Source organism: Bos taurus, chromosome 1 (genome assembly GCF_002263795.3).
Source record: "Bos taurus isolate L1 Dominette 01449 registration number 42190680 breed Hereford chromosome 1, ARS-UCD2.0, whole genome shotgun sequence".
In the NCBI taxonomy this organism is placed as follows: Eukaryota; Metazoa; Chordata; class Mammalia; order Artiodactyla; family Bovidae; genus Bos; species Bos taurus.
This window is the reverse complement of record NC_037328.1, coordinates 31,216,581-31,288,669: the sequence shown is the minus strand read 5'-3', so window position 1 is coordinate 31,288,669 and position 72,089 is coordinate 31,216,581. Positions and strand designations below refer to the sequence as shown.

At 37.0% G+C, this 72,089-nt stretch overlaps 1 long non-coding RNA gene across 1 annotated transcript; it reads right to left on the bottom strand.

Annotated features, from left to right (window-relative positions):
* Positions 1-42,725: 42,725 nt before the first annotated feature.
* Positions 42,726-47,514, bottom strand: LOC112446987 (uncharacterized). The gene is made up of 3 exons (XR_003034999.2): positions 47,421-47,514; positions 43,997-44,074; positions 42,726-42,948 (listed from the first exon to the last, which is right to left on the bottom strand). It is a non-coding gene; the product is annotated as an uncharacterized lncRNA (long non-coding RNA).
* Positions 47,515-72,089: the final 24,575 nt, after the last annotated feature.

Genomic DNA, 72,089 nt, shown 5'->3' with positions numbered 1-72,089 from the left:
CAGATTTGAATGATTCAGGGAAGTATTTTTCCCCCTGAGACTTGTGTTTTTCTTTTGTTTTTCTTAAGTGCATTTAATAAAAATGCTCTCTCCTTCATCTCACAAATACTTTTCAATATGTACTATATTCTAAGAATTATATTTTTAATTTAATTAGAGGTAATAATTTCACAATAATAGTATACCCACTGTGGTGAATGTCAAGTGTTAAGAAAACTCACTGAGAACTGTGACCTAAGAATATCACCACTGAGAAGTCATATTTCTCTTGACAGTGTATTCATTTTATAAAGCCTATTGACTAGCTACTATTTGCTACCTTTTTAAGCTGGAAAGAGTAGCTATTCCAACAGCTATGCCTTAAATAATTTTCTTTCCTTTTATATTCAGTTTAGGCTGAAGTGTATGGTTCTTCCTGACTTGATCTCGAAATATGCTGAAACAGCAGAAATCAGCATTTATTGAACATTTTCTGATCTCACCATGCAATAAAAGAATTCTTTTTAAGCAGACTGCTATATGTATTATTTATTTTTATATTTTATACTACCTTCCAGAAAAAAAAAAAATCTCCAATCATGTGTACCTGAAATTTTAAACAGGTAAAATACAAAAACAGCAAATAAAAATCAAGATGGGATGATGAATAAGGAAAAAGATATGTACTGAGGGAAAAAATAGATAAGAAATAAGATTAAAAGGAGAAAAATGTAGTCTTGAAATAAATGAGTGAATGTTTAGATTTTGTTCAAAAATACTTGTTAACATAGCCTACCTTTTGGCATTTTTGCAGAGCAAGTACATGGCTATTTTCAGATAATATATACAATAAATTCCAAAATAATCAGCATTTTTATATAATGTACAACATCCCTTTCAAGACTTTGTAATATTCATTATTTTTATGTCTCTATTGTCCACATTTGAAAGATATGTGTACTGTTTCCAAAGTTCGTAATCAGACATGCTGCCCTGGCAGTCCTAGAATCCTATGATCTCTGAAGTTTTAAATTCCTGATAAGAAAACAGATTAAAAATGTTACAACTGTATTTATAAACACTATAGAAATATTTGGATCTAAATCTAGAAGATGTTTTCTTATTTCTGCCATAACAAATTACCACAGGTTTGATGACTTAATCTTTCCTTGAGGCTCAGAGTGTAAAGCGTCTGCCTGTAATACGGGAGACCTGGGTTCGATCCCTGGGTCAGGAAGATACCCTGGAGAAGGAAATGACAATCCATTCTGGTACTCTTGCCTGGAAAATCCCATGGACCGAGAAGCTTGGTAGGCTACAGTCCATGCAGTTGCAAAAGTCAGACAGGACTGAGTGACTTCACTTTCACTTTGGTGACTTAAACAGTACTCTCAACAGTTTTCAGAAGTCCAGTGAACTCATGCTGGAACTCAGCTTAGTCTCCCAAGACTGAAATCAAGAGATCCACAGGACTGTGTTCCTTTCTGCAGGGTCTGGGGAAGAAAATGCTTCCCGATTACTGCAGATTATTATCAGATTTCAGTTAAGTGCTGTTGTGGGACTGAGGTCCTGAAATTACCTTACTGGTCATTGGCAGGGTGCCCTGAGTTTTGGGGGGCTGCCTTCATTCCCTGTGTGACAGCTGTCTTCATCTCAGAACTTCAAAGGTATGTCAGGTCCTTGAATACTTCATATCTCACTGATCTCTCTTTCAGCTTCATCTGGCCTCTGCCTCCTCTCCTGTACCATCTCTCAGACTGACCCTTCTGCCTCTAGCATTCATCTTTTAAGGACCTTTGTGGCTACTTAGAGGGCATGGAAAATCCAAGACAACCTGTTTAAAGTTCAGCTGATTCGCAAATTTTTTTCTAAATGCAAAATCCCTTTTGTTATGTAACTACTTTGTTCTAGGGATTAAGGTGTAGACGTCTTCAAGGTGGGGCATTATTTGGCCTACACACATATATACCGTCATGAATATCATCTATGTGTATAGTATCTAGATATGTAGATAAAATATTCTAAACATCAGGCAAACAGCATTATTAGGCATTGTTTTTAAACCATAAGCAGATGTCACTGCTTTTAATGAAAATATTTTAAAGTGAAAATAGTTGCATTTAAAAAAAGTACTTGGCTATTATTAATTGCAATTTACTCCTGATTGTAAATCTGAGTTGAGTGCTTTTCTTTGCAGCCATGCAGAATCTTACTTATTGTCCTAAGAATCTTAGACTACTGCTATCAGCAATATGACTTTCTCCCAGAAAACTTTATACCTGCTCTCTAATAATTAATTTACTCATTTTAAAATACTTTCACTATGAATTTATTGAAAATATTACTCTAGATTACTAGACTGATATACAATGTAATGTTATGATTAATTTAATTTTAATAAACATTTAATATTCAAAATGTATGTAATCATTGAATGTGAACAAAATGCATGTAAAATATACATTTGCGATCCTAAGTATTGGAGACAACACAATAAAAAATTCTCTCAGTGAGATTACATTTTAGAATTATCAAAAACTGTAAATTAAAATACTAACAAAAGTTAATGGCTGAGAATTTTCAGAGACATTCATGAATATAATGTTATTTGATATAGGCCTTCAATAATGGATACAAGGGAAAATACACAAATGATATGAATGGGCATTCTTTGAATGGAATCTAAAATGTGGAGCTGCCAGAGTGTAATGTTTAAATTTGCCAACGATTAGAAAGTAGATTCAAGTGATATTTGGCAACTGAAACTTTAACCTCAGATCAGAGTATGTAAGCATTCTCTGTGCTTACTGTCACTCCTCTTTATAAAGTCTACCTACCAATTGGAGAAGGGAAAGGCTACGCACTCCAGTATTCTGGCTTAGAGAATTCCATGGACTGTATAGTCTATAGGGTCCCAAAGAGTCGGACACGACTGAGTGACTTTCACTTCACTTCACCAAGTGGAAGTATCTCCTCTGCCTCAGAAACCTATCTCTGTGTTCTTTCTTCTACCCTTACTACAGCATTCAAGACCTTGCTCTTTACAACTTGCCTTCCTTTGTATCTGGTCATTGACTGCTCTCTGCAAGATACTGTTTTTCCTTTGATTTTCAAACATTTGGGAGTCCAGTATCTGCTTGTACCATCATCATCATCATGTGCCTGTTGTTGTTGTTCAGTTGCCACACTGTCTCGGATTCTTCTCAACCTCATGGACTGTAGCATGCCAGGCTTCCCTGTCCCTCACCATACCCCAGAGTTTTCTCAAACTCATGTCCATTGCATTGGTGATGCCATCCAACTATCTCAATCTCATCCTCTGCTGCCCTCTTCTTCTGTCTTCAAAATCTTTCCCAGCATCAGAGTCTTTTCCAGTGATTCAGCTCTTTGCATCAGGTAGCCAATGTACTGGAGCTTCAGCTTTAGCATCAGTCCTTCCCATGAGTATTCTGGGTTGATTTCCTTTAGGATTGCCTGGTTGGATCTCCTTTCTGTCCAAGGGATTCTCAACAATCTTCCAGCATCACAGTTCAAAAGTATCAGTTCTTTGGTGCTCTGCCTTCTTCATGGTCCAGCCCTCACAACCATATGTGACTACTGGAAAGACCATATCCTTGACTATATGGACCTTTGTTAGCAAAGCAATGTCTTCATTTTTTAACACACTGTCTATGTTTGTCATAGCTTTCCTGCCAAGAAGCAGTTGTCTTCTAATTTAATGGCTGCAGTCTCCATTTGAAGTGAATTTAGAGCCCAAGAAGAGGAAATCTGTCACTGCTTTCCCCTTTTCCCCTTCTATTTGCCATGAAATGATGGGACTGGATGCCATGATCTTGGTTTTTTTAGTATTGAGTTTTAAACTGATCTTTTCACTCTCTTCCTTCACCCTCATCAAGAGGTTCTTTAGTTCCTCTTCGTTTTCTGCCATTAGAGTGGTAACATCCGCATATCTGAGGTTGTTGATATTTCTTCCGGCAATCTTGATTCCAACTTGTAACTCATCCAGCCTGTCATGTCTCATGATGTGCTCTGCATATCAGAGTTTTGTCAGAACTCTCCATTATGACCCTCTGTCTTGAGTGGCCTGCAGGGCATGGCTCATTTCTTCATTGAGTTATGCAAGCCACTTCACCGCAACAATGCAGTGATCCATGAAGGGGCATGTGCGTATAAAAAGACTTTATTCACTGAGATCAAAATTATTTGATTTAAACTTTTTGATTATCCTAATTTGTATCACAATTTAAGGTGGTCACTCTCTGATTTTTCTATTCATTTGTTTCAATCCCATACTGAAATGATTTCTACAAATCTAAAGCTTTACTTGAAATCATTGTAATTCACTTTTGAACAAAAAGCTATGACCAAAGGTGTGCGAATTCATCTGATAGAAAGTATCTTTGCCTAAACCATCCAACACAGCAGGATTTGCAAGTGTGATGTTGCTCATAAAGGGGGCTTGCAAATGGAGGCAAGTGGTTGAAATTTATAACATAACAGTTAAACATTTCACCAGCTTGGCCAATTGACAGTGTACTTGATAAATGTTTAATGATGATGAATAATATTGGGTCTTGACTATTTTTTTCACTATCCAACACCACACTGAATTTTTGTTTGAGAGTGGAGCAGAGGAAAAAAAAAATTGTGAATGGGAAGAAAACAACTGAAAAATAATAATGTCCCTTTTTCAAAGAAGCCTTTTCTGACAAACCACAACACATTTTTAATAGATTGTTTCATAGTCAAGTGGCTTTTGTGCACAGGAAGGTATCCTTATAATTATTTTCTTGGTGAATACATTAATCTTATGAATTAATTCCATACCAAGTAACCAGTCATGAGATAATTTTTTAAATACAGTTTCATTTTATATGACAGGTTTATGATATATAAGACTTAATTATGGATTTTAATTTCTGAAATACAGTTCTTTCCCTGAACTGAGGTTTTTATATTTGCCTTCACAGTATTACCTGACCCATTGTGCTATGTTCATGATATAATCATCTGATCTGTTTTTTAAATGCTTTATTATAATTAGAAGTATCATCTAGGCTCTCCTAGGGAATTGAAGATTTTCTGTGGAGTGATCTTTCTTCTAGGCATTTGGTTATTTTATCATTTTTGAAGACTTGTACTCTTTCTACTTCTTTCTACATGGACGAGTGGTCTACATATGAGAGGTAGTAACCAAAGCCAAAGGAAAGTGCCCCTCTTGGCACATTACTTTTTTTGTTTAAGATATTTAGGTTTACTAATATTTAACACTGCTCCTCTTTCCTACTTTCAAAGACTAAAATGCATAGACATATTTAAGCAGATTCTTCAGTCATTTAGAACTCCGTCTTGATGCTCTTACAGGATACTTGCTTTCTGGCAACAACAAGATGTCCCAGATATAGCTAGTGTCTTTTCTGCCTCAAGTCATAGAAATGCTCTCCAAAGATTAATATTAGTTGTTTACAAATTGACATTGACTGATTCTTTTTAAGGTTATGTTATTAGCTCATAATAAGAACAAAAATATGCTTGCCAACTTGTATAATAATGATTATAGTAATAGGCAAGAAAAATATAAAAATCCTTTTTAGATCTCCTTTTGTGCTTTAGGCACACTCTAAATGCTTTTAAAATACATTCAGATTTTTAAAATTTTATTTATTTATTTTTTTGGCTGTGCCATTTGGCTTTCAGGATCTTAGTTCCCTGACCAGAGATTGAACCTTGGGCCATGGTAGTGAATGTGCAGAGCTCTACAATGAACCTCCAGGGAATTCCCAGGTACATTCACATTTAGATCTCGAAACATCCAATTAGGTAGTTTTAAAAGGGACTCAACAACTGCCTGAAAAAAGTTACTCAGTTAATTAAGGAAGAAACATCACAATATTTATTGAACAGTGTTTCAGAAATTCCTAAAGTGTTTAGGAAGACTAAATTTAGTAATTACATTAAAAAACAATTTTTCTTAAATTTAAAATTCTGTACACTGATTGTGTTTGTATAGGATTTGAGAAGCTGATTCATTTAAAGCCTGAAATTAACTAACAATTAATATTTGAAAAATAAAAGACTCACACCCAGCTTCTAAAACTTTACTTTTCCCTTTGCAAGTCTCCCAGTACCACAAGTTATCATTACTTCCTTAAATAAATTATTAATTTTACCTAAATACCATTCAAACTTTTCAAAATATGAGCTACTGTGGGCAACTTTAGTCACCCCGCCACACACATACACACCCACATACAACACTAACACATCTCTATACCCAGGGTTCCAAATTTTACTCTTCCTTCATATTGAGAAGAAGGAAAAACTACTAGATTCAGAAACAAAGACAGCAGGGAAGGGCTGAATTTGATTTTTGTTTTTAAATATAGTTGTTATTTATGTATTTATTTTGGCTGTTACTGGTCTTCCTTATCTCACAGACTTTCTCTAGATGCAGGAGAACGAGCGCTTCTTTTTGTTGCGGTGCAGGGGCTCTAGGATGCGCAGCTTCCGTGGTTGCAGCACATGGGCTCAGTAGTTGCCGTGTCCTGGCTTAGAGCACAGGCTCAGTAGTTGCTCCCCAGCATGTGGGATTTTCCTGGATCTGGGATTCACCCAGGTCTCCTGCACTGGCAGGCGGATTCTTTACCACTGAGCCCAAGCTCAAATGGTTAAGTATCCAGCTGTAATGCAGAAGACCTGGTTCAATCCCTGGGTTGGGAAGAGCCCCTGGAGAAGGGAATGGCAACCCACTCCAATACTCTTGCCTAGAGAATCTCATGGACAGAGGAGTCTGGCAGACTACAACCCATGGGGTCGCAAAGAGTCAGACACTACTGAGTGACTAAGCATACATGCACTAGGGAAGCCCAGAATTTGATATTAATGTCAACTGTAGGAGGAAAAAAAAAAAAGAAGTTAGATGTGGTAAAACATATACTTTATTATACAGTTCACCCAGAAAAGTCTTTGCATGACTAGCATCACACCAATGCAGACAAACAAAATATGAGAGAGAGAGAAAGTGAAAGGGAGAGAGAGAAGGAAGAGGAGGAGGATGACTACATTTTTGTATGAAGCAAGTGAAAAGCAGCAGATAATAAACAGGATTGGAAAAAAGAATAAAAGGTCACTGTGGTGTTGGCAGCAGCCAAGATTATTAGTGACAATAGAGTGAGAAGCAACAAACACAATGACAGAGTAGAAAATAGTTCAGAATGATGAGACAGTATTCAAACAGTTTCTCAGCCTGAGGATGACACAAATCTGTATTCTCAAGTGCATCCAGACCCCATCTTGTCAGAGGAGAAGGATGAGGGAGGGACCAGCAGTTACTTGAGCCTTATCACTCAGTAAAGAGTGTGAGCTGTTCTTACTAGGTCAATCTTATTTAATGATGCCCAATCAAGAGATTAGGAGTCATTTCCTCTGCAGATTACTTCAAGGGCCAGCTGATTATTGAAAGTGAAAATCTCTCAGTCCTGTCTGACTCTTTGTGATCCCATGGATTTTAGCCTGCCAGGCTCCTGTATTCATTGAATTCTCCAGGCAGTAATACTGGAGTGGCTTGCCATTCCCTTTTCCAGGGGAAGGGATAGACCCCAGGTCTCCTGCATTGCAGGCAGATTATTTACCATCTGAGCTACCAGGGAAGCCCATTCAGTTCTAAATTACATATTATCTCCATCAAGCTCAATATTCTGCTTGTGGCTCAGCTAGTAAAGAATCCACTTGCAAAGTGGGACACCTGGATTCTGTCCCTGGGTTGGGAAGATGTCCTGGAGAAGGGAAAGGCTACCCACTCCAGTATTCTGGTGTGGAGAATTCCATGGACTGAATAGTCCATGGAGTTGCAAAGAGTCGGACACGACTCAGCAGCTTTTGCTTTCACTTCAATATATTGACAAATTTGGCACAAGACAAAATGAGACCATTGCAATATGAAGTATTTTAAAATTTCAGAAAATAATATGCTGATGCTCAAAGTTACCAACTTCTAAAATTTTGTAAATTGTCAAATTTTTCACTTTTTTGAAATTAATATAGTTTTTTATGAGTTAGATTCTTGGATGTGAAATAGATCCAATGAGCCTGTATTCTATAACATGGCTTTGGAATGATTACTGTAAAAGAATGACAATAGTAGATGTGGGATTATGGGGAATGGACTGCAAAATTTAGATTGGCCTGATGAGCATGGAGAAGCCAAGTGATATAACAATTTACGGTTGTTACAAAGGGTAGAATTTAATTGACAGAGATATCTGGTTGATAAAACTGGAATTACAAAAAAACTAGGAAGCATGAGCAATCAGAGGCTGAAGTCATAACAGACAAGAAGAAATTAAGCAGGGATACACACAGAGTCAGACACGACTAAAGTGACTTAGAAGCAGTAGCAGCAGCACACTGTAAACTCACTCAAGTTAGAGATGGGTAACTAAGACAAAATAATTCTTAAATATTGAAATTATCCATGGTAACTTAAAAGGTCTCAGAGGATTAATACATATTCACATATATACATATATGCATATGAGCACACATGAATATGTTCACATATACACTCATATGCATACAGGTGATATTCAATGCAGTGATTCAGGAAGTGAGATCTGGAAGTAGAATGGGGTTGGACCCCAGCACAACCGCTCTAGCAACAACACTTCTAATCTCATCCAGCTTGATCTGATAAGAACATAATAAACAGGCAATAAATGGCTAACAGTTTTTTGGATTCTATATGTATGCATTAATATATGGTATTTATTTTTCTCTTTCTGACTTACTTCATCCTGTATAACAGGTTCTAGGTTCACACATCTCACTACAACTGACTCATTCATTCCTTTTTATGGCTAATACTCCATTGTGTATAGTAGTAGAGACTGGACTTGTGGAGACAGCTTGGGAGGGACAGGGGAGGACAAATTGAGAAAGTAACATTGATATATACATACTATCATGTATAAAATAGATAACTACTGGGAAGCTACTGTAGAACACAGGGAGCCCAGCTTGGTGCTCTGTGATGACCTAGATGGGTGGAGTGATTGATGTACAGCAGAGACCACCACAGCACTGTAAAGCAATTATCCTCCAATAAAGTTTTTTCTTTTATCATTTATTATTTCATAATTAGCATCAGTTCAGTTCAGTCGCTCAGTCATGTCCAACTCTTTATGACCCCATGAATCGCAGCACGTGATGCCATCCAGCCATCTCATCCTCTGTTGTCCCCTTCTCCTCCTGCCCTCAATCCCTCCCAGCATCAGAGTCTTTTCCAATGAGTCAATTCTTTGCATGAGGTGGCCAAAGTACTGGAGTTTCAGCTGTAGCATCATTCCTTCCAAAGAAATCCCAGGGCTGATCTCCTTCAGAATGGACTGGTTGGATCTCCTTGCAGTCCAAGGGACTCTCAAGAGTCTTCTCCAATACCACAGTCCAAAAGCATCAATTCTTCGGTGCTCAGCTTTCTTCACAGTCCAACTCTCACATCCATACATGACCACTGGAAGAACCATAGCCTTGACTAGACGGACCTTTGTTGGCAAAGTAATGTCTCTGCTTTTCAATATGCTATCCAGGTTGGTCATAACTTTCCTCATAAATAATTAGATCAAGAAATTTTTATTCTAAGACTTTTTTTTTTTAATAAGAACATTGGTGCTAATATCATTAATGATGACTGCCTAGGTGAGAGTGGAGATCAAAATTCATCTGAGTAACCATGGCAAAGCTAAAACCCTTTGCTGCACAGATATAGTCCAGAACGAGCAGCATGGTCATCACTTATGGTCTTGCTAGAAATGCAGAATCTCAGGATCCAACTAGATTTAGTGACTTAGAACGTATATCATGACAGTAATTCCAAGCAATTCTTGTACACATTAGATTGAGAAGTACTGAAATGTTATTCATTATATTTAAATTTGTAACATGTCAAGTTCCGTAATTACAAAGCATAGAATTTATAATTAAAAATCAATAGAGATCTTTAATTCAAAAACTATGAAATACTTTATGAGAAAATTGAAACCCAGAAGTATTAGGTGATTACTGCAAAGCCACATGACTATTTAGTTGTAACTGCTTTAATAATAATGGGTTTTCCCAAGGTATTTTCGGATTTTTAGCTTTAATGTTTGGAAGGCATTGTACTATTCAGCTTGAATCTTAGTCTTATGTTAATTATATGTCATCTGACTTACATATAAATAGAAAAGAGAATTCTTGTCACAATTTATAAATTAGAGGAACCCAGAAGAAATATTGACCGATATTTTTAAACTAATATACAAATATATTACATATATCTGCATGAATTAGTTTGCTAGGTCTGCCATAACAAATGGGGCAGAATAAACAAAAGAAATGTATTGTTTCACAGCTCTGGAGGCTAGAAGTCTGAGATCAAAGTGTCATCAGGGTTGGTTTTTCTGAGATTCTGGAGAAGAATGTCTTGAATGCCTTGCTACTAGCTTCTGGTTTTTTGCTGGCAGCTTTCTGTGCTCCTTGATTAACGGAAGTATCAGCTCCATCTCTGACTTCATCTTCACATGGTTCTCCTTGTGTATGTATGTCTCTGACTCTAAATTTCCCCTTTTTTGACAAAGACAGCAGTCACATAGGATGATGACACTCCCCACCATGACTTCATCTTAATTAATTGCATCTGCAACAATGTTATTTCCAAATAAGGTTACCTTCTGTGGTACTCAGGGTAAGAAGTTCAACGTATGAATTTTAAGCTGACTCGACCCAAAACAACAGGTTTTAAATCTCCTTAAGAAGAGGAGAGGGCCATAATTGAATTTAAAATTTGAAATACTTTATCAGAGGCTGCTAAATTGAACTGGAATTGTGAAAGTTTTTTTTAAATGAAGAACTTTCTTTCTTATGTGGAAAGAACCATTCAGAATATAAATATGATTATTAAAGAAACTTTTGAAAATATGTCTCAATTTTTTCTTAAAATATCTTTATTTATGTATGTAAAAGAACAATATATAATCAAGCAACTGAAAAGCAATTGTCATATAATTATTTGAAATTCAAGTTTTTATAATAATTTTAGCATATTTTTAATCTGAAGCCTCAAAATTGATTATTCTAAAATGTCTTCTTTCTACAATAATTATGATTATAAGGACATTCATTTATCTGGCTAATACCTTCCTAAGTCAAAGTTCATATACTTGGAGAGGAACAGAGAAAACACCTGCTAATCAATGAATAGATGGTATTACTATGTACACATTTTCCAAAAGGATTTTTCAGAGGCCAAATCTACTCTCTCCTCTTCCTCTCCACCAACATCTTAATGTTTTTATTCAGTTGCCAAGTCGTGTCCAACCTCTGCAACCCCATGAACTGCAGCACGCCAGGCTTCCCTGTCCTTCACTATCTCCCTGTTCATAAACTCAAGTCCATTGAATCAATGATGCCATCCAACTTTCTTATCCTCTGTCACCCCCTTCTCCTCTTGCCCTCAATCTTTTCCAGCATCAGGGTCTTTTCCAGTGAACTGGCTCTTCGCATCAGGTGGCTGAAGTATTGGAGCTTCAGCTTCAGCATCAGTGCTTCCAATGACTATTCAGGGTCAATATCCTTTGGGACTGACTGGTTTGATCTCCTTGCTGTCCAAGGGACTCTCAAGAGTCTTCTACAGCACCCAGTTCGAAAGCAATGCCTAATCAAAATCTAAATTGATATTCTGCTTCTTCCCTAATTCTCCACATAACCATTCTAGATCTGTCATTGTTACTTCAACAATCTTGTAATTCTTCTCTTTAATCAGTTTTTTATCCCTCAAGTTTTTCTCTGTACTACAACTAGGTTTGTTTTCCAAAGCATAAATATGATTATGTCACCCTCCTGGTAAAATCCTTCAAGAGCCTATAGCATACCCTTTACAAATGTAGCCTATGATACTGAACTGCCAGCATTGGAATCTTGGCTTTAATGCTGATTAGCTGAGTGAATCTGACTTCATAGAAGTTTATTTTTATTTATCATATATTAATTTCCTCACCTGTAAAGCAGTAGTAATTGAAAGTATCACCTTCTTGATGGGTTTATTATTGGGAATAAGACATACAATATGTATAAAGACATGAATGAATTACAAAAATGCCATCAATCATTTTCACCATTACTGAAAAATTTGTCTTAAAAATTTTCATGTAAAAGTTGCCTTAAAAAAAGAGTGTAATCAAGAAATTTTTGGCTCTTCAGTTCAATTCAGTTCAGTTCAGTCGCTCAGTCATGTCTGACTCTTTGCGACCCCATGAATCGCAGCACACCAGGCCTCCCTGTCCATCACCAACTCCTGGAGTTCACTCAGACTCACATGCATCGAGTCAGTGATGCCATGCAGCCATCTCATCCTCTGTCGTCCCCTTCTCCTCCTGCCTCCAATCCCTCCCAGCATCAGAGTCTTTTCCAATGAGTCAACTCTTCCCATGAGGTGGCCAAAGTACTGGAGTTTCAGCTTTAGCATCATTCCTTCCAAAGAAATTCCAGGGCTGATCTCTTTCAACAGACCTTGTGAAGACACAATTCCTCTGTTTATTTATGATGATCCTAGTGTCACCGTTGTTTAGTCCTAATTATTACTAGCATACACTTTCACTGTAAAAAGTGTTCCAATTTGGGCTATAAAGCATATGGTAACCTAATTTAAATACTCAATTGCTCTTTCCACAAGGATTTAATATACATGTATTTAAGTCACAAAACATTAGCTAGGGATGACATATGAGTAACAGTTTTAAAGCAAGTCCACCTCATCTGCTCCATTCATCCTCAGATCCACTCCTGTATTCCAATGTGGAAGTCTTCTGCTCTCCTTACTCCACATACTGTTTATGGAAATGGCAACTGATTTCATTATCACAGTAATCCTAAAATGTAATATGTGCTATTTTTATCTCCAGTTTACAGAGAAGAACACTGAGAGTTTAAATAACTTGGGTCTCACTGGTAGTCATTTGCAAAGCCAGCATCTGCTCCTGGGCAGTTAACACCTGAGTCCATGTAGACAGTGAGTATTCTCCTTCACTACACTATTTATTCTGTACCAATTAATGTTCTCCACCTAAAAGCGGTGGTCAAACATGTCAGGATAAATGCTTTCCAATGACCAAGGGCCTCTCCAAGCTTTTCACTTTCTTGCTCATAATTTCAGAGATTTACTCAGATGTCAAGTGACTTCTGTAAGATTTATCTCTTCAGTTGGCAAAAGTTGTTTATTTAATTCTCTTTTTAAAATTTATGAATTATTTTTAAAATTCCTTAGCTGTATAAGAGAAACATATAATATGATGACATTAATAAATACCAATGTTCTATGTTTCTCTGTAAACAGCTCATCTGGTAGGTGTTTCATCTCTTCCTTGGCTGCTTTAGAATATCCTAGACCTGACTGACCTTGCCATCTAGCATCATTCACAGTTTTTTTGAAAGTAAGGAAAAGTCTAGCTATAAATCAGTAAACTAGACTAAAATGTAAGCTATTTACATGATTTTCACCTTTTGTCCTGTTCCTGCTTATGCATTCACCCTCTTTTCTTACAATGACTTCTCTGTGTTCCTTGATGGCAATGTTCTATCTCTAGCCTCTGATAGCTTGAACCTACTGTTCTCTATTCCTGTAGAACTCTTCTCCACGTTCTTTGCCTGGCTAAGTCCTTTTTAATCTTAAGACTTTGGTGTATGTGCAGTTTATTTTGTGGATCCTTTAGGTGACTCCAAGTTGCTAAGTAAGTCAGCAGTTCCACAGAACATGACTCTTCTATATGATTGCTACTTCCCAGGTGCTTAAGAGTAATCGCCTACTAACTTATTTTACTCTCTTTTGTGTATGCTATGCTTCACTGGGAATAGCCATGCCATGTTTACCACTGAAATAACTCCTGGTAGTATATTAACTAATGGTCAACAGATGTATTAGAATACATGGCTTATTCTAATTCTTTTATATGTCATACAGGCATATATATATAAATGATCTCAGTATTTAAGTTATGTATACACAACAATATAGTATAAGAATAATCAATGGAAAAAAGATGTTCAAGTAAAATCTGAGGTTAAAATAAAATACAATATAATTTAAGTGAAAATATCACCATGAAAATGATTAATAGTGTGGTTCATAATGGTCCTGCTAACATAAACAGGGGTGATAGGTGCTACTTTCATTTAGCTATAGAAAGAGGAGATGTCAGAAGACGACATCTGATTAAGATGTTCTAAAGATTCCTAGTTTAGTTATTCTCTCTCACTACTCCTTCCCCAATCTAAAACTGCCAGTGTGTTTGGCCTACAATTAAGGCAACTCAAAAAGTGGCACTGAGGAATGGAAGTAAGAGACATATTATTCTAAATCTAGGAAGAATTAGAAAAGTGTGCTATAGAAACAGCAGGGAATAGTTCAATAGTTGGCCTCTTGTGATATCTGTGCTTTTAATCTAGTTTTAATTTTATTCAAAAAGTGAACATTCAGAGAATGAGAGTGGGTAGGAATAAAAAATGAAAGCTTTTAATTTTGGACAAGACTAAGTTATACTATAAGAATGACAAATTGATAGTGAATAATGTATGTTTGAAGAATATAATAAAATATAATCCTATAATCCTAAGGCTTTCCTGGTGGTTCAATATTAAAGAATTCACCTGGCAATGCAGGAGACATTAGTTCAATTCCTGGACTGGGAAGATCCCCTGGAGAAGGAAATGGCAACCCTCTCCAGTATTCTTACCTGGGAAATCCTATGGACAGAGGAACCTGGCAAGCTACAGTCCATGGAGTCACAAGAGTCATACATGGCTCAGCTACTAAACAACAGCAACAAACTTCCTAATTTTATATAGCTTGGAAAATATTTGTTATATAGTTTGAAAGACATTATACAATAATAAAATTATCTCATTAATTGCACATAATAACACTATGTGTAATGCATTAATATCAACATTCATAATGGTTTTTATATTATATAAAAGTATATATTAATCTCACTCTAAAAGGAACATAATCCTCATTGTTTAAGTCATTCTCTGGCCAGGTTTGGAAATAGATAATAGATGCTATCTACTTATTTTATCCTTATTAGTGTTATCTTTTAAAAAATTATGACTATTCTGAGGCTTAGGGTGATTATGTGAAAAATTAAAAAAAAAATAGTATAGTCAAAATTTAAACCCAATTATGTTTGTCCTCTTAGCCATTAAATTATAAGGTGTTTGGAGTTTTCCAAAACTAACTTGCAAAATGGGTGCATAAATATTTTCCTTTAGCACATTTTCTTACAAGGGTTCCCATTTTGCTTACAACCACATTTTTTTCTCACCAATTAATTTCAGTAATTTGACTTACTCTATATTTTTCCAATATAAAATATTAACTGCAAAGCAAAATATAAGGCCTATCAGATAATATTGAAATGATTTATCTCAAGATAAACAATGTTGAGACATAGAATCACAGCAATATTAAATATCTAGGATCTTAATTTTCAGTAATTGTTTAAAATGTGATACCTACTTTGGAAATATTTTTAAAAATAGATCAATACATCAGGTTATGACAATGCTCCACACCCAACTGTGACAACAGGGTAAAGGGAAAGTCCTTTGTGGGTGTCTTATTTTCTTGAAGAAACTCAAATTTAAAAAAAAAAAAAACAAAAAACAAATTAAATAAAAATAAAGGATTACTGGAGAAGTTCACAATAAAATGCTTAAACAAAGATTTCCTTTTCAATCAAACTTCATACTTACTGATAGGCATATATGATGTTTTTATTAATACTTGCATTATTTTTTGATAACAGCAACTTTACTGGTGTGTTCCCAACCAGTAGAAATATTGAATAATGGTTTTCATATTTAAATTCAAATGCTTCCAAAATAAGAATACTAGCCACTGGCACAAGATTAAATTATTTTAACATTAGTTAATTACAGATTACACATATCCCTAGCCTCCATTTCACTTTCTTCTACAATAATATGTAAAGAAAAATTTACCTTACTAGCTCCTAGATCAGTTGTAGAGAAAGGGATTAGTTTCTATTGTAAGAATATCCTCAAGCAACTCTCTTTGGATCCTCTCTCTAAAGGAATAGCTAGCTATGAGACAAAGTCCACCCAGAGGAGCACAGTCTCTGGGGTTTACAGTCACTTCTGCCGATCTGTTCTACCTCTGAGTTATCAGTCAATTATGTAGACATCAATTGTCACAAATTAACTTGCAAAGCCATAAAGAAAAGAGAGGAAGAAAGAATATATTTATCCACTTTTCTCTTTTTTCTGTTCTCCTTCCTTCTTTCCTTTCTCTTTTCCTTCCATTTTTATTCTAATTTTTCTTCTTTCATTTTCTCTTTTGTGTTTCTTTTTCCTCTTACATTTATCTTTGGTCTCTAATTGGTCAATTTCTCTTGCTGTTTTGCATTGGTTGGTCAGAAACCTGATTATAAATTACATCTCTACTAAATATTAGATCATATGAGAAGAGAAAGAAAATGGAAATTTAAATTAAAACACAGATACAGTCTTTTCATTTGGATTTTTTTCCCCTTCCTTTTCCACCTATATGTTCTTATATTGCAAACAGATAAAAATAAATAAATAAATGTTATGGTCATGAGGTGTAAAGGACCTGTATTCTATTTTTTTTTTTTTAATCATGCTAGTCAGAGAACGGACACTTGAAGGCACAGCATTTTTAGGTGCCTCCCCCTAAAACTACAAAAGATAACGTTGTTGACCTTTTAGATTTTGTGACCAGGATGTATTTTTATTTTTAAATTATTTGAAACATGTGAAATGTCATGTATGAAACGAGATGCCAGTCCAGGTTCAATGCACGATGCTGGATGCTTGGGGCTGGTGCACTGGGATGACCCAGAGGGATGGTATGGGGAGGGAGGAGGGGGGAGGGTTCAGGATGGGGAACACATGTATAATTTTTTTTTAATTAAAATTGAATTAAAAAAAATAAAATAAAATTTAAAAATAAAATTAAAAAAAATAAATTATTTGAAATTGGTAAATCAAGTTTAATTTACATATGATCAAACTGGGATTATAAGTAACAATAAAATAGATACAAATAGACCTCAAGGCTGAGCTCCGAAGAATTGATGCTTTTGAACTGTGGTGTTGGAGAAGACTCTTGAGAGTCCCTTGGACTGCAAGGAGATCCAAGCAGTCCATTCTGAAGGAGATTAGCCCTGGGATTTCTTTGGAGGGAATGATGCTACAGCTGAAACTCCAGTACTTTGGCCACCTCATGGGAAGAGTTGACTCATTGGAAAAGACTCTGATGGTGGGAGCGATTGTGGGCAGGAGAAGAAGGGGCCGACAGAGGATGAGATGGCTGGATGGCATCACTGACTTGATGGACGTGAGTCTGAGTGAACTCCTGGAGTTGGTGATGGACAGGGAGGCCTGGCGTGCTGCGATTCATGGGGTCTCAAAGAGTTGGACATGACTGACCGACTGAACTGAATTGAACTGAACTGATGTATGTCTTTTATTTCAGTTCATCAGTTAATAGGGTGATACACTTTCTAATAGTATTTTCTTATTATCTCTGCTGAAAAGTGCATCTTTAATAAGATTGTGCTATTTTTCTATAATGCTGAGATTAATATAATGTACTCTGGAGAAGTCTTATACAAACCTATATCTTATTCTAGTTACGCTGCAAAGGGTGTTTTTCAGTGAAAGAAATGATTAAGCAAATGTGTTGAGACATTATACCTGCTTGAGAATAGATTTTTACTTTTTGTTATCATTATTTGTTGGTTTTAATGGAGGTCTTTGCACTCATTAAAAAAGAAAATCTTGAGAGTAAAAGAGAAGATACAGTACACACTCAAAAAAAATTCATTATGCAAAGGCATTGGCTTTTAAATACATAGGAAACAACATTTTTGCTAAATAAAAATGTAAAATCAAATGCCTCCCATAGCTATTTTCAGAAATGTCTTGTCAGGACATTGGAACAAAATATTCATAATGGCAAATTAAATTGAATGTATCAATAGATAGATCTTCATAAAAATTAGAAAATAAATGCAATCTCTTTTAGAGGGTTGCCAAAAATATGTCATATGCTTTATTTGAGAAATCTTAATTTTTTTATTAATACCTTTTTAAAGACTGAATTATACATATTGTTTATTTTGAAAGACTATAGTAAGCTTTGTGTTTTGTTTTGTTTTGTTTTCAGAAAAGAGACTAGCTTGAAATTATAATTATATATCAATGTCCCTATGATCTTAATTTAGAAAAATATAACCCTCCTTTCCTAATTTTAAATGTGGTAAAATCAGTTTCCCCTGGTCCTTACTGACTCATTTTTTAAAAATGTATTGTTTGCTAGCTTAATTTTTCAAATAACTTTATTATATTTTCATGTGGTATCAAAGTTATTTTTTAGAAGCTATGGATTTAGTCTACTGACTCCTAAATAATGAGCATAAATTTATTCTTTTCATGGAAAAAGATCATTAAAATCAAATTGAGTTTCCACTTTAACAATATTAGCTAAGTCAAGAGTATTACACAAATTGATAGTGTTTTAGGAGGTTATGATCTAAAACTTATAACTAGTTAAGGTCTTATAGAAAAAAATTAATAAATTAATTGCTTTGGTAATTAGGCTTTTTTGTAATTATATATATATATTATATATGTAACCACATATGTATATTTGTATTATATCCTCAGATGTTTTTAATCTTATTGCTGAAAGTTTGTTCACTTTTCACCAACTTCTCCCTATTTTCCCAACACCCCTGGAAACCACTTCTCTATTCTGTTTCTATGAGTTTGGCATTTAAGAAAAATATTCTACCTATAAGGAATACCAAGAAATAATTGTCTTTTAGTTTCTGATAATTCCATAGGGTTTCCTCGGCACTAGAACGGTAGATGCTTCCTATAGTTATCTTTCTGTTGGCCCAGTGTTTCTTTGGTGGTTATATGATACAGAGTCCAAACCATACTATTTTCTCATGGAACATAAATTCCTAGTAAATCATGCAAATGACAAACTACTTAAATATACATAAAATCAAGAATAAATTAGAAGTGCTTAAAGCCAGATTGAAGGGTGTATGGGTACTAAGTCTCTTCAGCTGTGTCCAGCTCTTCGTGACCACATGGTGTGCAGCCCTCCAGGCTCCTTTGTCCATGGAATTCTCCAGGCAAGAATACAGAAGTGTGTTGCCACTTCCTCCTCCAGGGGATCTTCCCAACCCAGGGATCAAACCTGTGTCTCTTACATCTCCTGCATTGGCATTGTCAAGCAGGTTCTTTACCACTAGTACCACCTGGAAAGCCACTGAATCCAAACTATGTATTTTTAGATCTTAAGTTGGAAATGGTAGTATGCTGTGATTCAGAATAGCTATAAATAATGCCACCCTGCATCATAGTAAATGATGCTGGTCATGTTTCTAGTTGTCCTTTCTTTTGATCACAAATGTCATATTAATATCCTGGTAATGTCTGCAATACAGACTTCCTGATTTATAAACCAACCTCTTGCCAATTTATTGTTACTAAATCTATGGCCTATTATTCTGTAAATGGGTAAGCAGTCCTTTCAGTAAGCACATACTGAAACAAAGATATATAAGCCAATTACTTGCCTAGTTTTCTACCCATCCTTTATCTTTCACAAAATCGTTGTCTCTTCACTTGGAAAAAGCCTCTTGAATTAGTAAACATTAGGAAACCCTATGCCAGATCTGCTTGAATATAAAGCTCAGGGTTTTATGACAGTTGGCGATGGACTAAAACAGGAGTGAGTATATAACCAGGGGTCTGATTTGGGAATAGGGTCAAGTGTTTACAGGCAGGTAGAGGAGCATGCTTCCAAATAGAGTTGAGAACTAAAAATGATTTACAGATATAAAAACAGAACTGGCATTATTACCATAATTGAAAGTTCCAGATCAAAATCAAATACCCATATGTCTTAATGAACAGGGTCATGGAATGCAAGCAGGAAAAGTCTAAAAGATTGAGTAATTGTTCCAGAATGGCAATTAGCATCACAGAAGTCAGATAATTTGTATTATGGTATGCTTACAGTGAGAATGGAATTTTGATGGAGAAAACTAAGCAGTAAAACTTAAGGGTAGATAAAAGTTTTATCAGGATTTGAGTATAAAAACAGAGCTCAGTTACAGTCAGAACTATAATATTTTCATTTGTTATTTGACAATGTGAATAGACTGTGTCTCATTGAATGAATATGATTTTATTGCACACAGACCTTCTTTGGCACTCTGCGACTGAGATGTCATAGATTCTGTAAAGGTTCAGAAATTTGACCAGGGACATTGATTCTTTTAATTTTCTTTTGACCTTATCATCATGGAGGGAACCAAACAAATTATCTCTCCTGTTTGTGAGGCCAAAAGTGATATTAAACCAAGCTGTTACAGGGTCAGACATTTCTTTCCTTAGAAGGTATACCTTCTTTCAGATTTTTCTTAACTTCTCAAAGATTAAAAAAAAAAAAATCAGAACAATGCAGTACAATGAACAGCCACATCCAGTTAACATCCAAATGTGTCTGCCTGTGTGCTAAGTTACTTCACTCGTGTCTGACTCTTTGCATCCCTATGGACTGTGGCCCTTTAGGCTCCTCTATCCGTAGGATTCTCCAGGCAAAAATGATGGAGTGGGTTGCCCTGCCCTCCTCTAGGAGATCGTCCTGACCCAGGGATCAAACCTGCATCTCTTACATCTCCTACATTGGCAGGTGGGTTCTTTACCACTAGTGCCACCTGGGAAGCCCACCAGATATTTCTGTGTTGTGTCACTCAGTCATGTCCAACTCTCTGTGACACCGTGGATGGTAGTCTGCCAGACTGCTCTGTCCGTGGGGATTCTCCAGGCAAGAATACTGGAGTGGGTTGCCATGATCTCCTCCAGGTGATCCTCCCAACCCAGAGATTGAATCCAGGCTTCCTGCATTGCAGGTGGATTCTTTACCATCTGAGCTATCAGGGAAGCCCCCAGACATGCCTACTTCCTACATATTTCAATACTAAGTCTCTTTGTTGTAGATCCCATAACTGGGAAATTAAGTGTATTCACTTGTTCTCTATGTTAAGTTCATATGCTAGTGCATCCTGATACCATACTTAATTTTCCCATTGCCTACACATGTAGATAACTCCACTAAGAACTAAATTCTGATCTATAATTTATTGAGATTCCTAACTATAAACATTACCATAACTTCTGTAGACTATAAAATATAAATAAACCGAAGCCCTTGATTTCACAAAGTTTAGGCTCTAGTGAATAATAAGATAGGCATTCTTGACAGAGAAACTAAGGAAACAAGCCAGGGATTCAAGCACAGAGAAAAATAGACATGAGATTTCAGAAAGAATTATTCCTGGCTGTCTCCTTTATCCCCTGTGACTTAATCTTCATTTTTCCCAATTCAATCTACATATATATTTTCTTTGACCAGTTTATGTTACACAGTTTTAGGAAAGTGGGATAAATCAGAGATCAAAAAGTTTATTTTGAGCTCTTGCTAGATATCTTTACTCAAATGAAAGTGAAAGTGTTAGTTGCTCAGTTGTTTCTGACTCTGTGCGACCCCATGAACTGTAGCCCACCAAGCTCCTCTGTCCATGGAATTCTCCAGACAAGACTACTGGAGTGGGTAGCCACTCCCTTCTCCAAAGGATCTTCCCAACCCAGGGACTGAATCCAAGTCTCCTACCTTGCATGTGGCGACTTTACCATCTGATCCACCAGGGAAGCCCAACTTCAGTGTGTTGCAAACTGAATTAATCACTACACCTTCTTTCGAGTCCTCAAACCAGTATTTTTCTTTTCTTTTTTTCCTTGCATTACCACACCTCAGTCAGTGTTCCCATGTTTATCCACTTGAAATCTTTGAGACATCTTAGATCCATTCAGGTCCCTCATTTTCCAAACATTGCTACCCAGATTTTTTCCAATTAAAATACTGTTCTGTTCATTCTTGTTCATTCTTTTTTTCCTGAATCTCCATTGCTCTCTTTTTGTAAAACTGTTGTTTTCAGTTGGCTTCATAATGTTTTCCTCCTCTTATTTCACTTTTTCCAATCAATACGAAACAACCAAAGTTTCTGTTATGTTTCCTTTTTTTCTAAAATGAAATATTTTTCCCAGAATTTCTCATTTGTAAATGTATAAATCCCTTCACATACGAATCATTGTGATATGTCTTGGACCAGCTGTCCAATCTGATCTCTTCCAATACCTCTATTACATTTATTTGGCAATATGTAACTACAAACTTGTTATGAGCTCATTCATATGTCAGACCTTTGCACATTTGCTAGAATATGCTCAGACTTGGTGTTCAGTCAGATAATTTACTCTTCTCTGTGAAGTTTTCCTTTAACTCTTTCAAGCAGGGATGTGATTTCTGTGTTCACTCTTTTTGTATGTATTTAAATTTTATCAATGTTGTTGTTCAGATGCTAAGTTGTGTCAGATTCTTTGAGACCCCATGGATTGCTGACACAAGACTTCCCTGTCCTTCAGTATCTCCCAGAGTTTGCTCAAACTCATGTACATTGGATGGATGATGCTATCCAACCATCTCATCCTCTGTCTCACAGAGAATTAAATTAATAATCACATTGATTTCTTTTTTAAATATTTATTTGGCTGCATCATCTTAGTTGTGGCGTGTGGGTTTCTCTAGTTGTGGTGCATAGGTTTCTCTCTAGTTGCAATGTGCAGGCCCAGTAGTTGCTGTACCCAGGCTCAGTAGTTCCAGTGCTTGGGCTTAGTTGCCCCAAGGCACGTGGGATCTTAGTTACCAGACCAGGGAACGAACTGATGTTCCTTATATTGCAAGGTTCATTGCTAACTACGGGGCCATCAGGGAAGTCCAGTCACACTGTATTAAACCAAATCATTTGTATTTTTATCTGCCCTCTAAACCATATGTTCCTGTAGAGCAAGGACCAATCTTACCATTATTGTGAATAACTTGGCAGGAAGCCTGTTACTTACATGGTGTTTACCAAAACATTAAATGTAGCTAAATGTGTCTGATAGATTTTAAATTAGTGACCTTTATCTCTCTTCTCTATAGAAACATAATAATTTTAAACTTGTGAAGATAGTCAGTGGAATGGAGTAGTCACATCACATTCCCAAATCAGGAATTGGGAAAAGAAAATTCTATGAATCAGGATGAGCTAGTTTACACCAGGCTGACAACTCTGCTCCCACTTCCACATTTCTGTAGTTTAATAATTAAATTTACCTTTCACTCATCAACTTAGCTCTTAATATGAGTGTCCTTCTATGGCAACTCTCCTCTGTGAGACTTCTCAGCAATCCATATTGATGGAGTCTCCACTGTACAGATTCTCTCTTTCCACAATCAGTATGAAAAAGAAAAGAGCATGGAGAATTGTCCATTAATTCTTCTGTATTTCACTGGCTTATTTTTCATTTGCAAAAGTGAGTCTTATAGCTACCCTAAACTTTAAGGGGACAGAGAAATGTAATCATCTCATATGTCTAGGAGGAAGGAAAGCAAGAAATATTGCTTTCTACTATAATGATATAGGCGCTAAGTAATCAACAACCATTATTTTTAAAAAATCATTTAATATTAAATATTTGCATGCCATCTTAATGTATTACAGTGAAACCATTTAATAATTGACCATATATCAAAATGATATAGTAAAAAAAAATATGGTTGACTCTTCCATGTTTCTAATTAGATCATGTTTATTAAGGCTAGGTAAGATTAAAAAAGAAATATTGTAATTTAACATGACAGGAGAGCTTTCTTTTTAAAGACTGTGGCAAATTGTGGCTAAAACATCTGAGCATTATGAAAACTATATTTATAACTATATTGTAAATGTATGTATTAAATATTTGTATCAGTTTATATAATCATTAGGCATACATTATTTTTTTTCAATTTATAAAACTGAGTTTGAAAATGTACTTGTATGGTTGGATCATATAATTGTTATTTAGATGTGTGTCCTTGCTCAGTCACTTCAGTCATGTCTGGCTCTTTGTGATCCTATAGACAGTAATCTGCCAGGCTCCTCTGTCCATGGGTTTCTCCAGACAAGAATACTGGAGTGCCCTCCTCCAGGTGATCTTGCCACCCAGGGATTAAATCTGTGTCTCTTATGTCTCCTGCATTTGTAGGTGGGTTCCTTATTACTAGCAACACCTGGGAAGCCCTGGTATTTAGATATGGGAGAGTTTAATCATTATAAAATATTAATCCTTGCAAGCATCATTTTATACCATAAATCTTACATTCATGTTTCTACACCTAAGATATTGAATTTCAAAGCAGTTATTATTACTACATGAATTAATATGCAAATAGTATATAATTTCTCATTGATGGAGTTCTTTCTATATTTTGCTGTATGTTCTTAGTAACTATGCCTTAAGAACTGTTTCAGCTCTCTTTGTGAGTATAATGAAGTTGCCCCTTTGTATCACTAAAAACAATACAAATTTTTTTTTGTCAGTAGTACTCTAGGTTGTCCAGCAGTCAATCTTTTGTTGATTTTCTATTTGATATTAATTTATTTGAATAACTACTAAACCATCCCATATCCTCAAATACTTTGATTTGTTAGAATGACAGCAGATGTTCTGTTGAGAAAATCCCTGCAGTTTTGTTTCTGCCTCTCCTCCCTTTATCAGTCACACATCAAATACAACAGTTAACTAGCTTTCTCAGAAGGTGACTTGAATTTTCTCTTCCCAGCTGCTTCTAGACAGTTCTTTATTTGCACCCCCCACCCCCAAAGATAGAGGATTAACAATTTTCTCTTACTCTGCTCTATATCTTCCAATTCAGGATATTCATTGGTAAGGGCCATCATACATAATTCAACTCTGCATTTCAAGCTGAGAGAGATCTATAGTAAAGTTATAAGATCTCTTTTTTAGGAATACTGAGAATTTAAAGAGTCTCTAGAGAAACAAAATTGTAAAATTCTTTTAGAGGGATTCTCTGTAAGTTCTCTTATTCTGTCTATTAATATTTTTCAATTTTCTCCTTGGTTAGAATTTCATTTTCAGCATGCTATTAGGCTGCAAAATGATAACTCTACAGGCCATTGAAGATGTTAGTTGCTCGGTCATGTCCTACTCTTTGCAACCACATAGATTGTAGCCTGAGATGCTCCTCTGTCCATAGGATTTCCCAGGCAAGAATAGCGGAGTGGTAGTCATTCCCTTCTCCAGGGGATCTTCCTAACCCAGAGATCAAACCTGGGTCACCTGCATTGCAGGCAGATTCTTTACCATCTAAGCCACCAGGGAAGCCCCTTTCAGATCCCTGCTGCTGCCGCTAAGTCGCTTCAGTCGTGTCTGACTCCGTGCGATCCCATAGATGGCAGCCCATCAGGCTCCCCTGTCCCTGGGATTCTCCAGGCAAGAACATTGGAGTGGGTTGCCATTTCCTTCTCCAATGCATGAAAGTGAAAAGTGAAAGTGAAGTCGCTCAGTCGTGTCTGACCCTTCCCGACCCCATGGACTGCAGCCTTCCAGGCTCCTCGGTCCATGGGATTTGCCAGGCAAGAACACTGGAGTGGGTTGCCATTGCCTTCTCCATTACAGGTCCCTAGCCAGCCTAAATGTAGTAAAATCCTTAATGTATTGCCTAAGCATGCATCTGCATTGGAGAAGGAAATGGCAGCCCACTCCAGTGTTCTTGCCTGGAGAATCCTCTGGGATGGGGGAGCCTCATGGGCTGCCATCTATGGGGTCGCACAGAGTTGGATATGACTGAAGTGACTTAGCAGCAGCAAGCATGCATCAGATATAAGTTGCTTATTCTTAAATTTACTCTGATACTTCAAAAGGAGATGCTGTAATATTTCTATATGCTCATTTGTTGATTAAACGCTTTTACACATTAGATAATACAGAGTAGAAATAGGTTTTATTGAAAAAATTAATATGGGCATGAGTACATTGTGTGTGCTTTTGTATTCAAAATTGATTATCTTTATTGAAGACATGTGATTTTTTTTCTCTTTTCTTTGTTAATATTTACTAAGAAAAATGTTCAACTGATGGCTTCTATAACTATTCTCCAAACTAATATTAAATTCTCTCAACAGAATTTCTTAAGGGATGCTGGAAAAACATATCAACAGAAAAATTGCCATCCATAATGTCCAACAAATGAGGTGATTTTACTTATTGCAAGGCATCATGTCAATGATTATTTTAAGATGCTAGATGGTGACTGCAGCCATGAAATTAAAAGATGCTTACTCCTTGGAAGGAAAGTTATGACCAACCTAGATAGCATATTGAAAAGCAGAGACATTACTTTGGCAACAAAGGTCCGTCTAGTCAAGGCTATGGTTTTTCCAGTGGTCATGTATGGATGCGAGGGTTGGACTATGAAGAAAGCTGAGTGCTGAACAATTGATGCTTTTGAACGGTGGTGTTGGAGAAGACTCTTGAGAGTCCCTTGCTGGGAGGGATTAGGGGCAGGAGGAGAAGGGGACAATAGAGGATAAGATGGCTGGATGGTATCACTGACTTGATGGACGTGAGTCTGAGTGAACTCTGGGAGTTGGTGATAGACAGGGAGGCCTGCGGTGCTGCAATTCATGGGATCGCAGAGTTGGACACGACTGAGCAACTGAACTGAACTGAACTGACTGAAAGGAAACCAAGGGGCTTCCCAGGTTGCACTGGTTGTAAAGGACCAGCCTGCCAATGCAAGAGATGTAAGAGACTCGGGTTCAATTCCTAGGTTGGGATGATCCCTTGGAGGAGGGCATGGCCACCCACGGCTGTATTCTTTTCTAGAGGATCCCATGGATGGGGAGCCTGGCAGACTACATTCCATAGGTACACAAAGAGTTGAACAGGACTGAAGTGACTTAACACATGCACAAAAGAAAATGTGCTTACATATGTATAAATAAGTTTTTATATTTTCATTTAGTGTACAGAGATCTTCCAAGTTCCCACTTTACCAATGGATTGTGAGTGGTTAAGGTGACCTGGATTAGATTTTACACCAATGATCTGTGTTCACTATCAAAAGTTAATATCCCACTGCAACAAATTTATCTAGTGAAAGAAAACATTCATTTTAATGAAGTTCAATGATAATTTTAGAAGTAATAAGCAATAATTACCATTTATTCAACATTTGCCCTGACACTTTATTTACATTTACTTTATGTGATAATTACTGCTGTACATAATCTTTATATACAGAAATATTTAAAATAATTTCACATTGTCTGCCTGAGAGGGGCTATGAATAAATACTTCAGTATAGTGAAAATTCAATAATTAAGCCTCCACAGAGAGCAGAGGAGAGGATGCATTATCTTGTGTAGTAATTTCTTTCTTTTATCATCACAGCACACTTGTAGCTAACATGGCACAATGTAAGTAGTATAATACTTTGCATTTTTCAATTCTGAAATTTTTCATACTTACCAGAGAATCAAATTTGTATTTTGATTTTCCGTTTTCTTCATGGTCTTGGGGCTGGTGCACTGGGATGACCCAGAGGGAGGGAGGGAGTTGGGAAGGGGGTTCAGGATGGGGAAACATGTGTACACCCATGGTGGATTCATGTTGAAGTATAGCAAAACCAATACAATATTGTAAAGTAATTAGCCTCCGATTAAAATAAATAAATTTAAATTTAAAAAATAAAAATAAACTTTTGAAGTATTATTTCAATTAATGTTTTCAACGTTTTGTTGGTGGTTTTGGGTGGTAATAATATCAGGCTACAGACAATACACTTTTGGTGATGAAAGCCTGTTCTATTTTTATAGTTTACTCATTTTCCTAAGAAAACTATTATGACTTGGCTAGCAATGGTTGCAAGTAAAATTTTCTTATAAATATTTCAAGACAAGACACATTTTATAAGGCTTCCATGGGATATCTTTGTCATTGTTGATCTGTTGATTTCACTGTGGTCTCCTTAAATTTATTTAAGAACTAAAAATATCTAATATGCCATGAGCTTTATTACATTTGCTATTTATTTTGACATTTGCTACTATTCTCATTGAAACTGCATTTATATAGACCACTAGCTTGACTAGGATGACTGAATTTAGTGACTGCTATTCAGCTAATAGTTGTTCAATAAATCAGAATATTTGTATTGCTTGCATGTGTGCAAATTAAGCTACTATGCACTGCAGTCTTTTGCCAAAAAAAGTTTGATAAATAATTATATTTGAATGGAAGAGATCCAGTTTTTCAGATAATATGAAATTCTTGTGATCTGGAAGCTGCAAAATGGCAAATATGATTTCAGAAAGTACACTCATACTGTGATTCTTATTCTCAGCAGTTCATATTTTTTCAAAAGTGATATTATAAAGAAAAAGAAGAAAGGAATGTATGATTTTCTTCCTAAACAAAAATGTCCTGATTTTAGAGTTTTTAAAAGCAATTCCAACTGGATCTGAGTCAGCATCAGGCACTCCCCACAGTTTGGCACAGGCCAGCAGAGTTGGCACCCTGTGTGCTGCTAAGGCCCAGAGCTTGACAAGTGCTTTTGGATGGAGGTACAGTGGCACAGCTGTTTGAGGGGACCTTATGGGGACTGTGTCTAAAATATTTTTCTAGACAATATTAGCTACCACTTCTCTTTTTCTTTTTCATAAATATTTATCAAAGTAAGTAGGAACAAATATAAAACAATAAAGTGATACTGCTGGAATTAATTACATTTATTATCATTATAATTAAAAATAGTAATATCAATGTCAGAAAAAGGATAAACAGGATAAAAAGTAATATCAATAAGAAATCATGTAAAGAGGAAGGTGTGTGTGTTTGAAGCATTAAATACATTTTTCAGCATTTAGTTTTTTCACCAGCATTTTTAGCTAAAGTTAGAGTGAGTGAAGTCTGTCAGTCATGTCCGACTCTTTGCGACCCCATGGACTGTAGCCTACCAGGCTCCTCCCTCCATGGGATTCTCCAGGCAAGAGTACTGGAGTGGATTGCCATTTGCCATTTCCTTCTCCGGGGATCTTCCCAACCCAGGGATCAAACCCGGGTCTCCCGCATTCCAGGCAGATGCTTTAACTTCTGAGCCACCAGGGAAGTGCCTAGTGGCTAAAGTTAAGGTCACATTTACTCACTTTGTACAAAACAAAAGTAAAACAGCAGAGTAATGTTCATTTTATACTTAAAATTTCAGAGTTGAAAAAAGAGTTGAAAAAATCCAACCAGTTACAACTTATTAATAATTTTTAAAAGGAATATCAGACACTTGAACATATTTGTTCAACAATAGGTAAATTTTAAATGGATGCGTGGCTTCCCTGGCAGCTCAGATGTAAAGAATCTGCCTGCAATGCAAGAGATGTAGACATGACACACAGGTTCAATCACTGGGTTAGGAAGATCTTCTGGAAGAATAAATGGCAACCCAATCCAGTATTCTTGCTTGGAAAATCCCAATCCATGGGGTTGCAAAAGTCAGACATTACAGGATGATTGAGCAACAACAAATGGAAGTGTGTGAGCAAAAATTACTTTATGGTATTTTCAATCTATTTCCTAAAGTTTCTTGGGAAAATAAATTGGAGAATGATAGAAAATATAAACTGAAAAGAAAATTTCAATATTAATAATTTTGTCCAGGTTGTTTGAATATAATCAATGACAATTAAGGTTGCCTTACTTTTTAAATGGCAGTTAAAGATTATCACTGTTGCTTCCTGACCTGCATACGGATTTCTCAAGAGGCAGGTGAGGTGGTCTGGTATTCCCATCTCTTTCAGAATTTTCCACAGTTTATTGTGATCCACACAGTCAAAGACTTTGGCATAGTCAATAAAGCAGAAATAGATGTTTTTCTGGAACTCTCTTGCTTTTTCGATGATCCAGAGGATGTTGGCAATTTGATCTCTGGATCCTCTGCCTTTTCTAAAACCAGCTTGAACATCTGGAAGTTCACGGTTCATGTATTGCTGAAGCCTGGTATGGAGAATTTTGAGCATTACTTTACTAACATGTGAGATGAGTGCAATTGTGGCGGTAGTTTGAGCATTCTTTGGCATTGCCTTTCTTTGGGATTGGAATGAAAACTGACATTTTTCAGTCCTGTGGCCACTGCTGAATTTTCCAAAGCTGGCATATTGAGTGCAGCACTTTCACAGCATCATCTGTCAGGATTTGAAATAGCTCAACTGGAATTCCATCATCTCCACTAGCTTTGTTCGTAGTGATGCTTTCTAAGGCCCACTTGACTTCACATTCGAGGATGTCTGGCCCTAGGTCAGTGATCACACCATCATGATTATCTGGATCGTGAAGATCTTTTTTGTAGAGTTCTTCTGTGTATTCTTGCCATCTCTTCTTAATATCTTCTGCTTCTGTTAGGTCCATACCATTTCTGTCCTTTATCAAGCCCATCTTTTCATGAAATGTTCCCTTGGTATCTCTAATTTTCTTGAACAGATCTCTAGGCTTTCCCATTCTGTTGTTTTCCTCTATTGCATGTCAGACTTTATTTTTTGGGGCTCCAAAATCACTGCAGATGGTGATTGCAGCCATGAAATTAAAAGACGCTTACTCCTTGGAAGAAAAGTTATGACCAACCTAGATAGCATATTGAAAAGCAGAGACATTACTTTGGCAACAAAGGTCCACCTAGTCAAGGCTATGGTTTTTCCAGTGGTCACATATGGATGTGAGAGGTGGACTGTGAAGAAAGCTGAGTGCCGAAGAATTGATGTTTTTGAACTGTGGTGTTGGAGAAGACTCTTGAGAGTCCCTTGGAGTGCAAGGAGATCCAACCAGTCCATTCTGAAGGAGATGAGCCCTGGGTGTTCTTTGGAAGGAATGATGCTAAAGCTGAAACTCCAGTACTTTGGCCACCTCATGCAAAGAATTGACTCATTGGAAAAGACTCCTTTGCTGGGAGGGATTGGGGGCAGGAGGAGAAGGGGACGACAGAGGATGAGATTGCTGGATGGCATCACTGACTCGATGGACGTGAGTCTGAGTGAACTCCGGGAGTTGGTGATGGACAGGGAGGCCTGGCGTGCTGTGATTCATGGGGTCGCAAAGAGTCAGACATGACTGAGCGACTGAACTCAACTGAACTGAAAGATTTTCAACTTTGATTTTTATAACAATTCATGATATATTAAATGAGAATTAAAAGTATATAAACTTATCTGCTCAAAGAAAAAGAAACTGTAATATATTTATTTAAAATTCTTTGACATGAAAATATTAATACTGGTTTTTTAGTGCATTAGAAAAATGTCAAATGTAACAGAATATAATTTGTATGGTACTTGAGACCCTATATCAAAGGGTCTACATTAGTCACTGGATATATAAAGATGACAAGGACTGTGTACTTGCCCCACTGAGATTACATTCTAGTGAGAACCAGTGAAATTAACCTTAAGGGAAAATGCTATGATAGTGAAAATAAAATTATACCACAGCAGTGTAAGCATTAAGAAAGATCAAAATCTGAAAATAAGGGGGATTTAGCCAGAGACAGACTCAAAGATAAAAATCAACTTCAGAGAAAATAAACATATGGATGGCTAACTACAAAAAATTACTCTTACCCTTCCTTTTACCCCATATTCACTTCCTTTGCTATGTAAAGTTGCAGAACCCTCTCACTTTGACTCTGAGCCACTCAGTTACCAGTCATGTGACTTACTTTTACCGGTGGGCTAACAGCAAGCTAGTTGTAAGCAGAGACTTAAAGAGGCCCTAGCCTTTTCCCATTTTGCTCTTGCTTTCTGAAATTTACACACACACACAAAGAGCACACTATCAGAATGAAAGAGGATGGGAGAAACATGTAGAAGAGATTCTTCATTCCAGTGTATCAGTTTCCTGGTTGGCTTAGGGCAGCAGAGATTTATTCCTCAAAATGCTATTATTCTGAAATCACTGTCACTAGGCCAAAATCAAGGTGTTGGCAGATTTACAGATCCTCCAAGTGCTGTAAAAGAGAATTTATTCCAGCTTCTTCCAGCTTCTGGTGGCTTCCAGCATTCCTTGGTTTGTGGTCACATCACTCTGATCTCTACCACCATGGTCACATTTTCTTCTCTGTATTCTTTGATAACCTTACCCTACCTCTCTCTTATAAGGACACCTGTGGTTTCATTTAGGGCCTTGCCATATAATCCAAGGATTATTTGGATTTGATAATTTGATTATCCCAGGATTACACAATCCATCTCAAAATCCTTAAATTAATCATATCTGCAAAGATCCTTCCCAAATATTTACAGCTCCTAGGAATTAATATCAGATATACTTTAGCACTTTTTTTAAAAATTCTACCACAGTCTTTCCTCTGGTCTAAAGGATTTATATCCATGACACACGGAAAATATATTTATCACTTCCCAGCACTCCCAAATCTCATAATTGATTAAAGTATAGGTCAATTTCAAGATCTACCAGCATACCATTAGATTAAAAAGTCTCAAATCTCACAATTTATATCATTTAAATCAGGTATGTGTGAGACTATGTATGATTCATCAAGGAGAAAAAAATCCCTATCTTTGGACACATGAAACTAGAAAGCAAATTAGATGTTCTGAAATACAAAGTAAGAGGAGCAGGAATAGGAAAATAGTTCTAGACATTCTATTCCAAAAGGGAGAAGAAGGAAGGAAGAAGGAGATCACTATTCCAAAGCAACTTAAATTTGCTAGCAGGGCAAATTCTACTAGATTTCAAGGCCTCAGAATTAATTTGTGAGGCTCGATGTTGCAGCCTCTGGGCTCAAGGCTCTGCCCTCCAGGCCTATGACTCTGCCTTCTCTCTTATAAGGAGATGTGAGATCAAATTGGCAACATCAGTTGGATCATAGAAAAACCAAGAGAATTCCAAAAGATATCTACTTCTGCTTCATTGACTATGCTAAAACCTTTGACTGTGATCACAGCAAACTGTTGAAAATTGGGAATACCAGATCACCTTACCTGCCTCCTGAGAAACCTGTATGAAGGTCAAGAAGTGATAATTAGAACTGGACATAGAACAATGGACTGGTTCCAAATTAGGAAAGAAGTATGTCAAGGCTGTATATTGTCACCCTGATTATTTAACTTACATGCAGAGTACATCATGGGAAATGCCAGGCTGGATGAATCACAAGCTGGAATCAAGGTTGCAGGGAGAACTATCAATAACCTCAGATATGCAGATGATATCACTTTAATGGCAGAAATTGAAGAGGCACTAAAACACCTCTTGATGAAGGTGAAAGAGGAGAGTGAAAAGCTGGCTGAAAATTCAACATTCATAAAACTAAGATCACGGCATCTGATCCCATCACTTCATGGCAAATAGGGAAACAATGGAAACAGTGACAGACTTTATTTTCTTGGGCTCCAAAATCACTGCAGATGGTGACTGCAGCCATGAATTAAAAGACGCTTGCTCCTTGGAAGACAAGCTATGACCAACCTAGACAGTGTATTAAAAAGCAGGGGAATTACTTTGCCAACAAAGGTCCATCTAGTCAAAGCTATGATTTTTCCAGTAGTCATGTGTGGATGTGAGAGTTGGACTGTGAAGAAAGCTGAGTGCTGAAGAATTGATGCTTTTGAACTGTGGTGTTGGAGAAGACTCTTGAGAGTCCTTTGGACTGCAAGGAGATCCAACCAGTCCACTCTAAAGGAGATCAGTCCTGGGTGTTCTTTGGAAGGAATGATGCTAAAGCTGAAACTCTAGTACTTTGGCCAGCTTATGCGAAGAGTTGACTCATTGGAAAAGACCCTGATGCTGGGAGGAATTGGGGGCAGGAGGAGAAGGGGACAATAGAGGATGAGATGGCTAGATGGCATCACTGACTCGATGGACCTGAGTTTAAGTGAACTCCATGAGTTGGTGATGGACAGGGAGGCCTGGTGTGCTACAATTCATAGGGTCGCAAAGAGTCAGACACAACTGAGTGACTGAACTGAACTGACTGTTTTCTTCTGCTTCAAATGCCTCAATGCTTTTCCATTGTCATGGTAATAATTATAAATTTTAAATGCTGTAATGTGGGTGAACTGAGAAACCAATTTCTTTCAGAAAACAGTGCTTTTGGTGGGAAGAAGAAATCTTTTCATACTTCAACATTTTTTAATTACTTATTTATTGTATACTGATGTATGGCTTTAGGAAGCCAGCCTCTCAAATGAAAGCTTTAAAAAGTTTTTTTTTTTTTTTACCCCTCAGCATTATGAGTAAAAATATGTTTCCGGAATTCATGAGAAGGCCAAGGCATCCTAAAACCAAGTGGAGCCCTGTGGGACTCCCAGGCACAGAGGCCTCCTCTCCCCCATTTCTTGTAGGCCTGATTCTAGCCATTCTAAATTTCCCTGAGTTATAAGGGCTTCCCTGGTGGCTCATTCAGTGCAGGATACCCAAGCTTGATTCTTGGGTCAGGAAGATCCCCTTGAGAAGGAGATGGAAACCAACACCAGAATCCCTGCCTGGAAAATCCCATGTACAGAGGAGCCTGGCATGCTACAGTCCATGGGGTCATAATAGTCTGACACAACTAAGTGACTAAGCCACCATTGAACAGTTGCTTATCAAGGGAGAAACAGCCAAGAAACCACTTGAAGCAAGATTAAAAGGACCAGAGAAGCCCATTAAAATTAGCTAACTGACCCCCTGAGATGAGATTAAGGGAGTGCAAACCCTGCTTACCCACTGCAGTATTCTTGGGCTTCCCTTGTCACTCACTCAGTGGTAAAGAATCTGCCTGCAATGCAGGAGACCTGGGTTCAATCCCTGGGTTGGGGCAATCTCCTGGAGGAGGGAAAGGCCACCCACTCCAGTATTCTGGCCTGGAGAATTTCATGGACTATCCATGGGATTGCAAGGGCATGACTGAGCAATTTTAACAACCTGCTTACATCCTAATCTTGTCAGAGACCCCACCTTTGACTCAGTGTTATGAAAACCTTCATCAGTGTCTCTGGGGTGGAAACACATAGGTTTTCAAGGCAGTCTTTGTCTGGCAAAGCAGTAAAGCTATCTTTTTCTGCTTCACCCAAAGCTCTCTCTCCAGGGATTTGATTGGTATGCAGAGATCAAGGTTTATAATAAAAACCCACAAGGCTCCTGTGTCCGTGGAATTCTCCAGGCAAGAATAATGGAACTGAACCTGAGTCTCTGACATTACAGGCAGATTCTTTACCATCTGAGCCACCAGGGAAGCCAATAAACTTTGAGTTAAATATATAGAGGGTCTGTGTGATGTTAATTAAAAGCAAGGCAGAGATTGTGTGGCTGGCCATGGCTGATATGGAACAGACAAGTCAATTTATTTACATGCTTATTCCCTGACTGCTTGCCAGAAGAAGATGCCTTTCAGGATCTATTTTTGAGGTGTTTCTTTTTTCTTTAAACTTATGTTTGGCTCTCAATTCCAAAAATTTAATGAAGATCTAATAAAATGATAGATTTTAACTTAAAAAACAGGAGGAAAAAGACTCAAGCTAGGGAGCCCAATTTTCAGGGTATTGAAGTAATACATGTCAGACACATCGGAGGATGTAAAGCAGAGTATATTAGATGATTCAATTATTATTCAGGCTACAGAGTTGACAACATTTAATGATTAAGAAGAGAGGAAATTACAGATAATTAGCTTCATTTCAAAATTTAAAAAACCTAATATATGGAATGCAATATTAAAGATGAGAACACATTTTTCAAAACAAGATAAAAACAAAGAGTAAGTTTTGTGTATGCTGGGTTTAGAGCACCTATAGATTTAAATAACCAATAGACTACCAGTTATATGGCCATATGCTTAAGATAGAGATATGGGGTGCAAAAATTTTGGGAATTCATCAGTAGATGGAGGGTAGTGATGTATAGGACTGAATGAGCCTATTCAGGAAAATGTGTGAAGTACATCAAGATAGATTCTGATAAACATTAAATATAACAGGATAAGGATAAGAAAAAAGATCCTTAGAAAAGAGTGAGAAGGAGTATAAGACAGATGGAAAGAAAGCTATATATGTGTATTTTCAAAATATCTGAGGGAAGATATTTTTAAAGAAGGAAATGTCCACAGTTGTCTTGATCAATGACCCTAATTTGGTTGCCAAGACAGTCCAGCAATTATTCTGTTTCCTTAAACTATTCTTAGCCCATTTTTTCCCCTAACACCTAATTCAAACATTTATAACCACTTTGAACTTCCTATGTATATACTTATATGCATCTCATATCTCATTCTCAAGAAGACTTTGTCTCCTAACTCACAGGAAACTTTGTTTTGTTTTGTTTTTAGAGAAATTGTTTCAGTTTTCTGTCACCTGTTAGGTTTCTTGTGTCAGTTTGTCTTGCTGGGTATTTATTAGAGATCACCATCTGTTGAAGGAGGAGGTTGAAAGCAAGACCGAACAGAGAGAGAATTAGAAGTGTGATCTTAGACAGTCCTGTGGAAAACTGGAATATGTATGCCCCACCAAAGTTGTCCTGTATTGGCCTCAGTTAGACATTGATGTGGGCTATCCTGGGAAGGCCACTTCCTTAAGCAAGAGGAGGTGGGTCTCTGGACCTGGGACAGATGGGGAAGCAGATAGCTGTGTCAATCAATGCTTCCTTGAAGACAGGCCTGTGTTTTAATGGTCATATTAACACATCACAATACTTACATGCACGTCTCTCTTTCCTTCTTACCATTATATAGATTCCCTCTCCTAAGCTACTTTCCTTTTTGTCAACTTTGAACTTTCAAGTTTCTTTAAGTTCTCCTTTTGTATCAGCTCTTTTTTGAATGTATTTAGTAGGTGTTGTATATGAAAAAAATTCAAAAGAAAACTTCATTTATCTACATTTCCCACTCTAACCACACTTACCTTTTTACCTAGAATAAAAAACAAAACTATTGCATGACCTGCAAAGTTGTATAGATGATCACTTTTCATGATTCTCTCTCTAACCCCACCCTCCCCTTTTGCCTAGTACTCATTTCTGCTCCTGTCATATTGGCTTTTGTTTGTTGTTATTTATTTGTTTCCTTTTCTTTAATAGTTTGCCTTTCTTTTTTCTTTACTGGAATGCTCTTTCCCCACATATTTACATATTACTTAGTTTCTTCTTTTCTCAAGGTTGAAGGAAGACCTCAGCACTCCCTGCCCCCAGGGGATTCTTAATCCCTTTACTTTTAAAATTAATCTTGCTCTGAAATTATGTATTATTTGTTTTATTATGTATTACTTTTCTTTCCCTGTATTGATTGCAAGTTCCTCAAGAGAAAAAAATTTACTACCAACAGTAATATGCATTACAACATGAAGGCACATCCTTCAAATAGAAACACACAGAGCTAAAGGGGAGAATCAGACTACAGTGCTAGCAATTCTTGAAAAGAACATGTAACCATCTGGTGCCATACTAAATGCTGGAAGCTGACACTATATGTCCTGACTTCATGTCTGTAGCCTCCCTGGTGGAGGTCATAATGAGAATGACCATGAGGACTGATAAAATTTAGCAAAGGAGTAGTGGCACATGGACTTCCCTGGTGGCTCAGATGGTAGAAAATCTGCCTGCAATGCAAGAGACCCAGGTTTGATTCCTGCATCTGAAGGATCCCTTGGAGAAGGGAATGGAAACCCACTCCAGTATCCATACCTGGGAAATCCCATGGAAGAGAACCATGGTGGGTCCATGGAATTGCAAACAGTTGGACACAGTTGAGCACAGCACATTGGAAGAAAGAGTCAGATGGTTAGATAGTATCAGTGACTCAATGGACATGAATTTGCACAAACTCTGGGAGATAGTAGAGGACAGAGGAGCCTGGTGGCCTAAAGTCCATGGGGTTGTAAAGAGTTCAACACAACTTAGCAACTGAACAACAGTAAAGCGTGTCTTTCTTGTTTTGCCAGGCAAAGAGAGACCCACCATGCTTCTGCCTCAAAAAATTATGTGTGTCAAACCCAGAATACTTGATGAGGGTTTTTATGATGGGGGTTCAAAAATGGGGTCTCTGACAAGAACAGGTTGTAAGCAGGGTTTTCACCTCCTTGATCTCATCCCAGGTGAAGGTCTGCTAATCTTGATGAGCTTCTCTGGTCCTTTTAATCTTGCTTCAGTTGTTTTCTTAACTATTCCTCATTCAGTTGGTTTCTTAACTGTTCCTCAAGGAAGGGAGGAACAGTCAAGAAATCCACCCTTTGGAACTCATGGAGAGTCATAATGGCTGGAGTCTTGCCTATAAGGAATGGGGCCAGAAAGACCTTGGTGACTCAGAGCCCCACAGGGCCCCACTCAGTTTCTCTGTGAAGAGAACCCAAAGTGATACTGCCAACAGAAATAGTTGGACAACAATACAGATGATTATCACAAGATCTATATGGCAGGTAACACAACATCTCACGGTTTTAAGAGTGTGAGCTATTGCCTAGCTCAATTAGAGAGCTAAAAAAAAAAAAAAGAAATGTTTTTCTTCTTTCTCTATCTTCTCCATACAACTCACACTAACACTTCTGGAAAGCAGAATAAGTAAGGAGAGGGGGATAAAATTCCAGTATATGTTTCAGAAGGAAAACATTTGTTTTGAAATCCTACTGACAGTCTCATTTCAGGCTGGTGGTGAAAAATATAAGTGATATGAAATCATCCTGTTAATAATTCCCACCCCACATGCAACAAGAAGGTAGTAATTTGAATAATCGTTCTCGAAGCTGGCTAAAAGAAATAATCCTCTTCATGGCTTTAGAAAGAGAATTAAAGGTTACCTAACTCATACCATTTTTACCAATGACATAATTTGATTATGTCAATCATAATCAAATATATATAAATATGTGATTTTAAAAACATTCATGGTGATTTGATGGATCAAAAAAATCTGAAATGTCAAAGGTGTTATTGAGAGCAGAAGATGTTACAGAGGATGATAGTAAATAGTAATCCAACACTGAATAATAAGAAAAAAATGCTGAATTAAAACTATAGCCCAGCAGTTTAAGATATATTCATGTTTTTGATGGCATCAGTTCTCCATGTTTTGTCAAAAGAAGGCTCAAAATGATACAAGAATTCATCTAAGAAAGAGATATGAATATACACATATTTTAATTAAGAAAGTAAAACACTGCATCTTACAAACATTATATTTTAGAAATGTTTCCATAAAATTAAGGGAATAATTATTTCAAAGGTAAAGGTCTAATTACAAATGTGCTTCAGTAAGAAGCCTCTTTTTCCTGAAAACTCCAAATAAATTATTCTACTCTTTAAATATCTTGTCCAATAATTAATTTTTTATCTGTAAAACAAAATCCATGTGCTTAAAAATGATGACTTCATTTTTTTGCCAATAATACTCATTAAAAGTTATTGAAAACACATTTACATTTCATTTTAAAACATTTTGCCATAAAGCTAAAGCATGTTGATTAGCAACTATAGATATTTCTTCAAGCCTCTACCATTTGGGCAAATGAAATTAAATCCCTTGTGGAAGTGTGAACTCTTTTAAGAAACCTTCATTTTTTCTACTGTAGCCTGGTTGCTTAAGAATCATTCTTATAATTTGATTTCTAAGACCACAGAATATTTTCCCCCTACAGTATGGATTTTATTAATATTTTATTTATTCCATTAATTTTTAAATTAGAATATAGTTGCTTTACAATGTTGGGTAGCAAAGTCCATTCTAAAGGAAATCAGTCCTGGGTGTTCATTGGAAGGACTGATGCTAAACCTGAAACTCCAGTACTTTGGCCACCTCATGCGAAGAGTTGACTCGTTGGAAAAGACTCTGATGCTGGGAGGGATTGGGGGTGGGATGAGAAGGGGACGACAGAGGATGAAATGGCTGGATGGCATCACCGACTTGATGGACATGAGTTTGAGTGAACTCTGGGAGTTGGTGATGGACAGGGAGGTCTGGCGTGCTGCAGTTCATGGGGTCACAAAGAGTCAGACACAACTGAGTGACTGATAGCAATTGAACTGATAGCAAAGTGAATTGGCTATTGTTGTTCAGTTACTCAGTTGTGTCTGAATCTTTATGACCCCATGGACTACGGCATGCCAGGCTTCCCTGTCCTTCACCATCTCATGGAGCTTGCTCAAACTCATGTCCATTGAGTTGGTGATGTCATCCAACCATCTCCTCCTCTATCATCCTGTTCTCCTCCTACCTTCAATCTTTCCCAGCATCAGGGTCTTTTCTAATGAGTCGGCTCTTTGCATCAAGTGGACAAAGTATTGGGGCTTCAGCATCAGTCCTTCTAATGAATATTCAGGATTGATTTCCTTTAGAATTGGCTGGTTTGATCTCCTTGCAGTTCAAGGGACTCTCAAGAGTCTTATCCAACACCACATTTCAAAAGCATCAATTCTTCAGGCACTCAGCCTTCTTTTTAGTCCAACTGCCACATCCATACATGACTACTAGAAAAACCATAGCTTTGACTAGACGGACCTTTGTCAGCAAAGTAATGTCTCTGCTTTTTAATATGTACTCTAGGTTGGTTATAGCTTTTATTCCAAGGAGCAAGCATCTTTTAATTCATGGCTGCAGTCATCACCTGCAGTGATTTTGGAGCCCAATAAAGTAAAGTTTGTCACTGTTTCCACTGTCTCCCTATCTATTTGCCACGAAGTCATGGGATCAGATGCCATGATCTTAGTTTTTTGAGTGTTGAGTTTGAAGCCAGCTTTTCACTCTTCACTTTCACCTTCATCAAGAGGCTCTTTAGTTCCTCTTCACTTTCTGCCATAAGGGTTGTGTCATCTGCATATCTGAGGTTACTGATGTTTCTCCCAGCAGTCTTGATTCCAGCTTGTGCTTCATCTAACACTGCATTTTGCATCATGTACTCTGCATATAAGTTAAATAATCAGGGTGACAATATACAGCCTTGGCTTACTCCTTTCCCAATTTTGAATTGCCTATTGCCATAAATATATATCCTCCTTTTGTATTTCCCTCACATCCACTACTCATCCCACCCATCTAGGTCATCACAGAGCACCGAGCTGAGCCCCATGGACTTTACAGTAAGTTCCCACTATCTGGTTTACACACAGTAGTTCATATAGATCAGTCCAATCTCCCAGTTCATCTGCCCTTCCTCCTCCCATGCCCGCATGTCCATTCTCTATGTCTGTGTTTCTATTCCTGCCCTGCAAATAGGTTCATTTGTACCATTTTTCTATTAGCAATAATTGTGCCCCAGATAAACCTTATTGGCTATGATACTGCCACTGTGCAAAGCTGCACCATTTTTCTAGTTTCCACATATATGCACTAATATATTCAGTTCAGTTCAGTTCAGTCGCTCAGTTGTGTCTGACTCTTTGCGACCCCATGAATCACAGGACACCAGGCCTCCCTGCCCATCACCAACTCCCGGAGTTCACTCAAACTCATGTCCAGTGAGTCGGTGATGCCATCCAGCCATCTCTTCCTCTGTCATCCCCTTCTCCTCCTGCCCCCAATCCCTCCCAGCATCAGAGTCTTTTCCAATGAGTCAACTCTTCACATGAGGTGGCCAAAGTATTGGAGTTTCAGCTTTAGCATCAGTCCTTCCAATGAACACCCAGGACTGATCTCCTTTAGAATGGACTGGTTGGATCTCCTTGCAGTCCAAGGGACTCTTGATAGTCTTCTCCAACACCACAGTTCAATTAATATATTACATTTGTTTTTTTTTTTTCTTTCTGACTTACTTCACTCTGTATGACAGACTATGGGTCCACTCACATCTCTACAAATAACCCAGTTCCATTCCTTTTTGTGACTGAGCAGTATTCCATTGTGGGAATCCCTTTTGGCTCAGTGGTAAAGAATCTGCCTACAATGCTACCAGTAATGCAGGAAAGGTGGGTTCGATCCTAAGTTGGGAAGCTCCCTCTGGAAAAGGAAATGGTAACCCACTCCAGCATTCTTGCCTGGGAATTCCATGGACAGAGGAGCCTAGTGGGCTTCAGTCCATGGGGTCACAAGAGTCAGCCACGACTTAGTGATTAAACCACCAACCACCACCAATATTCCATTGTATATACGTACCACATCTTATTTATCTACCCATCTTTCAATAGACTTTTAGGTTGCTTCCATGTCCTGGTTATCATAAATAGAGCTGCAATGAATATTGTGGTGCGTATACCTTTTTGAATTATGGTTTTCTCAGGATATATGCCCAGAAGTGTGATTGTTGTGTTATAGGGTAGTTCCATTTTTAGTTTTTTAAGCAATCTCTAACCTGTTCTCCATATTGGCTCCACCAATTTCATTCCCACCAACAATGAAAGGGGGTTCCCTTTTCTCTACATGCTCTCCAGGATTTATTATTTGTAGGTCTTCTGATGATGGCCATTCTGACCAGTGTGGGTAATACCTCATTATATAGCTTTGATCTGTATTTCTCTAATAATTAGTGATGTTGAGCATCTTTTTATGTTCCTCTTGGCCATCCATACATCTTCTTTGAAGAGAACATTTCTTTTTACATTTGTATAAATAACTCATGAAAATGATTTTAATTTTGCACTTAATGTTATAAATAATTAAAAAGGAAAATATATAAAGAAAACACATCTTATAGAAATCTGTACTGAATAAGGTATAATAATTCTTCTGTCTTCCACAATTCAAGTCATAATAACCTATAATAACTGGCAATTAGAGCCAGATGTTTGAGAATTAGGCACCAAAATTTAAGGTGGAAAACATTTACTCTTAAAAACCTGTTCAGAAGAATGTTAGGAAACTTTGAAAAATGGAATCTGTTTGATGCAAGAGAAATTGGACAGCTGGGAACCGGCCAGAGAGTAGTACATGGAATTAGCAGCATGGAGAAACGTTTGCCCAGACAGCAGCCTGAGGTTGCCTGAAGGTCTGGTTGTCACAATGCTAATGAACTATTGTGAAGAATATTTCTGAGAAAGATGAAGGAAAAAAAAAAAAACAGTTTATCAGTCTATAACAGTACAACTTTAAATGATACCTATTTGTGAAACATGATTTATCTCCCATCCAGTATCAGACACCCAGTATACTACATCCTAATAAAAGAGCAAAAACAGCTAAGCAAAGCAAACAAATAAAATAACACATATTTTAATGTGTCAAAATTCTTAAACACTAAAACACATTTTCTTGAGCTATGTTTCTACTTTTCAAGGCATTTTTGATTCAAGAGTTGTCATACTTTCTTTTATCTTTTCAGAAAAATCTTTTTCAAATGAATCTTAGCAGGAGTGATAAAAGGAAAAAAAAAAAGAGTTTTCTACATGTTGGTTTTCTGTGAAAGATTTTCACTGTGTTCTTGATCTGAAAGAACAATTTTGAATAACCCAGGGTTCATAAGAAAAGGTAGGAAAAAAAAAAGAGCTTGGAACTATCAGTATGGCTCTATATTCAAATATGTGAAAGAAAAGAAAAGCATATGGCCATGACTGAGAGACCTCAGAGCAGAACACTTAAGGAAATCAGCATGAAAAATAAAGTGCCCATTACCAAGTGATGATTTACTGTATAATTTATGGGAGGGTAGAGTAGGTTTGAAACTGCACTTAGCACCTGGATGCCATGAAATATAAATTGAGATGAAATGTGTTCATGAAAGTCCATTAATAAGAGGTATGATGTTGGTTTCCTTTCTATTTTGTTTCAGTTTAACAGAGAGCAGCGGTAACCCTAGGCAAAATTCAACAGCTTCTACTTGATTGTTTCTTAGACTCATAAGATCTTGGCTTATCTGGTATTGCCTCTCATTTTCTATGTGCATTTTTGTCTCCCTCTCTCTTTTTTTTTAATCTCTGTTTGCCTGTCTCTCTCATCATTCCACATTCCTGAGAGATGCAAACCTCAGGCACCAAAGTATACATTTTAGAGATTTTTATTATTCAATGATTATATCAATACATTATCTAACTACTATGTACCAGGCATATTTTTGGCACTTGAGATATGTCAGTAACTGACCTGAAGCTTTCCTTCATGGAGTTAACAATCCAAAATGGGAAGTTGCAGAGTGGTTGGTTCAGTGTGTTAATCAAGGTTCTGCAGGGAAACAGAATCAATAACACATGTACATATACAGAGATTTGTTTTATGGAATTGACTCATGTGCTTATGGAGGCTGACAGATCCAGAATCATCAGAGTAGGTTGACTCCAAAGACCTGGGATGAGTCAGCATGGAAGTTCAAGTCTGAAGGTTGTCTCCAGGCAGAATTTCTTCTTGCTTAGGTAGGTTGGTTTTTGTTCTTTTAAAGCCTTCAGCAAATTAGATGAGGCCAAGGGACTTCCCTGGTAGCTCAGACGGTAAAGCGTCCGCTTATAATGCGGAAGACCCGGGTTCAATCCCTGGGTTTGGAAGATCCTCTGGAGAAGGAAATGACAACCCACTCAAGTACCCTTGCCTGGAAAATCCCATGGACAGAGGAGCGTGGTAGGCTACAGTCCATGGGGTCGCAAAGAGTTGGACACGACTGAGCGACGTCACTCAGTCACTCACTCACCTACCCACATTATGGAGGGTAATCTGCTTTACTGGATGTCTACCAATTTACATTTTAACCTCATCCAAAAAACACCCTCACAGAAATATGCAAAATAAAAATTTGACCAAATATCCAGGCACTGTGGACCAGCCATGTTGACACATAAAATTAGCCATCATATTCAGAAAGCAGGGGGATTGAGGGTGAGAATACCGTGGTAATAAAGGAAGAATTAAATGAGGACAATAAAAGACTCTTTAGAGCTTGCTCATGGTAAGAAAGTAGTCATTGTACCTTGTTCAGTTTTAATTTATTATTATTATTATTGGGCTTCCTTGGTGGCTCAAATAGTAAAGAATCTACCTGCAATGTGGGAGGCCTGGATTAAGTCCCTAGGTTGGGAAGATCTCTTGGAGGAGGGCATGGCTAACCCATTCTGGTATGCATGCCTGGAGAATCCCCATGGACAGAGGAGGCCTGGTGGGCTACAGTCCATGGGGATGCACAGAGTCAGACATGACTGAGTGACTAAGTACACACACATTATTATTATTATTAGCCTCCTCAGGTCTCAGTTGTGGCACATGGAATCTTTGTTGTGGCACATGGGCTCTCTAGTTGTGGCATATAGGCCAATAGTTGTGATACATGAGCTTAGTTGCTCCGCTGCATATGGGATCTTAGTTTCCCCCACCAGGGATACATTGGAAGGCAGTTATCAATAACTGGGCCACCAGAGAAATCCCTTCCCTTGTGTATTTTTATTATTTGTTTATTTATCTTTAGTTGCACTGGGTCTGTGTTGCTCTGTGGGCTTTTCTCTAGTTGCCACAAGTTGGGGTACAGGATCTCAGCACATGGGCTTCAATAGCTGCAGCACACGGGCTTAGTAGTCACAGCATGTGGGCTCTAGGGTACACAGTCTTCAGTAGTTGTGGCACATGGGCTTAGTTGAATCATATCAGATCAGAGGTCAAGCCTGTATCCCCTGCATTGACAGGCAGATTCTTATCCACTGTACCACCAGAGAAGTCCCCCTCCCTTGTGTTTTAACAGAAGTTCAATGGCAGGCAAAAGAATAGGGATGCATTATAGTGGGAAAAAGGAAACTTCACATATACCCTGATCTGAAGCTGTTGAAATGGGGAAGCTGTAGCAGTGGAGCATCCTATGTAGGTTAGGGCTGCATATTTGGCTTTCTTTAGTTGGTCCTAAGTTGGAATATGGACAAAAATTAAGAAAGCTGTCAGTTACTAATCAAGTCTTGACCATTTGAAGCCATTTGTAATAGATATTGTTTGGTTTTCTGGAGAGAGCAATTACTAGAGATAGCTGTTTGATTTCCTACCAGGCTGACTTACAGCAGGCTGACTTCCTGGGCTGTTTACTGTAAATATGGGGGCTGGTTTCCTGGACAGTTTGCTGAAGGCTGTAAGTCAGAGTTGTTTTTATATATGGTCTTGTCACCACCTGTTTGTATTTTTAGTCTCTCAATACAGATCATAAACAATATAGCAAGTAAGCAAACTGCATAGTATATGAGAAGGTAAAAATATCACAAAGAAAATCTAGAACCACGTATGGAGGTTTGAAATGCAAAATGGGGAAAACGTGAGATAGTTTGCTTTATTAAATTGACCATGAGGAGCAATATTCATTTAGAAGGTGAAATCTAAGCAAAAAACTTGAAGATAGTGGAATTAGCCTAGCAAAGTTCTTAAGGACAATAACCATATTGAACTCCTGATGCTGAGTTGTTCTAGTGGATGGATACTCAATGTTTATTTTTGCTGTTGCTCTTCAGTCACCCATGCACATTTTCATAGTCTTTGGTCCATGCACACTATGAAGGATCAAGTCTGTAAAAGAGTCCAGATTAGGAAAAGGGAGAGGAGATTTTTGTGGACACTTTGGAGGGTGTCTTTAGTGTGCTGTCAATCCAAGCAAGATTGATGTCCCAAAGGGTAGGAATGGTTTTCTACTCTTTCCCTCAAGTCCAGCAAGGAGTGCTTCAAGAGACCTAGTCAGACTTCAGACGCTTCTGAAGTCTGAGTTCCATTCAGGATATTTGAAGGGCAGCATCAGAAAGATGAACTGCTTTCCCATTAAAGAAATAACTACATTCGTATTCATAACTACATTCATATCATATTCATATTAAAGAAAATTAGGGTTTGGGTTAGGTTGCTGCTGCTGCTAAGTTGCTTCAGTCGTGTCCGACTCTGGGCGACCCCATAGACGGCAGCCCAACAGGCTCTGCCATCCCTGGGATTCTCCTGGCAAGAACACTGGAGTGGGTTGCCATTGCCTTCTCCAACGCATGAAAGTGAAAAGTGAGAGTGAAGTCGCTCAGTCGGGTCTGACTCTTAGTGACCCCATGGACTGCAGCCCACCAGGCTCCTCCGTCCTTGGGATTTTCCAGGCAAGAGTACTGGAGTGGATTGCCATTGCCTTCTCCAGGGTTAGGTTAGGTTAGGTTAATAGGCAAAATAACGTGTGAGCTTTTTGTGTGGGATAGATTTGGACCACAAAAGAGAGGGAGCTGGTCTGAGATATTTTAAGTTCTATAGTGGTGTAGTAGTGAAAGTTTTAGTCCCTCAGTCACGTCTGACTCTGCAGCCCCATGAACTGTAGCCCACCAGGTTCCTCTTTCCATGGAATTCTCCAAGCAAGAATACTAAGTGGGTTGCCATTCTGTTCTCCAGGGGATCTTCCTGACCCAGGGATTGAACCCTGGTCTCCTGCATTGCAAGCAGATTCTTTACCACCTGAACCACCAGGGAAGCCGAGAGGCTTCCATGAGAGGGTTGATGGGACTCCATTGAACAGATCATACCAGCTTTAATAAGACACAGAGCCAGAACCACCCCCCCCCGCCCCCGCCCATCACACATACACACATACCCATCTTGCAACAGGGCTCTCATTCAGGAAAGAACGTCTCTTCCTCCATACCATTCAATGTGACTGGGCTCCAACTGCAGATGTATGGGTAACCACAGCTAATAATCAGAGAAGAGGATAAAACAGAAAGAAAGGTTTTTTTTGTACCACATATGCCTATCCCTACCTCAGATGCCACAGCAAGCAAAACTGAACTGGCCACTGAGGAAGAGAAAAAGATCATGTTTGCCATTTAAGGATAATATAAAACCATCTATCATCTAGACACTATTTGAAAAGTCATGGGGACTGGCCAGGTTTTAAACCACAGGAAGATGAGTTCAACCCTCTAAAGGATAGATTTTGAAGGGTTAATGGGAAATAAAATTAAGTTGTACTCATTGATTTTACTGGATTACTTTTGCTTTATTTATGTATTTATTTTTTTGCATGTGCTTGAATACCTCAGGGTTAGTGGCTTAGAATCATTTCTGCTTAAGTGATGTCTATTGGCTGGAATTTCATAGCACACAGATAATTCTTGTTTAGATCTAATATCCACCCAGAACAATGAAAAAAGTTTGGAGTCTGTGCTGGTCAGCCCCTGAGATGGCCCATTAAAGTTCTTACCCCTTTTTGTTTCCATTACATCCTTGTATAAACTTCCTCCCACCCTGAAAGAGGCTCATCCGGAATAATGTCGAAAAGAATTTAATAGGAAAGAGTGTGTGCGACCTCCAATGGTCATAAAGTACATTCTGGCTTTCACTTGCTCTGGAGGAAGCTGGCCACCACGTTAAAAGGCCTCTGGAGACATCCACACAGTAAGGAACGGAGGCTTCCTACCAGTAACCAGCCCAGCTTGCCAGGCATGTGTGTGAGCCATCCTAGAATGGATCATTTCTCCCCAGTCATACCCTAGGATGACTATACTCTGTACAACTGACTTTTGCAGTATGTGATGTTTAGTTTCATGTGTTGATTGACTGGGCTAAGGAATACCCAAATAGTTGGTAAAACAATATTTCTGTGTGTGTCTGTGAGAGCATTTCCAGAAGAGATTAACATTCAGATTGGTGAACTGAGTGAAGCAGATGGTCCTTCCTAATGCAGGCAGCACCGTCCAATCTGTCAAGGGTCCAAATGATAGAACAAAAAGATGGAAGGGGTGAATTCATTTGAATACCCTGATAAAACTAAATCTTAGTGTAAATTATAATAGAAGAAAACAGTGAATATATTGACATGCTTGTAATTTTTATATGAAATATTAAGTTCTTAATATCAATTTTTATATTGGATAGTCTGCTTAAGCATTAATATTTTGAGATGCCAAATAATTGACTAATAAAACTGGATTTTTCTTTGCTTATTACACTGAGAAGAAGATAGAATTTGGAATGTAAGATTGTCATTCCAAGTTTGCTCAATTATAGTTTCAGTTATCAGTGGGTAACCTAGAAAGTTTCTGACTTTTCATAGTGGTTTGTGATTTTGCTAAGGTGAGGCAAAATTTTTAATTGCTTGTGTTTCAAAGCTGATGTACAGAAGGAAACCACATAGGAAGTGAGAGAACATATTCTACAGGGTATATCACCATCTCCATCCACTCTTTTGGCCTCTATTAATTATGAAGTATACATTACTTTCAGTAATGAGTTTGGAGAATCTCAAAGGTTTTAAGAACATATCTTGTTCTGTAAGAATCTGAGACTCAGTTTCCTGCTATGAGACAATTTGAATATTAGTTAGACCTAATTTCAGAAAATTCATGTCAGGTGAGAAAAAAGATAATACATATGAAAAACCAACCAATAATCTCTAATTGCTTTACAAATCCCTATAACCATACTATGATTTAGAAACATTGTAATAACCACACAGTGATGTAATTGCACATTACATTTTAAATTCTTTTTTGAACTATTTATAAATAAATGTTGATTCCAAATAATAGAAAAAAATATTTTCAATTAATTAAAATGTCTTTACAGAGTACCAATACAGTACCAAGATGGGAAGTTGAAACTAGATAAAACTGTATAATAAAATGCTATTTTATTAAAGCTAGACTCTATTATAAATATAAGTAATAGTATAGTATATGCTTCAGAAAGATTTCCCATATAAGCCTGATTTAATATGCCAGTAACAATAATGCCTCAGTTATCTTAAAAAATAACACATTTATAATTTTATAGAATGAAATTTTAAAGTAGTAGCTACAAATATGAGTCAATCTCAGAGTAGCAACCACCTTTTAACATATATTTTTGGCTTTTATCCTTTTCTTTTTTTTTTAGATAAACAGGTTTTTTTGAAAACGGTTATATCTGTAACAAATCAAGTTTTTGTGCTTTTTTTTTTAAAGAAAACTTCATATTAATATGTATCTATACCTTTTTGAGTAAAATCAACATTTTTGAAGTATATACTGTGTGTTAAATTCTAAACAGATAATGGAGATGGTGTGAACAAGTTTACCAAGTAATCTTAAATTAAAAAAAAAAAAATCATGTAAAAACACAATTTACCAAAAGTGACACAATAATAAATTGAAATCCAGTATAATCCTATGGGCTTCCCAAGAGGTACTAGTGGTAAAGAACATGCCTGTCAATGCAGGAGACTGAGACATGGGTTCGATTAATGGATCAGGAAGATCCCCTGGAGGAAGCCATGGCAACCCATTCCAATATTCTTTCCTAGAGAATCCCAAGGACAGAGGAGCCTTGTGGGTCACAGAGTCAGACATGACTGAAGTGACTTAGCCTGCCTGCACACATATAATCCTATACCCAATACGATAAAAGCAAACTTGAGTTGAAAAGTTTCCCACAAAGCAATTGCCAAAGCAACTGGTTCTGTTGGTTGAATTTATCCCTTCACTTAAGAAAAAGAGTATACTTAATTTGTAATAATTCTTCCATATATTAACATTTATTAGCTATTTTTTGAGACCAATATAACCTTGACAGCAAACCCTAATAAGAGCACAGCAATGAAGGATAATTGCTGGACCATTTCACTTGTAAACATAACATATGAAAACTTAAAAATAGTAATAAAGATTCAAATCCAGAACATTATAAGATGTTCAATACTTCATAACCAAGTTGGGCTTACCTGAGAAATGCAATATTGTTTTCAGTAAAATCAATCAAGTGAATTTGTACATCAATAGAATAAATGAAAAACTCTTAATAGATGCTTCAAAAGTGTTTTATAAAGTTCATAATATAACACTATGTATGTTATATATTATACAATATATGCATATGTAATATATGTTATATATAATATAATGTGTTATAAAATTTGTAACATAAAATCTAAAGACCAAGATGATGTATATGCAAACTGACATACATTTTAAATCTAATAATATCTATTCAATTCTTTCCTCCTAAGAATAGGAATGAGATAAATATACTTGTTATCATTATTTCAATACAGAATTTACATGAGATCTTGAAGGATACAAAAGGCAAGGGAAAAATAAAATTAAAAAACCCATAAGACTGGAACAAATGTATAAATTTGTCATTATTATGATCAAATGATTTTTAATTTACACAATCCAGAAAAACCTGGAATAAATATAATTAAAAAATAAATTCAACAACTTCTCTGATATAATATAATTTAAAATTAATAAATTCCTAAATAGCACCCACATTAAGCAATTTTTTTAAATTTTTAAATTATATAAAGTAACATCACACACATCAAATAGACTTTTTTTTAAATACTTGTTTATTTTTGGCTGTGCTTGGTCTTAGTTGCTACAAGGGCTTTTTTCTAGTTGGGGAGAGAGCTAGGTCTACTCTTTAGTTGTGGTACATGAGCTTCTCATTGTGGTGGCTTCTCTTGTCACAGAGTATAGGCCCTAGGCATGTAGGCTTCAGTAACTGTGGCTCCCAGGCTCTAGGGCATAGGCTCAGTAGTTGAGGCACATGGGTTTAGTAATTTCATGGCATGTGAGATCTTTCCAGATCAGGGATTGAACCTGCGTCTCCTGATCCTGCCTGCATTGGCAGGCAGATTCTTTACCACTGAGCCACCAGGGAATCCTCAAATAGACTTTTGACTTCCAACTATAGTGGAGTGGACTATGTCAAATTATCTCTTCTAAACACAAGAATAAATGTAAAAACTGGAAAATATACCCCTTCAAATTCCATAACTTCTCATCTCTGGAAATCAAATAAGGTAAAACTGTAATAAGTGTTCATTCAAGAAAAACTATTAAATGATGGGTAAGAACAGTGGGCTCAAAGCTATGGTTTTTCCAGTAGTCATGTGTGGATTTGAGAGTTGGACTATAAAGAAAGGTGAGCACTAAAGAATAGATGCTTTTGAACTGTGGTGTTGCAGAAGAGTCTTGAGAGTCCCTTGGACTGCAAGGAGATCAAACCAGTCTACCCTAAAGGAGATCAGTCCAGAGTGTTCATTGGAAGGACTGATGTTGAAGTTGAAACTCCAATACTTAATGGCCACCTGATGCAAAGAACTGGCTCCGTGGAAAAGACCCTGATGCTGGGAAGGATTGAACGTGGGAGGATAAGGGGACAACAGAGGATGGGATCGTTGGATGGCATCACTGACAAACGCATCACTGATGCATTTGAATAAGCTCCGTGAGTTGGTGATGGACAGGGAAGCCTGGCATGCTGTAGTCCATGAGTTCTAAAGTCTGACACGACTGAGCGACTGAACTGAACTGAAGAACAGTGGGAGTCTGTAGCCTTACCCAACCTCTGCCCTGTCAAGCTTGATTTTGTAATATTACTATATTTGGGCTGGGAAAGGGAAAAATAAAAGTTTCACTGCTTAAAGGTAGACTTGATTTGAGGCAAAAGGTGCATACTCAGGACTGACTGTGTCATCTGTAAATGTAGCAAACTTTGTAGGCAACATTGGGGAAATCTTATGACTGTTACTCTGGGATTAGCATCTCTGTTGGGACAGTGAAAAAGCTAGCCAGAAAATTAGTGGGCAATCTTTGAAATTAGAGAAACATAAAAGGTTATATACCCTTTCAGATGTTACCATCTAAGTGGGAAGCTATGTACATGTGCAAGGGAGATCAGGGATGGTTCTAGGAAAAGAAAATGCTTAGCAAGTGTTGAAGATGGCCTCAGTGTTTTCTAACTCACACACAAATTTATTGTCAGAAATTGAAGAGAAATTCAAGTTGTTTAAGTACATTCTTTCCAATTCTACATTAACCATTGAACTGTGTAGAAAAAGCAGACGCACCAAGAAAGTCAGGATGACAAAAAAAACAGAAGTGATATCACCAGCCATACATTTCAGGGAAAAAAATTTCATAGGTTTAGTCCAAGCAAGTTATTGAAATAGAATTTTTAAAATACATATATAAATTAATAAAACAAAAATTTAAAAAGCAGCAACAACTACCCTCAAGGGGGAGGGGTAGCAAAATTTGGAGTTGTAACAAAATAAGATATGAAGTATCCAATTGTCAACATAAGATAGGCAAACAAATAAAAAGTATGGCATGTACTCAGGAGAAATGTATTGAGTAAGAACTCTGAGTGGATCCATATGTTACATTTATTAAAGGAAACCTCTGACTCAGATATTGCAAATAAATTCAAGAAATTAAACTGTGTTTAAGTAAACAATGAAAATTAAGAGTATAATACCTCAAATAGGGTATATTAAGACAAAAATAGAAACTGTAGAAAAGAACCAAATGAAATACCTAGAATTAAAAAGCACAAGTAATAATAACAATGTACAATGAGGTTTATGAAATATATAGAATTAGAATATATTAAAAATGCAAAGAACTGGAAGGAAGAAATGGAAGTTAATTTGAAATGAAAGCAGATCCTAATAAACCAAAGCTGAGTAATATAACATGAAACAAACTGTGCATTTTGTAAAATATAGACATATACATCTAGTAAGCCAATCTAAGATACAAAATGAAATACTAAAAAGTATACACTTTTTTTAATTTTTAAAAAATTATTATTTGTTTATTTATTTGGCTGTGCTGGGTTTTTTGGAGAAGGCAATGGCAATCCACTCCAGTACTCTTGCCTGGAAAATCCCATGGATAGAGGAGCCTAGTAGGCTGCATTCCATGGGGTCGCTAGAGTCGGATACGACTGAGCGACTTCACTTTCACTTTTCACTTTCATGCATTGGAGAAGGAAATGGCAACCCACTCCAGTGTTCTTACTTGGAGAATCCCAGGGACAGGGGAGCCTGGTGGGCTGCTGTCTGTGGGGTCGCACAGAGTCAGACACGACTGAAGCGACTTAGCAGCAGCAGCAGCAGCTGGGTCTTTGCTGTTGTGTGGGCTTTTCTCTAGTTGTGGAGCACGGAGGCTACTCTGTAGTTGTGTGCAGGCTTCTCATTGCTATGGCTTCTCTTGTTTCAGAGCTTGGGCTGTAGGGCATGCAGGCTTCAGTAGTTGCAGTGCGTGGGCTCAGGAGTTAAGGCTCCCCGGCTCTAAAGCACAGATTCAATAGTTGTGGTACAGAGGCTTAGCTGCCCTACGGCACGTGGGATCTTTCCAGGCCAGGGATCAAACCTGTATCCTCTGCATTGGCAGGCAGATTCTTCACCACTGAGTCATCAGGGAAGCCCCAAAGTACACATTTAATCAAGGGAAAAGGGAAGAAAACTTTTACACACAAGAAGTAGAAGGATGACAAACCTAAAATAAATTGATATTAATTTCCTAGAGCTTCTGGAAGAAATAACAGCAAAATGAGTAGCTTAAAACAATAAAAATTTATTCTCTCATTATTCAAAATTCTGGACACGTGGAAGTTCAAAATCAAGACGATGGCAACTGCTCTTGTTCTGCTTTATTTTCTTATTGTGATCATTTATAGTAAGTATTGTCAACACATATAATAAATAATCTATTAGGAATAAAAATAAGTTTTATTTGAGTTAACTGAAGACTGTAGCCCGAGAGACACAGTTTCAAGAAGCACCTGAATGGTATTCTTCCAAACTACAAAATGGAGGAGGTTTATGTAGATAAAACCCACAAAGTTACATAGATTGTTTGTCAAGAATTAGGATTGGAGCTGGCAAGAATAAGGTGCTTGATAAGCAAGAATTGATTAGGAAAAAAAAAAATGACAAGGATCCAAAATGGTTGCATAATTATAAGACTTTAAGACTATAAAATTGCAGCTCTCAGCTGCTAGCCCATATTGAGAATGGCTGATACTGTCCTTGAGTCTCATACTATTCAGAAAATTCAAGTATACAGTGATGCAATTATGGTCTGAAACCATATACACAATGACCACTTGGTTCCATTTTTAATGCTTGAACCACGGTTACTCCAGTTTGATTATTAAATGCATTTGTTTCTTTAATGGTTACAACAGTATACAATGCATATATATTGGCCATAAGACCGGCTATTCTATTTACCATAAGGTTCAAACTATGTATAAGTCCATACCTCAACATGTGAAAATTCCTCCCATCAGTACCCTCAAAATTTTTAAGTGTATTCTGCATGGATTCATCTTTTTCTGTGAAGACTATAAACTCCTTATGGGAAGAATAACTCCTATTTTTTGCTCATTGTTTATAAAGTTAAAGAAAAAAGTAAAATTCTATGGTAGATATTAAATATTTGTTGAATAAATGCTTCTATGTATGCATAAATACATTTTAGGATATATTTGTCTAATACTATGTAATTCACAAAGATTTGATTCAAAAAGAGCAAATAAATTAATAGATTTTTAATCCACCTCATTTTACAGGACATACAAAACAGACCTCAGAATCAGTTTGCAATAGGGATGAGGAAATAAGTAGTTTTCATTGTGGTAATTTCAATATACTGTTAGTCATTCAGTTGATGGTGAGACAGAGGTAAAGAATCTGCCTGTCAATCAATTCAGGAGAGTCAGAAGATGTAGATTTGATTCCTTGGTCAGGAGATACCATGGAGGAGGAAATAGAAACCCACTCCAGTATTCTTACCTGGACAATCTCATGGACAGAGGGGCCTGAAGGGCAGGGGTCACAAAGAGTTGGACATGACTGGGCACATACAAGATGTTTTATCTGTTTCTCTTAATGTACTCATCTTTTTAAAATTTCTTTTAAAAGTTTTTCATATTTTCATTGCTTTTTAATCACAATTCCTGAGATACAGATTAAACTTTTTGCTTCCAATAAGGTATTACTTATAACGAATCAAATAGTATCTTTCAAACAATAAGTTGACTTAAACAAATATACAAATAATGTAAGATAACCACCATGAATCTAGATAAATTATATGAATGAGTGATGTGCTTATATTATAGACAGAGTATAGAAACACTGAAAAGCATATTTCAATAGACTATTACACTCAAATACAGAAAGTTGAATGTCATTTTAGAATGAGCATAGATTTTGATGACCAGTGGAAAATAATTTTAAACATTTACTGGGGAATTAAGAAACATTAAATATTTTCCTTAGCAATTAATAGAGATAGTTTATTTAAGTATTAAAGCTCTGTCATGTGAACACCAGCTATGTTTTGCAGATGAAGAAACAAAAGCACAAAAATATCTATAAAACTTGTCTGAGTTCTCATGGCTGGGAAGTGGTTGGAACAAATTTTGGAACCAAGTCACAGGATCCAAAGGGACACATTTTTCTTCATTGTGGGGCTTTTTGTTTGTTTTTATAGGTGGAATTTTTTTTTTCTTTTTTTGGAGTATAATTGCTTTCCAATGTTGTGTTAGTTTCTGCAATACAATGAAGTGAATCAGCTATCTGTATACATATATCGCCTCATCACTGTGTTTTAATGGTTGCTTCACTTCAGCTTATCAGATTTTTTCCTCCACAACTACTTATTTGCTAGATAACTGAAGGTACATTATTTAAACTCCATAAGTAGGCATGATGTTTTTGGAAATTAAATAAAGGTATGTGTTTAACTCTAGGTTTTCAGAGACACTCAAAAATGTTAGTCTCTTCTCCTCTTTCTTAAACTCAAGGATGAGAGCGCCTCTTATTTCACATTCTGTTTCTGTCTGGATCAAGTTTCCTATGGGCTGTCAGAGCTGCTAAATCAGATATCTTTTCATACATGCCACTTAGAAGAGTCAGGAACACTGTCTTCCTGCAGTTCTTGGGCCCTTTAAATACAGAGCGAGAGCCTCTCACTGGTCTCTCTGTGCAGCAGCTCACTGTCAGCATTTCACTGCTGTCTGACCGGCACCAGAGCCTGGAGCTCATTGATAATACAAAGAGAGAAATGTCTGCTGTCTGACAGACACTGATGGCAGGGGGCTGCCACTCCCAGCGGGCTGTGACTTGGGCCACAACCAAACACAGCATGCCACAGGCTGAATCCACTTTGATGAAATAGGATTTCTTTCTTCTGTTGGAGGGTTCATTGGACTTATTTAAATTAGGTTGTGATTCTCACTGAAACAGACCAATCTTGGTAACTAGCGATAATTTGCATTATCCTTCTGAAATGCAGGAGGTTATATAGGAATTTTATCCACAACTACTACTGCAGTGTGACTTTAGTCAGAACTTCATTCTGCAATATTTTATTCTCGTTTCTAAAACCACTGTTTCACTTGGAGTCTTATTGCTAATTAAAAGAACTGTTTCCAAATCTCAAACTCTTCTTTATCTCATCATTTCATACTTCTCTATATTGAACTTCCTTAAAAAAAAACTTTGGTTTCACCATGTCCTTCTACTGATTTTTTTTTTTTTTCTTTTCTTTTCTGTTTTCCCCCAGAATCTCTAGTTTGTTTTAGGGATAAATAGAGCATATAGAACAAAAAGAGACAAATCATATATGATGTGGTAGTTCATTTTGCAGATGAGAAAATGGAGAGTAACATTGATTAACCCTCTTTGTTAGTGAAGGGTAAAAACAAGGATGTAAATATTTTTCCCTTTAATCTAGCACACTTTGAAATTTGTCACACAGTTATACAAGTGAAATGAAAAGGAGAATTTCTGATGGTAAATTAGCATATTAAACTCTACTTACGTAGTATTATACACACTTATATAATCATAACTTTTGTCCCTATACTAGCCAGATTTTGTAATAGATTAAAAATAGTATTCACCAAGCTTTGTAGAGGGCTTACCTAGTAGATCAGTGGTAAAGAATTTGCTTGCCAAAACTCAGGAGACATGAGTTCAATTCCTGGGTGGAGAAGATGCCCTGGAGAAGGAAATGGCAACCCTCTCCAGTATTCTTGCCTAGGAAATCCCTTGGACAGAGAAGGCTGGTGGGCTACAGTCCATGGCGTTGCAAAAGAGTCAGACATGACTAAGTGGCTAAAAACCAGGAAAGCTTTTGTGAAACAGGAATTTATTCTTGTTTAATAAAGGAAATACTGAATTACAGAGCCAAAGAAAAGATGGAGATGTATTATCCTGTCTTTCATTTTAATTTCAAAGTTTTTTTTTTAATTTCAAATATGTAAGGGAGCCTGTGAAATGAAACTTTAACTTATATCAAGATATAAACTGATAGTATATGTTTATATATACACTGATATTATATAAAACTCACAAAAATGACAGAAACAGTTTCAGTTTCTATAACTAAAAGTGCTTTATTGATTTATATATAAATTTTTATGTCATTCTCTGATAAGAAAAAACTCCTCAAAATGAGCAGGAACATAATCATGAATAAAATTTTAAGTGCGAGTGTCAGATTCTGTTCTAAATATAGAAGGAAATTCAGCAACAGAGAATTTAAGTTGTGTATTGAAGTAGACAATGCTAGCATGCAACTACTACTCAAACAACAGAAATGAAATTCTGAGAATACAATATATGCATAGAGTGGAAAGCTGCTCAACCTTATCAATTTTCAAAAAAATTCAGGTTGAATCAAGAAAATGACATTTTATATACAGCAGATTAGCCAAGCATTAAAATGTTAATATTGGGAAGGATGTGGAAAAATCCAAACTCTTCATCGTTGGTGTAAACACAGAGTCAGACTCAACTTAGTGACTGAATGAAAGCACCCTGATAAGCAACTTGGCAGCATTACTTAATGTTTTATGCTAAGCACACATGCCCATGGAAATTTGTATCAGAGCATTAAGTATACTGTGGTTAAAAAATAAATTTGGAGTTTTAGCAACATTATTTTCCATAGGCGAACATATATATCAAATGTCCTTCAATCTTATTCTTGATTATGATAATATCTGGAAATGTGGGCTTCCTTATCATGATGAGGTTGATGTTAACAATAGGCATAAAATGATATTAAGCTAAATGCAAGCTTTCTATTGTATTTTAAATCATTCACTTCTTTTAAAATACAGAAAAATGTGGCAAATATATACAAGTCAAAAAAATCAACTATTTTTTCATTTGTATTAAGCTGCCATCTTTTCAGTATCAATGATTTGGGAATATAGAATACAGTTCTTAAACGTTCATAAACTTTGAATGAGATATTTTGTTTCTAAAATCAATTATATCTAGTCCAGAACTCTTTCCTGTCTTTTATTAAATGTAGGAATAGGTTGAATTTCCTCTTTATCCCAGAGGCTTTATCTATCAAGTATTTTGCTATGATAGTTGTAGAAAGCATGTTTTAGAATTTCATTTTAACATGTAACATTTTATCAGTTTGCTATGCTATGCTATGCTAAGTCACTTCAGTCGTGTCCGACTCTGTGTGACCCTATAGACGGCAGCCACCAGGCTCCCCCGTCCCTGGGGTTCTCCAGGCAAGAACACTGGAGTGGGTTGCCATTTCCTTCTCCAGCTCATGAAAGTGAAAAGTGAAAGTGAAGTCGCTCAGTCGTGTCCGACTCTTAGCGACCCCATGGACTGCAGCCTACCAGGCTCCTCCATCCATGGGATTTTCCAGGCAAAAGTACTGGAGTGGGGTGCCATTTATCAGTTTAGTAATTTTAAAAATTGTTCTTCCACTTAAATTCAGTATTTTTTCTTGAAAATCAAATGTTCCGCAAATGGAAAAAGTATAATATAGTGCCATGTATTAACATCAAATATTAAACATTTTCTAAAACATGATCAAAAGCTATTAAAATATCTATATGTTAGTAATAAAGAATCGTTTTAAGATTGTGAAAATCTCATTTTTATAATTTTAAAATTACTCTGCTTAGTAACATACACATATTGACTCTTAGCCTAGCGACATATATCCTTTTGTTAATAGTTGGCAAACTTTTCAAAATATCTGATTACTACTAACTATGTATGAAATAAAATTTGAAAATTTTCTCACATGTTATTTTGTTAAAAAAGTTTTACTATATTTTTGTGAATGTAAATATGGTATACAATTTTTTTTTCTATGTAAACAACAGGGAAACACATTGTATTGGTGATGATCTGCTATTTTCAGATTTCTTTTCAATGATACTGGCTATACACTGGGATTTTGCTTTAGAAATAAAAATGTTATTGAATATATTATTCAGTACTTCTACAAGATGAATTAGTTCTAGAACTCTGCTGTACAACATAGTAACTCTAGTCAACAATACTGTATTGTGCATTTGACAATTTATTAAAAAGGGCAGATCTCATGTTAAGTCTTGTGCTCTCTATCTCTTGTACACACACACATGCATACACACAAAGGCTCACAAAGACACAAGGAAACTTTTGGAGATGATGCGTGTGTCTCCTACTTTGAAGTAATGGTTTTATCAACGTGGATACATTAAATAAACAGTTTTTGTCTAAAACTTATACCTCAGTAAAGCTGTTTTTCTTTTTTACTTAGAAAAAAACTGTGTATGAATATGAGTAATTTAGACTTTTCCTCGGATTTTTTAAAAACCTTAAAAAAACTTGGAACATGCACCAACTTCCTGTAATATTGTGTAAGTGCATTAAAATAAGAATATATATTATTTAAGAGTTTATCTTCATTACTAAAATAGAAAAATAGTTACAGTAAGCAGTGTTAAAGTCAATTTCTTTAAATTTATATTAAATATTTTAATCACTATCTTTAATCATATTAACAGGGGCTTCCCTGTAGCTCAGATGGTAAAGACTTTGCCTGCAATGCAGAAGACCCTGGTTCAATCCCTGGGTCAGGAATATCCCTAGAGAAGGGAATGGCAACCCAACCCAGTATTCTTGCGTTGAAAATTTCATGGACAGAGGAACCTGGTAGGCTACAGTTCATGGAGTTGCAAAGAGTCAGACACCACTGAGCAACTAACACTTATCAGTTACCACTATAGATCATTATAGCCATGTTAAACCAAATGACTATCCTTTTAAAAAAAATGTTATATGCTCAGTGCAGTGCTAAGTTCTTAAAATAGGTTACCTATTTCAATTCACCCAACAACCGTCTAAATTAATACTGCAACTACTCTCACTTTACAGATAAAGAAATTAAGATTTAGAGATGTGTGTATCTTTCCCAGTTCACACAGTCACAAATTCCACAGCCATTCTTGCCATAAAAACTGACTGCTCTGCCTGAGCTTTTAACTACCAGGCTGCATCTTTACTGGTGAAAGAACAGGTGGTGTAGATCTACTTTGTCATATAGTTATTAAGAAATAATGTGCATCATATAACATCTATGAAAACGCTCAAAACATTTTTAATTCCACCATTTTACAAAGTCAGCTAAAAAGAAAAGGATATGTAAATTTAGAAAGGTAACATGCAACAATCTGGAAAAATATATAATGTTTTTGTAGATTATTAGCATAAATGACATAGAACATTTGGTATTGATAACATTTAGAAAGTCCTTTTAAACAAAGGCAAAAAAAAGTAACTGCAGCATTTCATCCGTAACCAGATGGCCAGGCATAGCAAATCAGTAGTATGTAAATAACTGCATTGTAAGGACACACAAAAAATGCCTAGCTACTCCACATCTACTTTATACATAGATGGTTCCCATGCAGACAAGACAAAAATATGTACTTTTTATTGTGGCTAATGCAGTCCCCAGAGTTGCTAGCACCATTTTGAAGTTCATTTATATAAAGATACGAAAACAGATGTGTCAGGAACATCTGGATCCTGTGCTAAAATCAACTGTGAAATATAGTGCATATGCAATTCAAACCACACATAAAATAAAATGGGAAAATATAGTCAACTGTTAAGTTACTGAAAAGTCAGCACCATTATTCTCCATCTTGAGGCAGATAGCAAATATCTTTTCCTGTAGTACTATATTAGCAAACATTACAGAGAGAGTAATTTACATCCTCCAAGTCAGCCAATGTCATATAACAACAAACAAATAATTTTGGAAAGAATACAAGAACATATTTTCATATGGACATAAGTTTATTAGTGATAGTTATAGCTATCCTAACAAAAAACTTATCAAAATATTTGCCTCAAAATAACATTTCTGATGTATTGAAGGAAGGTTACCAGCCAAAACAGGTCATCCACAGCTAATTATATGGCTTTTGTCTTTGTGCATACATTATGATTGGCAAGCTGCCAATGGACATGTGTAAATAATGAACAAAATGATGAATTTAAAAATTCTAAACCATTGGACCTGGCTGCTGTCTTAACGACAGAATATTAACTTCCACACCTGGTCCCCATTCTGATAATACTGAAGTATCTTCATCACATTTATTTGCATTGTCTGCTCTCAAATATTAACATGAGTAGTATAAAGGAGGATTATAATCTTCTGGAAAAAATAAAATGATTACTTTGGCTGAAGAGTTGTTTGCTTTAATAAAGTTCTGCCTTTTTTAAATTGCTTCTAATATTGTTCACTTTAACCTATTTCTTTAAGTCACTTTATCTCAGCCCTCACTCATGCTGTCTGTATCTAGTTTATTTCCACTGGTTTATCCATACTTTCACTCCTCCATTTTTAAGTTAGGAGCCATGTTGTCTTTTCCTTTGTATGATCCCTAAAAACAGCTAGCTTAAATGTATGCTCACAATGAGTATTCAGATCTCTCCTTTAACTGATCACCTAGTTACATAATAACTTAAGACAGAAACAATAGTTCAATTTTCCTTTTGTAATAACTTTTTATGCACTTTTAAGAATTTAATTGACTCTGTAGAATCTTTTTTTTTAATAAGACTAATAATATTGCCCCAATTATTTATGCTTTTAAACTCATTTAAAGATAGGTGTAGCTGCATTTTGCCAAAATTTATTAATTCTGCAAGTTAATTCCTTCCCTAAAGTTACATTTCTTTTTTTCCATTAAAAAGAATCCCTGCTGATGCTGCTGCTAAGTCGCTTCAGTTGTGTCCGACTCTGTGAGGCCCCATGGGCTGCAGCCTACCAGGCTTCTCCGTCCATGGGATTCTCCAGGCAAGAACACTGGAGTGGGTTGCCATTTCCTTCTCCAATGCATGAAAGTGGAAAGTGAAAGTGAAGTCACTCAGTCGTGTCTGACTCTTAGCAACCCCATGGACTGCAGCCTACCAGGCTCCTCCATCCATGGGATTTTCTGGGCAATAGTACTGGAGTGGGGTGCCCATTGCCTTCTCCCAAAAAGAATCCCTAAATATGGAAGGAATTTAATTTTCATGGTTTCTTGTATTATTCAAAAGATGTCTCCCATTATTTAACCTTTATTATATTCTTGATCTTTTTCTGCTTATGTATAATAAAACTTTAGATACATTTGACATTTATAGAATATTTGGTTTAGCTTTTGCTATAAATGTTCACAATAGATTTCAAACTGTAAAATTTACTTTGAAGTAAACTTTAAAAAACTTAAAGGACAATCATTAAGTTATAGGAGCATATTACAGATATGAATATTCTACATCTTAAATGTCTAATATTATACATTTTAACTTTTAACAGGGAAGACACAAATGACACATCTGCCATCACTGTAAGTTTCTATGTCCATACTAGGGCCTTCTGATAGTATACAGTACTTTCAAATTAGAGTCAAGTTTGGTCTTAAAATCTTTCCTATAATATGACTAAAATGGCTACCGATGAATTGGATTTTTGTGTTTTAAAACCGGTTGTTTATTGATTGTAAATTGGTTTTCTTAATCATTCAGGGAGTTTGTCATAATACACACTTCTATGTCTGCTCCCTGGAGATTTTGATTCAGTGGACCTGAGATCTGCATTTTGATTAAAATGCCCAATTAATCCTTAAAGTGTCAGGATGACATACATTTAAGGTTGACATTTAGGAATATATGGCTTGAGACACTCAATTTAATGATCTTCTCTTTGTGTTTTTACTTTTTACTTACATATTCATACATTGATTTATTATTTGTGCTTATTTACTTGAGTAACACCATGGACTGAATGTCTATCCACAGAATCTACATGTTGAAGCCCTAATCTCCAGTGTAATTTATCTGGAGATGGGGAGTCTAAGGAAATAATTAAAATTGGGACTTGATATGACATCCACTGGATCATGGAAAAAGCAAGAGAGTTCCAGAAAAACATCTATTTCTGCTTTATTGACTATGCCAAAGCCTTTGACTGTGTGGATCACAATAAACTGTGGAAAATTCTGAAAGAGATGGGAATACCAGACCACCTGACCTGCCTCTTGAGAAATTTGTATGCAAGTCAAGAAGCAACAGTTAGAACTGAACATGGAACAACAGACTGGTTCCAAATAGGAAAAGGAGTATGTCAAGGCTGTATATTGTCACCCTGCTTATTTAACTTCTATGCAGAGTACATCATGAGAAATGCTGGACTGGAAGAAGAACAAGCTGGAATCAAGATTGCCGGGAGAAATCTCAATAACCTCAGATATGCAGCTGACACCACCCTTATGGCAGAAAGTGAAGAGGAACTCAAAAGCCTCTTGATGAAAGTGAAAGAGGAGAGTGAATAAGTTGGCTTTAAAGCTCAACATTCAGAAAACGAAGATCGTGGCATCTGGTCCCATCACTTCATGGGAAATAGATGGGGAAACAGTGGAAACCGTGTCAGACTATTTTTTGAGGCTCCAAAATCACTGCAGATGGTGACTGCAGCCATGAAATTAAAAGACGCTTACTCCTTGGAAGGAAAGTTATGACCAACCTAGATAGCGTGTTCAAAAGCAGAGGCATTACTTTGCCAACAAAGGTTCATCTAGTCAAGGCTATGGTTTTTCCTGTGGTCATGTATGGATGTGAGAGTTGGACTGTGAAGAAGGCTGAGCACTGAAGAACTGATGCTTTTGAACTGTGGTGTTGGAGAAGACTCTTGAGAGTCCCTTGGACTGCAAGGAGATCCAACCAGTCCATTCTGAAGGAGATCAGCCCTGGGATTTCTTTGGAGGGAATGATAGTGAAGCTGAAACTCCAGTACTTTGGCCACCTCATGCGAAGAGTTGACTCATTGGAAAAGACTCTGATGCTGGGAGGGATTGGGGGCAGGAGGAGAAGGGGCCGACAGAGGATGAGATGGCTGGATGGCATCACTGACTTGATGGAAGTGAGTCTGAGTGAACTCCGGAAGTTGGTGATGGACAAGGAGGCCTGGCGTGCTGCAATTCATGGGGTCGCAAAGAGTCGGACACGACTGAGTGACTGAACTGAACTGAACTGATATGATAAGAGTAATATTCTTATAGGAAGAGTACCTGAATGTTCGCTGTTTTTCTCAGGGTGTCTGCACCTAGAGCAGAGCACATGAGGACATGACAATAAGACAGTCATCTGCAACCAGGAAGAGGGCCTCACCAGAAACAAATTATGTGGGCACCTTGATCTCAGACTTCCAGTCTCGAGGACTGTGAGGAAACAAATATCTGGTGTTTAAGCCACATGGTATATAGTATTTTATTGTGGAAGGCTAATTAATACATGGAATAAATGACAGTGATTTCTATTAATCTTTGCTTTTTAATCATCATATTTGTAGTAAAGCTTTTTCTCATTTTCAGGAAGGGTTGCCCTTGACCTTCATTTAAAAATCCAAAGGGGTGAAGCATAACAAACAAATGAAAAACAAGACAACTATATCTGTCAGATGTTAGCCAAACAAATAGTTATTGAACAAAAGTAGTCAAAGGTACAAATTTCAAACAGAACCTGACATGGAATAGATGACTGGTTCAAAATTGGGAAAGAAGTACATTAAGATTATATATTGTCACCCTGCTTATTTAACTTATATGCAGAGTACATCATGCAAAATGCTAGACTGGGTGAATCACAAGCTGGAATCAAGATTTCTGGGAGAAATAACAACCTCAGACATACAGATGATAACACTGTAATGGCAGAAGTGAAGAGGAACTAAAGACACTCTTGATGTGGGTGAAGGAGCAGAGTGAAAAACCTGGCTTAAAACTCAACATCCAAAAACTAAGATCATGGCATCCAGTCCCATCATTTCACAGCAAACAGATGGGGGAAAAGTGGGAACAGTGACAGATTTTATATTTTTGGGCTCCAAAATCGCGGTGGATGGTGACTTCATCCATGCAATTAAATGACACTTGCTCTTTGGAAGAAAAGCAATGGTAAACCTAGACAGCAATCTCACTTTGCAAACAAAGGTCTGTATAGTCAAAGGCATGATTTTTTCAGTAGTCATATATGTGTACGAGAGTTGGACCATAAACAAGGCTGAGCGCCAAAGAATTGATGTTTTTGAACTGTGGTGTTGGAGAAGACTTTTGAGAGTCCCTTGGACAGCAAGGAGATCTAACAAGTTCATCCTAAAGGAAATCAGTCCTGAATATTCATTGGAAGGACTGATGCTGAAGCTGAAGCTCCAATACTTTGGCCACCTGATGCAAAGAGCTGACTCATTGGAAAAGATCTTGATGCTGGGAAAGGTTGAGGAGAGGAGGAGAAGAGGGTGACAGGGGATGAGATGGTTGGATGGCATCACCAATTCAGTGGACAAGAGTTTGAGCAAACTCTGGAAGACGGTGAAGGACAGGGAAGCCTGGCATGCTGCAGTCCATGGGATTGCAAAGAATTAGACATGACTCAGCAAATGAACAATAGCAATGTAATGTAATGTATGGCATGATGGCTATAATTAACAGTGCTATGGTATATTTAAAGGTGATAAGGGTGGATTTTAATAACTTTTTGTCACAAGGAAAAAAGTATAGTTATGTAGATGATATATAGATGATTAGTTCAGTTCAGTTCAGTCGCTCAGTCATGTCCGACTCTTTGTGACCCCAGAAATCGCAGCACGCCAGTCCTCCCTGTCCATCACCAACTCCTGGAGTTTACCCAAACTCATGTCCATCGAGTTGGTGATGACATCCAGCCATCTCATCCTCTATTGTCCCCATCTCTTCCTGCCCCCAATCCCTCCCAGCATCAGGTGATAGATGTTTGCTAAACCTACTCTGGTACTCATTTTGCAATATAATGGCAAGTCATTAAGCCATATACCTTTAACTTATTCAGGGTTGTATGTCAAAAGTGAAAGAGAAAGTTGCTCAGTCACGTCTGACTCTTTGCCACCCTATGGACTATAGAGTCCATGGAATTCTCCAGGCCAGATTACTGGAGTGGGTAGCCTATCTCTTCTCCAGGGGATCTTCCCAACCCAGGGATTGAACCAAGTCTCCCACATTGCAGGCAAATTCTTTAACAGCTGAACCACAAGGGAAGCCCAAGAATACTGCTGTGGGTAGCCTATCCTTTTACAGCAGATTTTCCAACCCAGGGGTCTCCTGCATTGCAGTAAGATTCTTTACCAACTGAGCTATCTGGGAAACTCTGGTGGCTCAGATGGTAAAGAATCCACTTGCAGTCCAGGAAACTCAGGTCCATTCCCTGGGTTGGGATCCCTGTATGTCAATCCCTGTATGGCACTTATATCTCAATAAAATTGGAAAATAAAAGAAATTTATTAAGCAGTAGGAGAATCAGATATTTTATTTTTTTAATGAATTAGATCTCATAAATGAACAGGAGTTGGGAGATAGTATGAGGGGGGAAAAAAAAAGTCTGGAATGGGGAAGTTGGTGACTCAAAACAAAAGTCTATACTGGTGAACAACTCAGAGAGAGCTACAGGAAAATGCAAGAATTTAGGCATATCTGGCTACTGAAGAAAAACTGGGGTAGGAGAAGTAAAAATGTCTAAGTAAAACCAATGGAAACTGCCAGCTCTTGGGAAGCTTTTATTTATTTATTTATTTTTAACCTTCTAAATCTCACGTGAGTTTTACTCTTGATCATCTATAATCCAAAACCCTGGAGAAGGGATTCATGGAAACAACACACAACCTTTGCTACATGGACAAAACACAAAACAGTGCAGGAACAAACAAAGAAACTGGAATTTGGCATTCTTACAGGTACAGGTTAATTTTCTTCTGTGATTTTTCACAGTAAAATAGAGTGTAATAATAAAGCACTGACTTGGGAGTCAGAAAAAATGGAGGATAATGTTCTTTATTCCTTGAATAGCTGTATACAATGCAAGTCTTTCAACATTTTCAGATTAAACATTTTCTTATATGAAATGAGGTTATTAAATTAATGATGACTGAGGTTCTTTCCTGGCCTAAAATTGTATTTTTCTCTTTGTTATTGTTCTTTGTCTCTTTGTTGACAATAGCAAAGGAAGTCTAAAAACATGGTTAAGTGTTGGAGTCTTCAATGTATTAGAGGCCTGAGATAATCAATGCAAAGTACATTGTTTATCTTTGGTGCTTATATATTACATGCTCTTCAAAGTCCTTACATTATCCTTCTTTATCCCAGAGAAGATTTGCTTTACTAACTCATTCATGCTTGTACTTATTCCTCTGCAAAATCTAGACCATTCCTGACTGTGATATTCATTAATACACACCCAGTTTTAAAACCTGCATTTATAAAAGGTGTTACAGGGTAATAGAATTTAGAAGATAATATTTTGCTCCCATTAGAATAAAACAGAAAATAATATACTTTCTTTTAAAGTATCATATTATGTTTAAAATACTTTCTCATTATTTTCTATTAAAATTATTTTAATTAAAAATTTATTGTTATGAGGGAGAATACACAAATCCCTTACAAATGAATCCCAGATTCATGAAGACATGCCATCCTCAAGAAGGTGGAGCTAGTCTTCCCTCTCTTGAGTGTTGGTTCTATTTTGTGACTTGCTTTGAAACTGCAGAATATTAAAAAGGGGGGCAGGAGTCACTTTCCAGTGCGGAAAATGGGAAACATTGCTTCCAGTGAGTAACTTTTAACATTATCAACAATGAGCCCTGTTGGTGGCTTGTACTTCCAGGATATGTGGAACATGGTACTTTACCTCTGTGGTCTTCCTCCCAGTCATATAACCCTAGTTTAAATGCCAATGGGAAACATCATATAAACTCCAATTAAATTACATTGTACTGAATACCTTACCAGTACTTCTTAAATATGTTAAGTTATTAAAAAAAAAAAAAAGAAAAAGAAAATTCTGAGAAATGTCACAGCCAAAAAAGCCTAAGGAGACATAATAATTAAATATAATCTGTCCTGGATGGGATCCTGGAACAGAATAAGAACATTTGGGGCAAACTTGTGAAGTCTGAATTAAGTGTGGAATTTAGTTAATAGTAATATGCCAACTTTGGCTCCAGGGTTGTATCAAGTATATCATAAAAATATAAGATGTTAAACATAAATGTGATGAAGTGAATACGAGAACTCTGTATTGTTTGCAATTTAAAGCTAAAGTTTTTGAAAAACAGAGATTATTAGATAAGATGTGTAGTTATTTTATTTTTATTCACTGAAAAAACATTAAATGTTTTCATTTATACAAGCACACACATTTAGATTTGATTCTTAAACAAACAAATAAAATAAAACTCATCACTTGCAAGTATTGGGCCCATATTTTTTTATAGTCATAGTTAATTAGAGAGGACTGTGTTTTTCCAGTAAACATGACATGGACCAGGCGGTTCACCAAAGTTTCCATTCAACCCATCCATCTCATTTAGTTTGTCTTTCTATTCTTCAGTCATTTACATTTGTAACTATATTCAAGGTAGAGAAATAGTATGTTAAACCAAAGATGGAATATAGTCTCATAAAAACTGTAAAAGTGTTTTATGTTTTGTGAAGAAAGAAGCAATTAACTCCTTCAAATTCCAATTTCTTGATTGTGCTGAAATATGCTTCACTGAAATATCATCCTTAGATACAAATGAGAATGTGTCAGGAAGTAATGTGTGACTAGGGCAGGATAGGCTGAGATGATAGCAGATTTTTAAAAGCTGGATATCAAAAGGTTAGCTAGAGCTCAGTCATAGAGTAATGCTTCCTAATCTTAGTTAATCGGCAAATCACCTGAGAATTTGTTATAAATAGATTTCCTAGGACAGTGTCTCTCAAAGTAAGGTCCAGTTAATAGTAGAGCATCACTGGGAATTTTTGAGAAATTCAAATTCTTGAGCCCTATCCCAGGTAACAAACTCTGGAGAAGGAACTCAGAAGTCAGTCCCAGAAGCCTTCTCTGGTAGTTTTGATTTCAGGCTAAACTTTGAGAACAATTTCCCAAAAGATTTGTCTTAGTTATTTGAGGCAGAGCTTTATTTTATCTAGTATTTATTTAGGACAAATATGATAAAGTGTGTGGCAAATATTGTGCATCTAAAGATACAAAGGTCCATCTAGTCAAGGCTATGGTTCTTCCAGTGGTCATGTATGGATGTGAGAGTTGGACTGTGAAGAAAGCTGAGCGCTGAAGAATTGATGCTTTTGAACTGTGGTGCTGGAGAAGACTCTTGAGAGTCCCTTGGACTGCAAAGGAGATCCAATCAGTCCACTCTAAAGGAGATCAGTCCTGGGTGTTCTTTGGAAGGAATGATGCTAAAGCTGAAACTCCAGTACTTTGGCCACCTCATGCGAAGAGTTGACTCATTGGAAAAGACCCTGATGCTGGGAGGAATTGGGGGCAAGAGGAGAAGGGGACGCCAGAAGATGAGATGGCTGGATGGCATCACTGATTCAATGGACGTGAGTCTGAGTGAACTCTGGGAGTTGGTGATGGATAGGGAGGCCTGGCATGCTGCAATTCATGGGGTCTCAAAAAGTTGGACACGACTGAGTGACTGAACTGAACTGAAAGATGCAAATGGTGTGAAGAGATATGTGGATCCATCATCCTATTGGTTAGCTCCTAGAACATAATACATTTACTTTGGTGAAGAAATGTGAAAGAGTAATAATCAAAGAACAAGAGACTACATCTACATATAGTGCCTATCAGTTGATACTTGATATAGATTGCTCTAGTCAGCAACGACTTCTATATCTTGTTTTATAAACTACCTATGAACCATTAGGCTTCCCTGATAGCTCAGTTGGTAAAGAAGCCTCCTGCAGTGCAGGAGACCGTGGTTCGATTGCTGGGTCAGGAAGATCTGCTGGAGAAGGGATAGGCTACCCACTCCAGTATTCTTGGGCTTCCTTTGTGGTTCTGCTGGTAAAGAATCTGCCTGCAATGCAGGAGACCTGGTTCGAACCCTGGGTTGGGAAGATTGCCTGGGGAAAGAAAAGGCTACCCACTCCAGTATTCTGGCCTGGAGAATTCCATGGACTGTATAGTCCAGGGGGTCACAAAGAGTCAGACGTGACGGAGCAACTTTCACGTTCACTGTGAGCCGTTATGCAGTAAGTGTGAAGAAGTATCTGTCCATTTCTTATGTCATCTTATGTCTGTGAATAGAAAAAAAATCTTTGGGAAAATTTATGCAAAAGTTTTGGGAAGTCTCTATTGGCATTAATATGCACCTTTTAAATCTACAGATATACAGCTGTTGTATTTATGACAGGATAATTGGTATGTATTAAAGCAAGAACTGTAACTGTGAATTCTGACCTAGAAGCTTTATACAAAGTTAATTCTTTCTTATAATGAGTATTATTTCAATAATTAAGAAATGTCATTAACAAATTACAATAGAGTACTGGTTAAGTTTCTTCTAAATTGAAGTATTATTGTAGTTGTAATTTAAAAAATAAAAATTAAGAAGCATTATTTTCTTTCGAAATTTTGAAATAAAAACACATGGATATTTTTAAAATATTAATCTGAATTAAGTCAATCTTATTAAATGATGGAATTTTCTGGAATAATTGCACTTACATTGGTGGGTTGATTTATTCATTTTTCTCTATTTAGAGATGAAAATAGATCTTTGCGATGTTACAATGAGCAGTTGTATTTGGATGCTGAGAAGCATGGCTGAGAGGAGCTACCCCACGTTCAAGGAGTGGCAGCTGTGCGGGCACAGGAGGGCCAAGAGGAGCTACTCCATGTTCAAGGTCAGGAGGGGCAGCCGCGAGAAGATACCCCTCATTCAATAAGGAACAGCAGCTGAGCTTTGCTGGAGCAGTGAAGAGATACCCCACATCCAAGGTAAGAGAAACCCAAGTAAGGTGGTAGGTACCACAAGAGAGCATCAGAGGGTAGACACACTGAAGCCATAATCACAGAAAACTAGCCAATCTGATCACATGGACCACAGCCTTTTCTAACTTAATGAAACTAAGCCATGCCGTGTGGGGCCACCCAAGATGGGTGGGTCATGGAGGAGGGGTCTGACAGAATGTGGTCCACTGGAGAAGGGAATGGCAAACCACTTCAGTATTCTTGCCTTGAGAACCCCATGAACAGTATTGAAAAGGCAAAATGATAGGATTCTGAAAGATGAACTCCCCAGGTGGGTAGGTGACCAATATGCTACTGGAGATCAGTGGAGAAAAAACT